Source organism: Schistocerca gregaria, chromosome 2, assembly GCF_023897955.1.
Source record: "Schistocerca gregaria isolate iqSchGreg1 chromosome 2, iqSchGreg1.2, whole genome shotgun sequence".
Taxonomy (NCBI): Eukaryota; Metazoa; Arthropoda; class Insecta; order Orthoptera; family Acrididae; genus Schistocerca; species Schistocerca gregaria.
Genome location: NC_064921.1, coordinates 481,054,079 through 481,126,167, shown reverse-complemented (window position 1 = coordinate 481,126,167; position 72,089 = coordinate 481,054,079). Strand labels below are relative to the sequence as shown.

The 72,089-nt window shown below is 42.7% G+C and overlaps 1 protein-coding gene across 1 annotated transcript; it reads left to right on the top strand.

Annotated features, from left to right (window-relative positions):
• The first annotated feature begins 16,546 nt into the window (after window positions 1-16,546).
• LOC126335848 (odorant receptor Or2-like) lies at window positions 16,547-53,581 on the top strand. Its single transcript, XM_049999318.1, has 5 exons — window positions 16,547-17,382; window positions 18,178-18,277; window positions 20,336-20,437; window positions 41,870-42,025; window positions 53,510-53,581. The coding sequence occupies exons 1-5, from the start codon at window positions 16,547-16,549 to the stop codon at window positions 53,579-53,581; spliced, it is 1,266 nt and encodes a 421-aa protein (XP_049855275.1).
• Window positions 53,582-72,089: the final 18,508 nt, after the last annotated feature.

The window sequence follows — 72,089 nt, the reverse complement described above, 5'->3', positions numbered from 1 at the left end:
TCTGTGATGACTTATCGATTCATCTGTGTCTGAACACTGCGGTGACTAATTTTAGTCGGGTAAGCTCATAATCGAGTCACACATGACTATACATTCGCTGAACTCTAACTCCACCAATAGGGAAGTTCAGCGTTATTTTCTGGTTATCCTTCGGTTCGTTACAGCGTAATTCCATTTCGTCTGATTTCTTAGCCCCATTTATCTCTGTATAGGCGTTACACTGAAAACATCTAAAGAACACCAAATGTCTGTGGTACGCGCTGTATGTCTTGTTTGGGAAGAATGTCGTTTCACTCACTTTCTGTTCTTCATGTACAGCGTTAATCCTCACTTAGCTCTACTCACGCAGGCAACTGCTGACATCTGTCACGGGTTTCTTTTTCTGGCGGTATTGGTTGTGTTAACAGTGATGCACTGCAGAATGAATAGGTTTGCTGAGAAAGAGATGACCGAAATGCACCTCACGTGTGAATTCACTCAGTGCATTGGAAAACGGCAAAACACCGCTACGCGCAGCTATTCTGACATTGGCACCCATCACGTCACTGTACTTTTGCACAGCCTGACGGTTGTTGCATTTAGATGGTAGCATGCTCCAGGGTTTGTCATAGCATTTTCAGGGAAAAGAAACACATGTAATGGTGGTAAGATACCAAGAAAATCATAATTAGTGACTACATCTGCACCTACATCTATATTCCACAAGCCACTTTACGGTTTGTGTCGAAGGATACTTTTGGTACTAATGTCGTCCCCCTCACCTTTCCTGTCCCAGTCACCAATGGCTCGCAGGAGGAACAATTGTTCGTAATGGTCCGTGTGGGGACGAAAATCTCTGATTTGATTTGCATGGTCTTTCCGCGAGGTATACGTAGGAGGAAGCAATATTTTGGGTGACTCTTCTACGACGTACACCGTCGAAATTTTAGCTGTAAACAGCACCGTGATGCAGCATCTGCCACTGGAATTGGTTGAGCATCTCCGTGACCCTTTCCCGTTTACTAAATGAACCTCTAAGGAAATGTTTTGCTCTTCTGTAAGTCTTATCTATTTCCTCCAGCAGCCGGCCGCGGTGGTCTAGCGGTTCTAGGAGCGCAGTCCGGAACCGCGAAACTGCTACGGTCGCAGGTTCGAATCCTGTCTCGGGCATGGATGTGTGTGATGTCCTTAGGTTAGTTAGGTTTAATTAGTTCTAAGTTCTAGGGGACTGATGACCTCAGATGTTAAGTCCCTTAGTGCTCAGAGCCACTGGTTCCCAACTGCCTGACAGCATTTCTGGATGCATATGTGGTTACTATTCAGCTATATTAGTATTACGAGCGGCGTTCATTAAGTAACGCATCACATTTTTTCTCGGCCAATTTCAGATGAAAAATATGCGCAATTTTCTGTGGGAAATCCCGTTTCAGCCCCTTTAGTTTCATAAGGTACCATTAGGAGGCGGCGCTACACGTAGGCTTCAAAATGATGTTTGTGACGGAGATGCGTTCCAAGTGGAGAGCTGTCATTGAGTTTCTTTTGGCAGAACACCAGACGTCGCAGATATTCACAGACGTATGCAGAATGTCTGCATAGACCTGGCAGTGAACAAAAGCATGCTGAGTCATTGTGCGAGGCGTCTGTCATCATCGCACCAAGGTCTACATCTACATCTATATCTACATGGTTACTCTGCAATTCACACTTAAGTGTTTGGCAGAGGGTTCATCGAACCATTTTCAATACTACTTCTCTAACATTCCACTCTCGAATGGCGCGTGGGAAAAAGGAACACCTAAATCTTTCCGTTCGAGCTCTGATTTCTCTTATTTTATTATGATGATAATTTCTCCCTACGTAGGTGGGTGTCAACAAAATATTTTCGCATTCGGAAGAGAAAGTTGTTGATTGAAATTTCGTAAACAGACCTCGAAGGTAAGAAAACCGCCTTTGTTTCAGTGATTGCCGCCCCAACTCGCGAATCATATCAGTGACACTCTCACTCCTGTGCGAGATAACATGAAACGAGCTGCCCTTCTTTGCACTTTTTCGATGTCCTCCGTCAATCCCACCTGGTAAGGATCCCATACCGCGCAGCAGTATTCCAGCAGAGGACGGACAAGTGTAATGTACGCTGATTCTTTAGTGGGTTTGTCGCATCTTCTAAGTGTTCTGCCAACAAAGCACAGTCTTTGTTTCACCTTCCCCATAATATTATCTCTGTAGTCTTTCCAATTTAAGCCCGAAACTCGTGGTCGTGCGGTAGCGTTCTCGCTTCCCACGCCTGGGTTCCCGTGTTCGATTCCCGGCGGAGTCAGGGATTTTCTCTGCCTCGTGATGGCTGGGTGTTGTGTGATGTCCTTAGGTTAGTTATGTTTAAGTAGTTCTAAGTTCCAGGGGACTGATGACGATAGATGTCAAGTCCCATAGTGCTCAGAGCCATTTGAACCATTTTTTTTCCAATTTAAGTTGCTCGTAATTTTAATTCCTAAATATTTAGTTGAATTGGCAGCCCTTAGATTAATGCGATTTGTCTTACACCAAAATTTATCGGATTTCTTTCAAACCCATGTGGATGACATCGCACTTTTATTTGTTTAGTGCCAATTGCCACTTTTCGTACCATACATAAATTTGTTCCAGATCATTTTGTAATTGAAATTGATCGTCTGAAGATTTTACTGGACGGTAAATTACAGCCTCATCTGCAAACAGTCTAAGGGGGCGGCTCAGATTATTACCTAGATCATTGATGTAAATCACGAACAGCTGACGGCATATGACCCTACCTTGAGGAACGCCAGATATCACTTTTGTAGTACTCGACGATTTACCGTCTATCAGTACGAACTGTGACCTCTCTGAGAGAAAATCACGAATCCAGTCACACAACTGAGCCGATGCTCCATATTCACGCTATTTGATTAATAGTCGCTTGTGAGGAACGGTATCAAAAGCCGTCGTGAAATCTGGGAATATGGAATCGACTTGAGATCCCTTGTCGACAGTACTTATTACTTCATGGGGATGTTGCACGAGAAGGATATTTTCTGACTCCGCGTTGCTTATGTATCAATAAGTCATTTTCTTCAAGGTGATTGTCGCACAAGCCTGTCCGATCTTCCGCATGCCAGCCGGCCGCACACAGCTGCGATTTCTGCAATGCTGGAACGTGCAGACTCTCTCGTCGCTGCAAGACTAGACGTGTCTACCCACCTGAGACGGGTTCACAAAACTTCATTGGACGCCTCTTGCACATCCACCATACAGCACGGATCTCTCACCTTCCATCTATTCTGCCTAATGAAGGAGGCGCTCCGCGGGAACCAGTACGTGAATGGTGCGGAGGTTATTGATACAGCGAGATGTTGACTCCGACATGAACTAGGAGAGTGGTGCCATGTGGGCATACATTTCCTCCCAGTAAGGTGGAATACGGCCGTAGCACTGAACGAAGATAATGTTAAAAAACACGGTTTTGTAGCCAAAACAGTGGTTTATTGGGGTCCTGAATAAAACCAAACTGCATTCAGAAAAAAAGTGCTGAATTTATTGAACGCCCACGATATGAAGTTGTGGATACTACGTTTAATGTTTATCTAATGTTTTTGATCTTGGTTTTTTTTGTTGCATGATTTAATAAAAGTACATGGCTAGTATAGTGGTAAGGTTTTATTGGTTACGAGTGGGACGGCAAGATTTAAAATCATTCTTCTTACCTCAGTATTCCTTACGTGGAATTAACCACTCTTGACTAACACTCTCAAGTTTCTCCAGTGTAAAATTACGGGATTAGAACACCACACGATTACACGCACATTTCTAATATTCAGATTTAGGTTCATCTCGTTGTGTTAGAATATCTAGTGAATCAGCATTAACAGAGTCGATGTACACAATTCATAACGAGAGATTTATGGATTAAAAGCAAGTAATTAAGTAGGGTGTGTTTTAAAAATGAGTCAGCCGATCTCACAACATTATATCTTGGCATAATGAGAAAGATTAGGGGGATCGTCCTAAGTACATCTGATATCACAAGACCATATGTTCTACGCCAGACCGGAGGTGTTACAGGATTATGAGGTTTATAACGGGGGGGGGGGGGGGAGGGAGGGAGGTGAGGGTGCTAAGTGCTCAGAAGGAGGCAGAAACAAGCTATCAGTCAAGTAAAAAATTTTATATTCCTACGACAGTTAGCAAATGCACTTCTTGTCGAACTGGCAGCATCAGCTTTGCCTCATGTGTCACCAAGTTATTGCCGACACAACACATTCTTTAGTCTGCGCTCTTAAAGCAGCATTACTCCTACCGTGCTCTGTAGAAGTAAATCGTATTTTTATTGGTTTTGTACACTGAGTGGAAATGTCTGCTAAAAGAAGATTCTATAATGAAGAATATATTAGGTATGTATACACGTTTATTGACTCTCAGTGCAAATTTAAGAAGATCACCCTCCACAATTGATGTGCATAGATTTCCTGGTGAAATTAAAGAGGATTCAGTTGAAGTGAAATATTTTCGAGTGCTAAAGAACAATTTCAACTAATGGGGTTGGAAGAATTTTGGGCCAGTTTCCTTCCTATTGAACCAGGGCTGGGAATGGAAACCTTAAAAGTCGTCGTATAGTTTTCAACTACAAACCTGTGTGACACTGAATTCTAGACACAAGCACCATGAAAACAAAACACGCAGTCACCTGAGGTTGTGAGTGAGCTCATATGTGCTTTAAATAGTTTGAAACCAAACACTCAAGAGCTGCGTAAAGAAAAACAACTTGAAGTGAAAAAATGTCATTATGTATTTAATTCAGACATAACTGCATTTCTGTTTTGCTATCAAATCCTTTGAAATACTGTAGTTTTGTATTACTTTACGTTTGATAACCCTCTTCTACTAAAGTGTGGATTGCAGACTATTGTCAAAGAAAATATTTCGAAAGAAGCAAATAAATATATAAACATAGGAGGGGGGATAAGAGTATGTGATGCTCCAGTGTTGCCAAGGGGAACAGAAGGTGAAAAAGGTTGGAAACCAGTGTTATACACTAAAGAAGGTAGAAAGTTAGTGTGAGCTTTAACTTATGTGAAGGATTAAAATGTTTTTGTTTTCGAAAGATAGATCCGATCTTGCACGGGTGTATCTTCTACATGGATGATAAAATGGTAAAAAATGGCTCTGAGCACTATGAGACTTAACATCTGAGGTCATCAGTCCCCTACAACGTAGAACTACTTAAACCTAACAAACCTAACAAACCTAAGGACATCACACACATCCATGCGCGAGGCAGGATTCGAACCTGAAACCGTTGAGGTCACGCGGTTCCAGACTGAAGCGCCTAGAACCGCTCGGCCCCACCGGCCGGCTTTTATGATCAATTCAGCTTTGACAAATGATCAGTGTGCCCTCCGCCAGCCGCACAACAAACATCCATGCACAATCATTCGGACTTTTGCTAGCGGAGTTCCTACATTCACTACTGTTGCTATACGACGTCTAGGTCACACTCATTCATTGAAATGAGAGGCACATAGACGCAGTTTGCCACAAAACCTTACTAAAACTATTGACATGCTGTGAGATCAGCCGACCTGCGTGTAGTGTCTTACTCTCCACGAAGGTCGCGTTGCACAATTGTAACTGAGATGCACCTCTTTAAACGTAGATCGTCAAATGCCTCTTGTCACTGTGTCAGTGGACCTCGGCACTTATCAAGTTGGATAAAAAACATCCGAACGAGAGAGTTAGTTGTACCAAGGGGACCGCTGCCGACAAACCACATGACCTAGCTACTTACAACTGGCGCTAAGGCGAGGTTTAAATTTCGATGCTTAAGCTAAAATTCATCTCAAGTTTATATCTTCAATCATGTAGAAGATATTGCGAAATCAACGACTCTCATTGAAACAACCCTGCAACGCAATTTCTAATGACACTATGATGACAGCACAAACATCTTGGCAGACGTTTTTATCCAAAACAACCCAACACAATTGAACATAGCAGCCATAACAGTCGTGCCAAGGCAGCAGCAGGAAACATGGATACGTTCTGGAACAGAGCTCACCACTACTGAAGCGGTGCTATCCGTATCTACGACCAAGTACATGACGAAAGCAAGTAAGTAAGCCGTTGAATTTTCTTGATGTAACTGGGGCCTCGCTTTGAATATCGCTAAAAGCCAGATGATTCGCGTGAGAAAAGACAAAATCCTGAGGTATCCGAATACAAGGCAACTGATAAATTTTTCGAGTCAGGGATCTGCATTTAGTTCATTCGGAGAATGATCCCAAATTAATAATGTGACATGAATTAAAAACAAAACTTTCATTCGATATGACGGATTGTGAAAAGACGACAGATATGCGGAGAGAATACTTGGAAACTTTAATGTATCTGTTAAGGATACAGTATAAGATTTTCTTGGTACATCTATTGTCTGAGTGGCATTATCTTATCTTTTCCTGGAGGGAACTGTTAAAGGAATTCCAGAATTTGTTTCCATGTTGTAATTTTATAATGTTTTAGAGAGCTTCTCTTGCTTGTAATTTTATAATGTTTTAGAGAGCTTCTCTTGCTATAGGGGGGAAATCGAAGTATTATTCTAGAAGATTGCAGTGGGGCTATTCATTTACGCCTTAGGTATATCGAAAGCATACATGTACCTCACAAAGAAAGGCATCGTTTCAGGATGGAACGAGAGCTAACTTGTTCTACACTGCTGATATAGTTTTCTTCAGCCATTTCGGCATTACGATTTGAAAAATCTACAGCGCTGTTAAGGCTGGACGCATTTCATATGTATTGCGTTCCTAAATGCATTGTATTGATTGGACGAGTCCACAGTCACATCTAGGATCACCTTAAAAACCCTACACTATCATTATCTCTCTACTTCAGGCCACTCCAGTCTACATTCACATCACAGTTCCTTAGAGGGGATGAATGGTTCCAACTTACTGATTCGGTCAGCCCAAGAGTATGGCTTATAGCTTTTGATACGTCCCAAATCTACTTCTATTATGATTTTGAATGAAAGTTCTTCTTTTCCACTTCACCTACTCGGCAAATTGCCTGTTACGGCACTCTATCTCACGCATGGTCTTACTGCATTTCATGTTCGTGTGCATTTATAATTTAAAGCCTTTACTGGGAATATGAACCATGGACCTTGCCGTTGGTGGGGAGGCTTGCGTGCCTCAGCGATACAGATAGCCGTACCGTAGGTGCAACCACAACGGAGGGGTATCTGTTGAGAGGCCAGACAAACGTGTGGTTCCTGAAGAGAGGCAGCAGCCTTTTCAGTAGTTGCAGGGGCAACAGTCTGTATGATTGACTGATTTGGCCTTGTAACAATAACCAAAACGGCCTTGCTGTGCTGGTACTGCGAACGGCTGAAAGGAAGGGGAAACTACGGCTGTAATTTTTCCCGAGGGCATGCAGCTTTACTCTATGATTAGATGATAATGGCGTCCTCTTGGGTAAAATATTTCGGAGGTAAAATGGTCCCCCATTCGGATCTCCGGGCGGGGACTACTCAACAGGATGTCGTTATCAGGAGAAAGAAAACTGGCGTTCTATGGATCGGAGCGTGGAATGTCACCTCTTAATCGGGCAGGTAGGTTAAAAAATTTAAAAGGAGAAATGATAGGTTAAAGTTAGATATAATGGGAATTAGTGAAGTTCGGTGGCAGGAGGAACAAGACTTATGGTCAGGTGACTACAGGGTTATAAACACAAAATCAAATAGGGGTAATGCAGGAGTAGATTTAATAATGAATAGGAAAATAGGAATGCGGGTAAGCTACTACAAACAGCATATTGAACGCATTATTGTGGCCAAGACAGATACGAAGCCCACACCTACTACAGTAGTACAAGGTTATATGCCAACTAGCTCTGCAGATGACGAAGAAATTGAAGAAATGGATGATGAAATAAAAGAAATTATTCAGATAGTAAAGGGTGATGAAAATTTTATAGGCATTGGTGACTGTAATTCGTTAGTAGGAAAAGGGAGAGACGGAAACATAGTAGGTGAATATGGACTGGGGCAAAGGAATGAAAGAGGAAGCCGCCTGGTAGAATTTTGCACAAAGCACATCTTGATCATAGGTAATACTTGGTTCAAGAATCATAAAAGAAGGCTGTATACATGGAAGAAGCCTGGAGATACTGACAGGTTTCAGTTAGATTATATAATGGTACGACTGAGATTTAGGAACAAGTTTTTAAATTGTAGGACATTTCCAGGGGCAGATGTGGACTCTGATCACAATCTATTGGTTATGACCTGTAGATTAAAACTGAAGAAACAGCAAAAAGGTGGGAATTTAAGGAGATGGGACCTGGATAAACTAAAACAACCAGAGGTTGTACATAGTTTCAAGGAGAGCATAAGGGAGCAACTGACAGGAATGAGGGAAAGAAATACAGTAAAAGAAGAATGAGGAGCTTTGAGGGATGAAGTAGTGAAGGCAGCAGAGGATTAAGTAGGTAAAAAGACGAGGGCTAGTAGAAATCCTTGGGTAACAGAAGAAATATTGAATTTAATTGATGAAAGGAGAAAATATAAAAATGCAGTAAATAAAGCAGGCAAAAAGGAATACAAACGTCTCAAAAATGAGATCGACAGGAAGTGCAAAATGGCTAAGCAGGGATGGCTAGAGGACAAATATAAGGATGTAGAGGCTTATCTCACTAGGGGTAAGATAGATACTGCCTACAGGAAAATTACAGAGACCTTTGTATATAAGAGAACCACTTGCATGAGCATCAAGAGCTCAGATGGAAACCCAGTTCTAAGCAAAGAAGGGAAAGCAGTGAGGTGGAAGGAGTATATAGAGTGTCTATACAAGGGCGATGTACTTGAGGACTATATTATGGAAATGGAAGAGGATGTAGATGAAGATGAAATGGGAGATACGATACTGCGTGAAGAGTTTGACAGAGCACTGAAAGACCTGAGTCGAAACAAGGCCCCCGGAGTAGACAACATTCCATTGGAACTACTGATGTCCTTAGGAGAGCCAGTTATGACTAAAATCTACCATCTGGTGAGAAAGATGTATGAGACAGGCGAAATACCCTCAGAATTCAAGAAGTATATAATAATTCCAATCCCAAAAAAGCAAGTGTTGACAGATGTGAAAATTACCGAACAATCAGTTTAATAAGTCACAGCTGCAAAATACTAACGCGAGCTCTTTACAGACGAATGGAGAAACTAGTAGAAGCCGACCTCGGGGAAGATCAGTTTGGATTCCGTAGAAATACTGGAATACGTGAGGCAATACTGACCCTACGACTTATCTTAGAAGCTAGATTAAGGAAAGGCAAACCAACGTTTCTAACATTTGTAGACTCAGAGAAAGCTTTTGACAATGTTGACTGGAATACTCTCTTTCAAATTCTGAAGGTGGCCGGGGTAAAATACAGGGAGCGGAAGGCTATTTACAATTTGTACAGAAACCAGATGGCAGTTATAAGAGTCGAGGGACATGAAAGGGAAGCAGTGGTTCGGAAGGGAGTGAGACAGTGTTGAAGTCTCTCCCCGATGTTATTCAATCTGTATATTGAGCAAGCAGTGAAGGAAACAAAAGAAAAATTCGAAGTAGCTATTAAAATCCATGGAGAAGAAATAAAAACTTTGAGGTTCGCCGATGACATCGTAATTCTGTCAGAGACACCAAAGGACTTGGAAGAGCAGTTGAACGGAATGGATAGTGTCTTGAAAGGAGGATATAAGATGAACATCAACAAAAGCAAAACGAGGATAATGGAATGTATACGAATTAAGTCGGGTGATGCTGAGGGAATTAGATTAGGAAATGAGACACTTAACGTAGTAAAGCAGTTTCGCTATTTGTGGAGCAAAATAACTGATGATGGTCGAAGTAGAGAGGATATAAAATGTAGACTGGCAATGGCAAGGAAAGCGTTTCTGAAGAAGAGAAATTTGTTAATATCGAGTACAGATTTAAATGTCAGGAAGTCGTTCCTGAAAGTATTTGTATGGAGTGTAGCCATGTATGGAAGTGAGACATGGACGATAAATAGTTTGGACAAGAAGAGAATAGAAGCTTTCGAAATGTGGTGCTACAGAAGAATGCTGAGATGAGATGGGTAGATCACGTAACTAATGAGGAAGTATTGAATAGGATTGGGGAGAAGAGAAGTTTGTGGCACAACTTGACCAGAAGAAGGGATTGGTTGGTAGGACATGTTCTGAGGCATCAAGGGATCACCAATTTAGTATTGGAGGGCAGCGTGGAGGGTAAAAATCGTAGAGGGAGACCAAGAGATGACTACACTAAGCAGATTCAGAAGGACGTAGGTTGCAGTAGGTACTGGGAGATGAAGAAGCTTGACAGGATAGAGTAGCATGTACAGCTGCATGAAACCAGTCTCAGGACTGAAGACCACACTAACAACACTGGGAATATTTCTGTACTCGTATGGTCTACATATCCCTTCCATTTCTTCCTATTTTCCTTTATTTTTTCGTTTATATATTCCTAAACTATTCCTTGTATCTCCATTTCTATTTCGATCTTCCCTTGTACAGCCTTCTGCTCTTCTTAGAGATCCAATTTTAGAGCCTGTATTCCTATTTTTTGGCGTCTTGTTGTTCCCCATGCTTCACTTTAATAAGTAATGCTTGTATCTGTTATTGTTTAACGAAACTTCAGCTGCGTTTCTTTCCTGGCCTTATTCTGCAGAATTTTTACAATGGTTTCAGTTATCGAACTAAATTTATTTAAATTGTGGTCAACGTCGTGGTTATATTCGTAAGTGATGTCGCATACCAGATATTTTAGATGTCTTACTTGTCTATGATTTTAATATTCAAGATTATTTTAGATCTTACTGGCAGTCTACCTTGGAATACCATGGCTTTCGTTTCATCTACTGACAATGTTAGTTTGTTATCTGACGCAATCTGTTGCAACATTAGCCTCCCATCTTCATTCCCTGTAATCAGAGTTAGGTCATATGCACATAAAATTAGATTTAGTCTAGTGACATGATCAAAAAGTAATACATTTATGTTCAAAATTTTCCATTCGGTGATAATTTATGTATATGTTACAGGAAAACAGCATCCTTGTACCCCTTTGTTTGTGTTGATTGGCTCTCTTGTTGTATTTCCCATATCTATAACGAATTTGCTGTTTGTGTATAGTCTCTTAATAGTATTTATGAGATAAATTGCATAACGTCGTTCAGACATGATATTCCTTAGCATTCATCTACTTGAATTATCACCAAAGCAAAATCAATTTCCTTACCGACCTACCGTCTCTTTTCATAACTTGCTGCAGTGTAAAAACATTGTCAATAGTTGTCGTCGTCTAATAAAACCTGACTGTTCTTCGGATATTAGCTTTTCCACGATGTTTTTAAGGCTTAATTTCGGGGTTTTGGCATATAATTCGCTGAATGAATCCAGGAGGCATAGCCCTCGATAATTACTACATTTATTTTTAAACCCATTTTTAAAGATTGCTATAGTCCTTTTCAAAGATTAATTTGACTCTAAGTCGGTCTTTTGGTATCTTTTATTTCGGCCACATTCACTAAATATTTCCACAGTTCTATTTCAATACCGTTTCCATTTGTATTAGGGGCTTCCCTAGTTTTTGCAGCTTTTAGAGCTTCCGTCATTTCTCTCGTATCAATATTGTCCAGCCTTTTGTGTCATTCAGTTCAGGTAACGTCCAAATTAAAGTACCGTCAGAACACAATTTCTGGTAATGTCTTATTCATTTGTTCTCTCCTATATTACAATTTTCTTGTCTGTTGAGTGATTTCATCAGCTGATAAGTAATTGTTTGCCTGCCATTTAAATCATGATCTTTATTATTAATAAAGCGTTCCCATGATTCTGTGCGCACTTTCCGATTGTCTTTTCTTTATATTCAGTAGTGTTTTCATTAGTGAAATTATTTGTCTAAGTGTTGAAAGCTTCCAATTTTTCTTTAACTGTTGTTACCATTTCTGGCATTCAGCTACATACTCCTCTACGTTTTCTGTTTTTCCTTTTCTTACCCAGAATCTTCAAGTTTATTTCATTCCTCCTACTATTCTTCTACCGCTTCTAGATTTGTTGATGTCGTTTTCATCCATTTTTGGTAGAGACCCCTTACACTGTTTTCTTCTAAAAGGTGAAGTTTAAGAACTTGTTCTTTCTTCTTATCCGTAACTGGTATCTTCGGTTTCGTCCATTCTCCATAGACGTCAGTTATTGACACCAGTAGGAGGTGATCTGACCCAATATCCACTTCTCGATAAAATCTGATATTTTTAGCCTGTCCAGGAAATCCCTCGTGTATAAATATGTAATCCATAACACATCTATATCCTCTTGCTGACTAAGTAAATTTGTATATGGCTTTCTTACTGAGAAAAAACTGATAAATTTTATATAATTAAAGATAGCAAAATCTCAGAGTATTTTTTTCGTTTTTATTACATACGTTTTCTCCAGATGTGCCTACTATTTTTGGAATAGCTATATTTTCTATTATAGCATTGACATCTCTCATTAGTTAAATGTGACTTCTACTCTCTCTGTTTAACTTCACTTGTATCTGTTTGTAAAACGTCTTGGACTCGTCAATTTCTCCTCTTCCCGGGCATATGTTTCTATTACTCTTAGGACTCCTGTTAGACCTTGAATTCTTACTAGTACAATGCGTCGATTTACATATTCATAGTCCAGTATTTCATCTTCTCATTCTCTATCAATGTAGATGGCAACACCTTTACTTGCCCTTTTTTCCTTTTGCACTCCACTGTAGATCATAATACAGTCGCTTAAATACTTAGTTCCAGATGATTTCTTCTTTGCATCTGTAATTACTGCAAAATCTATTTCATTTTCTTTCAGATGTTTAGCTAGTGCGATTTTGTTAAGAACAATTCACCTAAGGTCCAAGTGGCAACTTTCCAAGCTCCATTAAACCATTTTCTCTTGATCCTATTTCTTATCCATGTTGTATCTCAGCAATGCATCCTGTATCTGAGGCTATATTATGTACTACAAGTACGCTTATTGACTTACTGAGTGAGGTACTCTACACTTCGTACGTCGAGAGAAGAGCTCTGACAGCTGGCAGTGCAGCGAGCCAGAAGCGGTCGCCCAGTACAACAACAACACTGGAACGTTGCTACGGTAACGTAAACAAAATCTCACGATCTGATTGACCGTCGTGGATGGGCGAAGCACGTGCGCCAAGATCACGTCATCTCCCAGAGCTCTTCTCTCGCCGTACGCATTTTTTTTTTCCTTTTTAGCCCATTGCAGGTAAGACTGGTCAAGGGTCTGCCATCTATGAGCAGTACCAGCCAAAGCTCATAATGCTCGTCAGTGAGCATAGTGCTGCATTTCCTCTGTACTCGATGTTACGGTTGTACAGCCAATACTCTGTCCGTCATCAAAGACTCGTCTCCTTGGCAAGGTATACGACTGATGGGCGAGGTTAACAGTTGGGTAGAGAAGTTGTATATTCGTGCCATCATCCCATTAGTCTCTTGTTATTCAAATCCCTCCCACATCAGGAAACATGAATTTTCTGATCGCAAATTACAGGGGCTTAGCGGAGCATTGGCATGCATAGTCAGTCACTCTGAATTTGAAGTTAACTAAAACTGAAGTGAATAGTATTTATATGTAGTGGCTGTCGAAAAAAACTTCCATGTCGATGCATGAACATCATCGCACTATTGATGCAGAAGGACTCGAGGGTAAACAGTGAAAAGATGAAGGTGATTAAGGAGAGTGGAAACAAAGGCAATGACCTTCTTCACGCCAGAATTGGGAACGAGATGATAGTGGAGGAAGTGAGTGAATTCTTTTATCTTGGAGGCAATGTAACGTAGCATCTTCAAACCAAGGAAGTGGAATGACAAAGAGAAGTAATCTGTCTTCAAGAAAACCAACTCCATTGGTATTTGGTACTGATATAGAAATAAGGAAGAAGAACCTCAACGTATACGTCTGCAGCGTAGCAATCTTTAAAAGTCGATCATGAACCAATAGAGTCGAACAGGAAATACTGTCGGTTTTCAGTCAACCTTCACTGGGTTCAGCACTAGATTAGTGTTCAAAGAGAGTTAATTTCTTCAAAATGAGAAAGTGGAATCTATAATTTCTTTAAATATGTCACGATAAACTGTTACTATCCCATAATAGTTTTGTCGTAGTTTGCTTAAAACTATTTGGACCTGTGAAAAGTCTGGATAGCTTCTGGAACAAGCAAGCCACCCGAATAACGGGAATTACTTTCGGTGGTAGTGGATTCCTTTCACTTTAATGTTGGACGCCGGGTATATTTGGTGACTGCAACATTGCTTTGATTTCCGACGGTCTCCTACATTTATTACGTGCTAACAAAACCCTGTTTTTTTCCCTTTCTGCCTTCTTCCTGTCCACCACAAAAAGCAATTGTGTTTGACGTACCTAAGTTTTGTCTCAGGCTAGTTTTTAGTTTTTTCTGGATACCACGCTGGTGCAAATTTTTTCTTGTTTCAGATACTGTTATTTGGAACAACAGAGCCAGGCTCACGATCCACGTAATAAGCAATAAACCAAGCTAATTTATACTTAACCTATTTATATGTACAGAACAATAACACGAAAAGAGCATCCCAAATAACCAGTTCTTAGTTCATTCAGCCTTTCTCTCGGCTATGCTAATTACTGTCTGATAATTTCACTTCTGGTGAAATTGCAACAGATACCAAAAGTTATAGAGTAGTTTATATATGTGTAATTTACATTAAATCTTGGATATAATGATCCTGAATCGCTTACAGCATGCTATGAAGTTGATGTTAATTGACCAAAAGGTAGATTTCATATCATGAAAAACCTGCACTTCTAGGACTCTCACTGTAGCCTGTCGTATAGAGCAAGCATTCGAATCTCGCAACGCAACCAGCGCAGCCCTCATCGATCTGACAACGGCTGTGATACTGTCAGTCATCGGATGATAATAAAAAGAATCTTTCTTCTTCTGTTTCATTGAGAATTACTCAGAAAGAGAAGATTCTATGAAAACAATGCAATCGATGGTGATATCTGAAAAAATGGACTACCACAAGAATATTTATTGGCCCTCACTCTTTTCAAAATCTACAGCAGTAGCCAGCCACTTTCAGAACACAGCAACAGTTTTCTTCATGAAAATTATGTAGCTTTGGAAGCTCAGGACAATATTCTGAAGAAGCAGAATTTCACACAGCACATGTTTTAAAGAAGAGGAGTACTTATTACAATGTAATGCAACTTCCCCGAAAGTCATTTAAAGCCTAGCAGTGTGCTCGTCATCTTAAACACAGACAGAAACATTGCATACTCCATGTCTCATGACAAGAAGTGCAAATTGTGTAGTGCAATACATCCAAAATACTTAGGTCTCATGCTGTTATGAAGTAGCTTCATAAATATGTGACTGATTCGAGTACGTATTACAATAATAGAAACCAATGTGTTACATTACACGGCAAACATTAAACATATGGAACTTAAATCACATAGCGTGTACTTCCAAGAACAAAAAGCTCTTCGATCTGTCACATGCTATTTGAAGCCCATTAACACTGTACTTTCTATTTGAAATAATCGGAAGCTGAAATGCAAACTTATAAATGTATCTACTTTTGTTTGAGGAATCGTAATTTTTTAAAAACTAAAATCTACTTATGATTCCACAGCCTATAAAACATGTAATAGGGAATGCATTTAATGTATTTCATAATGGCAGTAGTCGCCACAGTACCTCTCCCTTTGTACATGGATACACGTCCAAAGGACCTTTGCATCGTAATCAGAATATCACGGGCACTGCAATATCGTATATCATATTGTGATCCTCGGAAAAGCGGTTGTATACTGAAGGCGTCATAGTTTATGAAATATTTCGTAATAACTTGCATGTCACAGATTTATAACCCACATACTTCTAATTGCAATAAGTAAAAGCCAGCGTAACTGATAAGTAATGAAATGAAATTTATCCATTCCTGCTCTTTTGAAAATGCTCACCAGAGACGAAAATGAATGGTAGAACACACCACACGTGTTTTTCTTTGAGAGCACAACCGTATCTCGAAAGCAATGTTGTGCGGAAATATTCATTTGCTTTCCGTGCACGAGGGTCAATAGTGACAACGTCTCACATTTTTAATACAGTGTCTGTCCTTTTGGTCGATATATCATTTAAAAGCGTATTACTAACCCAGCTGGATTTTCATAAGACGGCCACGAGAATGGCCCGGCATCAGTTTGTGTGTAATTACATTCCGAACTACTCCGTCATTCTGTTTGGTCTCCCTGCAGTTCGGAGGTGAAATTGAAAGGACACGTTGCTCATGAGGACTCCGCTCAATACTGTATACACAGGTCGAGATACAAAGGGGGACAGCGTTAGATCCCTGGACGGTCACACCGCACGTGAGTGCTGAGATTCACTGCGGCTGCCGCGTGACGTCACTCTGCTGGTGACGTGTTTCACTTGTCAGTAAGAGAGACCTCAGCTGAAGCCGCGCGACGCACAAAATGAACGCCGGTGTTAGTGGATACGGGGGCTACAGCGACGCGCCGCTGACGCGCGACTACGCGTCCGGCTCGGTACTGAAACACAGCCTGCGACAGCTCAACTTCCACGGCATGTGGCCGCTGCCAGGTTCCTGGCGTTTCCACGCCTTCAGCGCCACTGTGTTCGCGCTGGGCGTCGGCAACTTCTCGCAGATCGTTCTCGGCGTCTACTCCAGCTGGGGCGACCTGCAGGAGCTCACCATGGCCTTCTCCAACACCTTCACCGTCTTCAGCGGCATCCTGAAGATGACGCACTTCCTGAGGAACCGCCGCCGCTACTGCGCCCTGGTCCGCCTCACCGACAACCTCGCCGCCTTGCAGCAGACACACTGCGAGGTTGACGACGGCTTGGCGGCCATCTCCCGCGACTCGCTGAAAGTCGCTTATCGCCTCCCGCTCGCCGTCTACGCCTATATCGCACTGCTGTGTGTCATTTGGTTCCCCATGCCGCTCATCGTGGAGCCTCACAGTCAGAAACTGCCCTTCATACAGCTTCATTACTGGATTAATCGGACGAGTTTTCCTGTTTACGAAACTTCGTTTCTTCTGCAGGACATTTCTTCCTTCTTCTTCATCTTCATCAGCACTGGCTTGGACTGTTTCTTCGCGGTCATCATGGTCCACGTCACGCTTCAGCTGAAGCTGCTAGTTTATCGCATTAGTGATATTAGATTACGTGACGCATCCGCGATTGCTGACGTGTCTGAGGTTCGCCACGGCTACGATGACAATGAAGCGCACGAAGCAATGTACAAAGAACTGTGTCTCTGCATCGAGACCCACCAGAAAATCTTAGGGTAGGCTGATAACGAGAATATGCTGTTGACTCAGTATAATAATACATTATCCACTGTTCTATTTATTAAATAAAACATTTTTAACGTAAAAAACTTATACCGCGACCACCATTTTCAGTATACACTTAAAGCACGATTACTAGTTTTGGTTGTTTTATACAACCATCTTTATGTCTTTCGAATTGTAAAAAGGTACTTAAAAATATCGTATTTAAAGTTAGTCGTGCAGTGAAATGTTTTTGTTCAAATATGGCTCTGAGTACTATGGGACTTAACATCTATGGTCATCAGTCCCCTAGAACGTAGAACTAATGAAACCTAACGAGCCTAAGGACAGCACATAACACGAGGCAGAGAAAATCCCTGACCCCGCCGGGAATCGAACCCGGGAACCCGGGCGTGGGAAATGTACTTGTACTGGGGGTCACATTACTATGACAGTACGTACTTAAAAAATTCGTCATGAGCGGGGCAGGTTGTAAGTTTTTAACTACATACTCTGATTGTTTTGTTGGCCCATCATCCGAATACATTTCATTGCACGCCTGCAGCTAATGACGATGTTTTTCAATGTACGTACACCGCTTTTTTACGATCTGAACTATTTGAAGATTTTAGAAAACAACGGAAACTAGTCACCGTGTCCTAATTGTATACTGAAACTTGCTGGTTGGGCATAAAAAGCTTTTTACATTAATTCTTTGTATTTAATACATTACGTGAAGACCGCTTTCTCCTCTCTCACAATGTCAAGCATCACTACAGAATTATTGTCATGGATTTTTCTGTTCGCAGGTTTGTAAAGTACCTGGAGAGTGTCATGAATCCCATTGCTCTTACACAGTTCGTATTCAGTGTGTTGGCTGCTTGCGTGACACTGTTCCAAGAGACATACGTAAGTTCTCATTAACAGACCAATCCCATGCATTTTAGAACTTCAAGTAGTTCATTCTAGATTCTGTATCATCTATGCAAAACCCATTGTCAGAAAACATGCAGCACCCTCAAAGACAGTGTTCAGTGACACCATTACACAATATGTGTTTACGGAAGGGTTGTAGTGTTACCGATTTATTTGTTACACTCACCGGCGATCAGATGTCACCCTAGAGGCCTGTCGGTGCGCACTCTGTTTTGACTATGCAGGCAGTAGCTGCACCGACGTTAGAGGTGAACAGTGTTTGCAACATTAATTCCCCCAACTGGTATGTGCTCCTGTTGAATAGCTTCAGCCAGTAAACTGTGTCGCAGTGTGGGCTTGCAGTAAGTTGGACACACGTATCGACGGATTGCTACATTTGCTGAACACAGTGTGTCAATGGCACGTCATTGCTTTCAGGTGCGGTCTGTGGAACATTACCAAACCTGTAGTTCAGGTTGTGGACCTATGCTTAGTACAGACACACATCAAGAGCACCGCACTGTGGCAGCAGTGGTGTCCGACCGAGCGTCATGTAGGGCATATGGTGCAACTTGTGTGTCATGAGGTATCATAAGGTAGCGTCTGCTTGCAGCAGGATTAATATCACATCTGCCTCTGCCCAGGCTACCAAGTATGGGTACTCTAGTGTCGTGAAAGAAGTTTGGAATGGCACTCTGTTACCTTCAGTGTTGGGAGTAGGTTCTGTCTGTCAGAGTGTTATGGATATACAGATGTACGGCATTGGCTTGGGGTGCTGCCTATTCCAGGGCCATTCGCCCGCGACGTACAGGTCCCACCGAAGGTTTCATTGTGTGTTGAGCCATCAGTTACAACTCACGGTTACATATGGTGTTTACGTATGGTAAAGTAACCGGTGCCCGCTACATTGCACAACGGCTACTGCCATTTCCTCGACACGAAAGGTGATGTGATTTTTCAGAACGTCATTGCTGGTGCGAAGCAATGTGCTCTTCGTGGTGTAAAACAACTACCCTGGTCATCAAGATCACCAGATATCTCGCCAATTGATCACGAATGAACGTGAACTTACTCGCCTGTAAGAATCAGTGCCAAATTGCACCAAAAGAAACGAGATACTTGGACAGTCTATCACAGGATCCATTTTGGCACCTTTTGATCTTTTTCATGGAAGAGTACGTACGTGTGTGGCACCATCTGGGGGTGCGTTGCGTATTGACTGTTTTAGCCCCTTTTACTTTGACGTGAGTGTTTCATTTGGTCTGAATTTACCACATACTACCTGTCACCTCATATGTCAATAAAATGACGGACAAGTGCGTCACAACTAGACCATCTCCCTCGGTGGGTGAGGACTGGATCCGTCATTAGGAGCAGCTGTAGTGGCCAATGTGAGGATGAATGTGTTCGTTTAACACCTAGGTTGAAGCAGATCATTCAACAGTTCACTGCTGGACAGCAACATGCGAAAAGCTGCACCATACAGAATCATCTAATAACACTACATCACTTGAATACTATTGCTAACAGCTCTTAGCATTCAGTGAACGCAGGTATCATGGAGATATGAGTGGGACCCATGTATGATCATATAGATAATAAGTTACTTGCACATCATGGCAAAGACGGTGCAGTTACCACTAGTGCAGACGGACGCGTCCAGAAATGACGTGTGGTCTCTTCTCGAAAAGATCGGCCGTATAACTATTCCCTGAGATATCAAGAAAACGTGTTTATTTCCCATCTACATCACACGAAGACCTGTACATTCAGTGGTAAATGTACAAATCGGCTTTAGTGCAATTTATTAAGTACGATATGTTTTGAAAACATTGATATTCACTGGCAACCTGTCAACGTATTAAACCTTAAAGGGCACATGAATTGGGAACAGTTTTAAGTTGATTATACAGGTTTGGTTATCAAGTTAAAGATTAAAATTTTGTTCACTTGCATGTAACAGTAGAAAATACTAAAATTCTTGTTGCTTCCCTACTCTAACAGTGGAAGCTCTGGAATCCGATAACTGATATCAGCAACTTTCTTTTGCAGAATCCAGACATAAGCGCTGTGTTCAAGTGCGCGTCTTACCTGCCGACACCCGGAGCTCAGGTGTTCCTCTACTGTTGGGGCGCACACAACATCATGGAGCAGGTAGGCTGTGTAAGTTTGTGAATGACGTCTCAGAGAATCAGATGTAATGGTCAGCCGCCAGCCAGTTGTAGTTCCATCTCGGGCTCCAGTCTTTGTTGTGTTGTTTGTTTTATTTCAATGGGACAGACTCCACCCTGGCAACACTCCACTCCTCCACTGCCATTTGTCAGCCAGGAAGTTATTTTATTCGATCTCTAACTATCATAATGAACGGAACTCCCCGCTAACGTTAACCATAATAAAATGTCGCAACTACTTCTTCTCCAACGTTACATAAGTTTTGCTCTTTTTAATTAGCTACAACTACACACATAGAAGAGTATGTGCAACATTTTTAATTATTTGGCCATTCGTTGACTCCTACCTCAATGTCAATAACAATGTTTGTGCGTTTCAGGCAAATGGACGTGAGTGTCCATACGTTATCGAGGTTCCTGCACAGATTTAATCAACTGGTATCACCGCGAGACTGTACTCTATAATGATTTGAATGGCGCGGCCTTTGCTTGTAACTCTGTGACTTGACTGTTACAATGCGCTGTCATCTAAGTGATATGAACTCAGTTTCTTTTTTTTTTTTTTCTTTATAAGTCTTTATTACTCCTTCCCTCCTCGTATCCCATCATTTTATGGTTGGATGCCGCGACTGAAGGTGTACTTAATTTGAAGCAGGGAGTAACCATCGGAATTCGGGCAGATACATTAGTTTCCCTCCAAGCAAAAAGTAAATAAATAAATAAAAGTATCTAATTTTACCTAAAATGTTTGTGAAGGTTTCACCTTGACAGAAGTACTCGAGTAAATTTATCCACTAATTCAGTTTTGATATATATACAAATATCTTTAGATAAAATTAGGTACAGTAATCTCATTCAGGATTTATTTAACCGAACCTATGCATTACTTTTGTTTTTGTTTAACGAGCTGCTGACCGCAAGACGGTTAGAAGGGAGTAATAACGCAGGGGAATAGGGAAGAACTGAAATGTAAACGCACTGAGAAAATCAAGACTTACTTGAGTCAGACGATTCTAGAGAAAACAATATTAAGTTAATTGAATTGCTATCTGAGCTAATTGGCTCTGGCTCTGAGCACTATGCGACTTAACCGCTGAGGTCATCAGTCGCCTAGAACTTAGAATTAATTAAACCTAACTAACCTAAGGACATCACACACATCCATGCCCGAGGCAGGATTCGAACCTGAGACCGTAACGGTCACTCAGTTCCAGACTGTAGCGCCTAGAACCGCCCGGCCACTCCTGCCGGATATCTGAGCTAATTAGGAATGCATAAATATTCTGTCACTGTAGTAGTTCTGTCTCATTCCTTATACAGGAGTAGACCTTCAATAGCTCGGCAGTAAAATACTTCTTGAATCGGCGGGCATCAAACTTCTATTACACCAGACCGCATAAGCAAGTACGAGGTACTTCCTCTGGGGTATTTATTTATTCTACAAATGCTGATGAAATTTACACAATTGTTTCGGTATACTTTGAGAATACAGTAGGAGTGAAGAACTACTCCAACAGTTGACACTAACTCAAGTTTTATCAAGCCCTCCAACCCAAAGATTAATCAATTTTTAATATTCATGGAATATTCTGTCGGTAGAGGAACATAGGAATTCCATGACTTGCGGCGACAACTAGAACTTATTAAGCATTTCAAATATTTACTTATATTTTAGTTCAAACTTTAAATAATGGACAGTAATGATGTTTCTTGTTCTTATTTTTAGTTTGTGTTTACGCGGTTTGTCAAGTAAAATGAACATTGTGTTCATTTCGCAGAAGCGTTATGCGCGCGGGTAGTTTACACGCGTGTGTGGTTTGCGCGACTACGAATTACTCAAAAGCCTGCATCCCGTGTATTCACATCAGCAGATCCGCTTCCCCAGAAGAGATTCCAGTGGTTACGCTAGTGGGCTGTTGAGAGTTGTGTGCTCTGGGAATTGTGAGTGACCGTACTGTTTCAACATGACACTATAACCACAGTAATTCATACCGAAACTTTGGGCATTAAACCCTACATCTCCGTGGGTGTTTCGAAGCACCATACTTACATTTTGATCGTAACTGTTTTAAAGCTATCATTACTATCTTCAATACAGCCACGCCATTGATACAAGCAATGCAGAACGTCTCGGAAGATTTCTTTAGCATTGAAACAGCAGCAGCAGTAAGAGAAATTGTAGTCGCATCCAGTAAAATCATTGTTGTAATCATCTACTGGCTCTCGACTTTAGGTCTACAATCTTTTTCTGTGATTATCTGAGGAAAAAGCCACTACAGTTCCTTGAACTACTCTCGACCGCTTGCTTTTCTCATTGTTGCACAAATTGGGCTGGTGCTGGAAGGGAGGCTCAGCTCCAAAGTTTGGTACTGCTTTGTCCTTATATATAGAGAAATATATAGAGAATTTTATTTAATGTTAAACTCTGATTCGTAGTAAGCAGCTTGGGAAATCTATTTTCGCATATATATATATATATATATATATATATATATATATATATATATATATATGTGTGTGTGTGTGTGTGTGTGTGTGTTTGTGTATGTGTGTGAATGCAGGATGAATTTGCTGTTACGATTCCGTAAGTAAATATGTTTCCTCTCTTCACATCCGTTGCGTTAAAGGTGAAGTCATTTCACTGCTTTCTATGGACCATACACTGGCCGTTCTACATCTTATAATAATGCCAGGGCTGCACGTAGGTGGCGGCCATTGAGATGTGGGTAATTGGCAGAGGATGGCGGCCTTCCCGTCAAGTGACACGTTCAAGGTGGCGTGGGCCAGAATTGCGATGAAATTTGGTGCCAGTGAGACATCTTTAACTCACCTCACACCTCACATGAACTTACGAGACTGGCTTTCTTTTTGCTTGTTTCGTGAAATTTCCTGTCAGATTAAAACTGTTTGCCAGACCGAGACTTGAACTCGGGACCTTTGCCTTTCGTGGGAAAGTACTCTACCATCTGAGATACCCAAGCACGACTCACGCCCCGTCCTCACAGCTTTACTTCTGCCATTATCTCGTCCCGAGTTCGAGTCTCGGTTCGCCACACAATTTTAATCTTCCAGGAAGTTTCATATAAGCGCATACTCCGCTGCAGAGTGAAAATCTCATTCCGCTTGTTTTGTGTTTGAAGCATCACCGACCTCGATGAGGACGACGCAGGGCTCCGTGTTTTTCCACCATTACAGTGGGACTTGGTATGCAGCTCTGAGCAAAACCTCACAGATGATGTCGGGAAGAGGTAGCCATTAAGCTCACCTCTTTTCAATAATATCAGATAAATAATTCGACCGCCCATTAGTTAGTCAGCGTCTGATACTAGAAATTTACATTTATCAGTAAGACTTACTGAGGGTATTGGGCAACCGAGTCGCAAGAGTGGATGCCGTAACTTGTCCCATGAGGGCCGAGGAAGTGCGCCCTTTGAAGAACTGCTTGCTGGGGGTTCGACTAGTGGAAGCTACTCTCGTGTTGCCAGGGGGAAAGTCACCTCGACTAGCGCCATACTGGCGTCCAGCTTATAGTGCGGTTTACTGCACGTACCCACTTTGGATGGCCAAGCTGAAAGCATTCCTTCCGGATGACGGCGCCTGGGACGTGCTCAGAAAGGTACAGTCAGCTGATAAACATACTTCAGCTGTCTAAAAAAACGCTGTAAAACATCTGTCATATGTTGCAAGCTCGTAAAATTCTGCAGAGTCAACAGAAAGCCTCGAGCACAGTATTTTTAGGCGCTTCCAGCTTGAGAGAGCACCGATTGCTGAAATTGATGTGACGTCAGGAGAACGTAGCAAGTTTTTAGCGAAAATGAGGAATAAATCGACGTTATTGATTTTTAACAGTTCGCCTCTTCTTGCTGAAGATTTTGTTGTAAGGAAACAATTATACCTATGACGGGTCGGGTGACTTTAAGAGAACAGTTTTCCTAGATTCTTGGCAGGAATAAGTGAGCAGTCAGTTCTTTTTCTGATAGATAATTGGGACTACGTCTCTTTGTCTTGGCGCCGAATGCATCATTATTCCACAGCATTCACTGTCGTCTGGAACAGGTGACTCCATTAGCAGAGTGGGGTCCAATGTTTGAGCCCTTACGGCGTACTTGATGGCAACCAGATATGGCGTCATCGATCTGCCCACATCGACCTAACGATAATGGTGAGCACAGCTTGCAGCTTCGACATGTTGGGACTATCTTATACTAGAAGTTCAGAATAGTGTTCGGATTCACTTTCGCACTTTGTCAGCGGGTTTTCAGTTGCATAAGCTTCTTGGTTTCTCTCATCAGAAAAAGAATCACTGTAAAGAGCTAATTCCTACCTTCACCAAGTAACTTTTCCAAGAGAAACTTCAATCATCTACTTCTCATAATTAAAATATCCCGTGTTCGGAATTTTCGTGGTTTCATGACTTATGGTTGTTCATTCTCATGCCTGTTTGTAATAAACTAAAGAGTTCACTTAAATCATATCTTTGATTCGAGTTCAGAGTCTCTCCTTGGTTATACTTCATATATTTCAATGGTAAAAAGCGTATTCCCGATCTTAAGATTAACTGTTAGAACCGAGATGTTCCATAACATTAATAATTCCGTTGCGTAGATCTTTAGTCCAACATTTTTTCTACATCAAGTCTAGTTATGATATAGTTAACTTCAGTCATGAACACAGGGTTTACGCAAGACTCATTCTTATGGGATGTTGTCACAATTGCAACGCAAATTCTTAGGAAGAACGACTTTAAGATTTTGTAAATGATTTCATTTGGCATTTTTGATTTTCAGTCTTTCTTCGTTTAGTCTCTAGGAAGCAAAATTTAGCATAAATTTTGCTCGAGCGTCGTAGTATTTCTTGTCACACTTCGATAAATGTGCACTTGTAATAAATAAAAACTGCTCGGCGGTACTGTATCACCCACAAGTATCCATAACTGCGGTCTCATTTCTTACAGCTCCTCGAAGTCTAATTGAGTCATACAGCCACAAACTTTTCTCTCCATAGTGAAAAAGGAGTAATCTAGGTAATGGACCTCGTAAGGTCGTAGCTTTTTTCTCGCGTTTTTATGTATCAGGGCACACTGGCTAGCAAGAGTAACTTCACGTAGTTTAAGCTTGTTCTCGATAGAACTGCGAACAAAGTCACACTCCATCCTCCAAAGCATTCTGCGTAATCAATATTCCCGATCAACTGCTTAACTTAAAAGAGGTTTTAATAATATCGCGTTTCTTTTCTGGTGTAAGGCAAACTTGATGCATCCTCCCGTTTCCTCCCACCACTAACACGATTCTCTAAATTACACAGTGTTAAGTTATGAACTATCAACTTTGTGTTATAATAAACTGCACTTGCGTTTAAAAACGAAGCTACTTTGACGGCCTGTGATTCCAGTGTGTCCCCCGAACAGCTTCCGCTGGGCATCTTTCTTGGTTCAAATGGTTCAAATGGCTCTGAGCACTATGGGACTTAACATCTGTGGTCATCCTTTCCGTAGAACTTAGAACTACGTAAACGTAACTATCCTAAGGACCTCACACACATCCATGCCCGAGGCAGGATCAGAACCTACGACCGTAGCGGTCACGCGGTTCCAGACTGAAGCGCCGAGAACCGCACGGCCACGCCAGCCGGCTGGCATATTTCTTATCTACATCATTTTGTACCTCGTCCTTTCCTATGTGCAGCTTTGTCTGCTCGTCTCGTTACGTGTACATCTTCCACATGTTTTCGATCAAGTTTCCGAGCCTGTAACTACAACACAACTCGCATTGGTGGAAAATAAGCTAATGTGTCTCGACCAAAAGGTGAAAGCCTCTTCATTTCGTATTTTTTATTCTAGAGTCCATACAGATAATGTTTGAAATGTAGACTAGCATCAAGACAGAGTTTTGAGGAGAATTTCGTGCAGTAATGCGATGGCACGTTTGGGAGGCAGCCTAAGGATTATTTCATGAAGAATCCCTGAACTTAGGTCTTGGTTTGTTTATTCTAAAATGCTTGGAATTAACCGGTCATATCTGATACTTCTTTCGTTAAACCCATGATTATTGACAAACGTTAGTTTCCACTTTTCAAGTTTTCCCATCTCAGTTCTGAGATGATAAATCAACGTGCCTCTTTTCCTAGTTTCGCCAGATATCTTCCCTGGACGTTTGATTTGTATTACACCCACCAAACGGATTACGTCCATCTCCTGATCCTATGGCATCGTTTACCAGAATGTATTAAATATCGCACATAATTCAAGACTCTTCCTATGAACAGATTTCTCACGTATCTTCAAAAAAAGGTCGGACCTAATTATCGTGCCTGTCTTGGGTTATTAAAAGTGATTTTGCTGCTTCGACGTTTTTATATTTAATATATGCTTGTTCACGCTTTCTCAGTATTCTGTTGGTATATTTCAACAGTCTTCGGGGCTTGCTTTATTTCCTTTACCTGTCACTGCTCAATTCACCATCAAATTGTTGGCCTTCACTTTCCACATAATTGTTGCCGTCATTTTCCAATAAATTATCTGAATTAATTGGTACACAATCACCATCAATGTGGAGCAGTGAGTGTGGAGATGTACTCTCGTGACAGATATGACTAGTGTACAATTTGAGGATTTCTAGACAAAAAATATTTGCAAGTCAACCTAAGATCAAAATTGAAACTCAAATTCACGTGTTTACGAGAAAGACGATTTCAGTAACGTCATTAATAATAACGTCAAGAAAAATTACTTTCGTCGTTAGATGATCCAAGCAAAGTGACGGAGAACCACAAAAACGAAATTAATTCGTCTTCTGTGCATGTAATTTCACTGTAAGTACTGCTCTTGCCTGTTGTTCGTTCTGGGTTTACAGGAGAACCTATAACCCTAGAATTAAGTGGGTATTCTAAAAACTTTTAGCAGTTATAACTAAGGCACAGAATGAGTGAAGTGCAGCGTTTTGATTTACATAACAATCAAGCACTTGTGGCACTAACAGTTTTCATACGTTTAACGGACTGCTGTGAAGGAGAGGTAAATAACAACATAGTTTTCTTACTGCTGTCACCCTGAGGAAGTAAACTCCATTTTCATCTGTAGATTTCAGCCCAGAAACAATTTCTTCATCAGTAAACAGATCGTCTTGTAAACACTGTCCATTTTTATGAAGTGAAGCTACTCACAAGGAGTACGTGCTACGCAGTAACAGTGTTCTGTGGCTTCCCGCGCTTTTGCATTTACACGGTGTTGTTTACCACATCCAGAGCAGTCTAGACACGGACTGTTTCATTCTGCTGTAGTTACGGGGTATTCCCTTTGCGTCTTCGCTATTTCACATACGCGACATGGTTTTAGTTGATTTCCCTTGTAAATAGTTAAAAATTCGACGTTCTGGCGGTAAGAACAGCTAAGCCGAGAGTCAAGGATCAGTTGCCTGAAAAAAGGCAAAATCGACAAATAGTCCGTGAGACAGTATTGTTTCTTCACCGACGATATGCTATTTCTCCGAAGGATTCAAATTTCAGCCGATATCTGCCGACTGAGGCTTGAGCGAGACGCGACGCCGGAGAAAGATAGCAGCAGAGGTTGTAAACCCCCTGTGTGTATAACACATGGTGTGTGTATGCGTGGCTGCCTAATGTTGTGTCCGCAGGGGAATCCACACGCCTATGAACGATTAACTTGACCATCCTGTCGACAAACTACGCATAGGGATTTCCATAAAAAGAAGTATCGAGTTGCGCTTTACTTCAACTTAACATATCAAATGAATCATTCTCATCGGGACTGAATTACAACGAGATGCTATAACTTGTTTCTTCTTTAGAAACAAGTAGAATGCAAAAATTACACAAATATAGCGGTCGTTCCAAAAAACATTACCTCCCACTACACGGGTCATGAATCGACCTGCCAATCGTCTGAAGCTCATACCCCCTTCATAAGAATTTCCGGAAGGCTCAGTTTTCCCTCTTTACGGCGTCTCTGCTTTTTTCGGCAGGAGACGTGCTCCCGCGCTGCCAATAAGAAGATTCCAAAGAGATTAGGTCGAGAGTGATTCAGCGCATTCCTTCGCACTAAAAGGATGTCGTTTCGCATTCTTTCGCACCTGACGCTCTTTCTCCAGGTACGCCGTTGTGAAATTATTTTCTGGCCAGCGAACAACTCCCGCTCACTGTGTACCCACGACGGGTGATCTGCGGCCTGTAATATCATAAGCCACCGATGCCACGCACTGTTATCTTCCAGAGCAATAAATGTCAGCTCCTCCTCAACCGATAGCGGATTTTGAAGAATGCTGTCAGTGCTCATGCAAAATTAACTTCCAGACATGCCGTGTCGCAGAAGCTTTTGGTATGTGGTGCTACCCAGTAACAGCCAGTGAAGTGATTAATTCGATTTTCCGCCGATTTTCCGAAGAGTCAAAGAAACTGGTACACCTGCTTAAAATCGTGTAGGGCCTGCGTACAGCACGCAGAAGTGCCGCGACACGACGTCGCATGGACTCGACTAATGTCTGAAGGAGTGCTGGAGGGAACTGACACCATGAATCCTGTACGGCTGTCCATAAAGTACTATGGGGTGGAGTTCTCCTCTGAACAGTACGTTGCAAGCCATCTCAGATACGCTCTATAATGTCCATGCCTGAGGAGTTTTCTGGCCATCGGAAGCGTTAAAACTCAGAAGAGTGTTCCTGGAGCCACTCTGTAGCAATTCTGGACGTTTGGGTGTCGCATTGTCCTGCTGAAATTGCCCAAGTCCGTCGGAATACGCAGTGGATATGAATGGATGCAGGTGATCAAACAAGATGCTTACGTAGGTGTCCCCTGTAAGATTCATATCTAGAGGTATCAGGGATCCCATATCATTCCAACTGCACACGATCCACACCATTACAGAACTTCCACCAGCTTGAACAGTCCCCTGCTGACGTGCAGCGCCCATGGTTTCGTGAGGTTGCCTCCATGCACGTACACGTCCATCCGCACGTTACAATTTGAAACGAGACTCGTCCAACTAGGCAACACGTTTCCGATCATCAAAAGTCCAGTGTTGGTGTTGACGGGCCCAGACGAGGCTTAAGGCTTTGTGTTGTGCATTCATCAAGGGTACACGAAAGCCCATATCGATGATGTTACGTTGAATAGTTAGCACGCTGACACTTGTTGATGGCCCAGCACTGGAAACTGCAGCAGTTTGCTGAAGGGTTACACTTCAGTCGTCGTTGGTACCATTCTTGCTTGATCTTTTAACGGCTGCAGCGATGCCGGAGATTTGATGTTTTACCGGATTCCTGATATTCACGGTACACTCGTGAGATGGTCGTACGGGAAAATCCCCTCTCCAACGCAATATCGGAGATGCTGAGTTCTATCACTTGTGCGCCGACTATAACACCACATTCAGACTCACTTAATTCTTGATAATCTGCCATTGTAGCACCAGTAACCGATTTAACAACTGCTCCAGACATATGTCTTCTAAAGGCGTTGCCGACCGCAGCACTGTATTCTTCCTTTTTACGTATCTGTGTATTTGGGTACGCCAGTTTCTTTGGCGCTTCAGGGAATGATCTAATGTAAATATAAATCTGCAAGAATATTAGACGTGTAGTGGCAAAATCTTGGCGATTTATGAGGCGGATGGGAAAATGGTATGTATTTGCCTCTCCAACCAGTACTTTCACTGATTCCCAGCTTCAGATGGTGGGATAAGCTGTGTAAATGAAACGAATTTAGCTGCTTGATACTATTACGGGAGTTGTTAGTCTTTGTTCAACTACACAGTTAAACTCTGGTCACATAAGTGATCGCCTCATAAGCACTTCACAATGATTTACAGAGTACAGCTAACGAATAAACAGACTACAGTAACTAAACGTGATATCAATGACAGGACCAGTGAGTCTGCTTTGCTTCAAAAGCACAATTGTAATCAAACACAAATCTTAAACAGGGACGTTTCTCAACTTTTAAGAGTAGCCATTTTCTTTTTAATTAATAGTCTACGCACCACTATGAATTATGAAAATAAAAAATCAGTTTCTTTATTATATTACACACATCACACCCTGTTCCGATAGTTCCGGAACCTGTACAGAAAATTGGAATAAAGATCACCAGAAACATCATTTCCACCTTCTTTTTTGCTCATAAAGACCACACATTGCGTGTTGTACCACCATACAGCGAGACCTTCTGAGGTGGTGGTCCAGATTGCTGTACACACCGGTACCTCTAATACCCAGTAGCACGTCCTCTTGCATTGATGCATGCCTGCATTCGATGTGCCATACTATCCACAAGTTCATCAAGACATTCTTGGTCCAGATTGTCCCACTCCTCAACGGCGATTCGGCGAAGATCCCTCAGAGTAGTTGGTGGGTCACGTCGTTCATAAACAGCCCTTATCAATCTATCCCAGGTATGTTCGATAGGGTTCATGTCTGGAGAACATGCTGGCCACTCTAGTCGAGCGATGTCGCTATTTTGAAGGAAGTCATTCAGAAGATGTGCACAACGGGGGTGCGAATTGTCGTCCACGAAGACAAATGCCTGGCCAATATGGTACTGACACGGTTGCACTGTCGGTCGGAGGATGGCATTTACGTATCGTACAGCCATTACGGCGCCTTGCATGACCACCAGCGGCATACGTCGGCCCCACATAATGCCACCCGAAAACAGCAGCGAACCTTCCCCTTGCTGCACTCGATGGACAGTACGTCTAGGGCGTTCAGGATGACCGGCTTGCCTCCAAACACGTCTCCAACGATTGTCTGGTTGAAGACATATGCGACACTCATAGGTGAAGAGAATATGATGCCACAGTTTGAGTCGTAATCCGACTTCCTGTGGCAGCACGAAAAGCATTACTCAACACGTTGGCGTTTCTGTCAGGGTTTCTCCGAGCCACAATCCGTAGGTAGCGGTCATGCACTGCAGTAGCAGCCCTTGGTCGGCCTGAATCAGGCATGTCATCGACAGTTCCTGTCTCTCTGTATCTCCTCCATGTCCGAACAACATTGCTTTGGTTCATTCCGAGACGCCTGGACACTTCCCTTGTTGAGAGCCCTCCCTGGTACAAAGTAACAATGCGTCCGCGATCGAACCGCGGTATTGACAGTCTAGGCGTGGTTGAACTACAGACAACATGAGCTGTGTACCTCCTTCCTGGTGGAAAAACTGGAATAATCGGGTGTCGGACCCCCTCCGTCTAATAGGCTCTGCTCATGCATGGTTGTTTATGTCTTTGGGAGGGTTTAGTAACATCTCCGAACAGTCAAAGAGACTGTGTCTGTGATACGATATCCACAGTCAACGTCTATCTTCAGGAGTTCTGGGAAACGGAATGATCCAAAACTTTTTTGATGTGTGCATATTATATTAACCAATTGTCAGCAGCCACTAGGTATAGATTTTGTTTTAATTTCTGTTTCATTAGAAAGTTAATACAATTCATGTTATTTGCTACAGTGACACATTCAATTTGTTGTGTGTAATATCTTCATCAACGGGCTTCATTTAAGTATTTTTTTATAATTTTTTATTTTTATTATACCTACTAACATCGTTTTTGGAATATGCATAGGAAAAATTGCAGGCAAAAAGGGGAGGGGCTGGGGGACGCAGTGTTGATCATCTCCTAGGGACGCATGACCATCTTGGAACGGCTAACAACGTTCACTTATTTATTATTATTGTCTCATGATTTTCTTCGTGTTCATTTGAGCATTAGCATTCGTAACGATTACTCACTCCACTGCGAATGAGATCATTCTGACTGTATTTAAGCTACAGTTTACAAGATGTGTTTCGTTACACATCAAAGGAGAAACTGAGATGGTCACTGATAATACTTCGTGCACTGATGTATTGATTACCTAGTTCGGGCTCCTTTATTTACATTTGCTGGAGTACTGTTACGGTATTGTACTTTTCGTTTAATATCACAATGCGAAATATCACTCAGACAAATAAATGTTCGAAAGAGATTTTAACGATTCGTACTGCGTAGAGATGTAGTTGTGAGAGCTAATCTTATTCTTTCAACTATTAGTAATGCTTCCATAGCCAATCCCGTCTTGTATTCGGGCAGTGTTTGTGCAACAGGAGACTTCTTTATGTCACGTAAAAGTCTATGGCACTTTAATTCTTCACATCTGTCTATAATTACACTTTCTGAAACCAAAATCTCCTTCAAAAGGACGTAATGGTTCAAGTGTACGTTTTATCGTACCTGTCACAGTCTGTCATTTCCATGCAAACATTTTTCTTCATTGAGGTCAAATTCATCAGTACTTCTACATCTACATCTACATGATTACTCTGCAATTCACATTTAAATGCTTGGCAGAGGGTTCATCGAACGACAGTCACTATCTCTCTACTATTCCATTCCCGAAAAGCGACCGGGAAGAACGAACACCTAAACCTTTCTGTTCGAGCTCTGATTTCTCTTACTTTATTTTGAGGATCATTCCTACCTATGTAGGTTGGGATCAACAAAATATTTTCGCACTCAGAAGAGAAAGTTGGTGACTGAAATTTCTTAAATAGACCTCGCCGCGACGAAAAAGTCTTTGCTTTAATGACTTCCATCCCAACTCGCGTATCATATCTGCCACACTCTCTCCCCTATTACGTAATAATACAAAACGAGCTGCTCTTTTTTGCACCCTTTCGATGTCCTCCATCAATCCCACCTGGTAGGGATCCCACACCGCGCAGCAATATTATAACAGAGGGCGAACAAGTCTAGTGTAAGTGGACTTGTTGCATCTTCTAAGTGTCCTTCCAGTGAAACGTAACCTTCGGCTCGCCTTCCCCACAATATTATCTATGTGGTCTTTCCAACTGAAGTTGTTCGTAATTTTAACACCCAGGTACTTAGTTGAATTGACAGCCTTAAGAATTGTAGTATTTATCGAGTAATAGAATTCCAACGGATTTCTTTTGAAACTCATGTGGATCACCTCACACTTTTCGTAATTTAGCGTCAACTTGCCACCTGCCATACAGCAATCTTTTCTAAATCGCTTTGCAACTGGTACTGGTCTTCGGATGACCTTACTAGACGGTAAATTACAGCATCATCTGCGAACCACCTAAGAGAACTGCTCAGATTGTCACTCAGGTCATTTATATAGATCAGGAACAGCAGAGGTCCCAGGACGCTTCCCTGGGATATGATATCACTTCAGTTTTACTCGATGATTTGCCGTCTATTACTACGAACTGCGACCTTCCTGACAGGAAATTACGAATGCAGTCGCACAACTGAGACGATACCCCGTAGGCCCGCAGCTTGATTAGAAGTCACTTGTGAGGAACGGTGTCAAAAGCTTTCTGGAAATCTAGAAATACGGAATCAACTTAAGATCCCCAGTCGATAGCGGCCATTACTTCGTGCGAATGCTTCGTGCGAATGAAGAGCTAGCTGTGTTGCACAAGAACGATGTTTTCTGAAACCATGCTGATTACGTATCAATAGATCGCTCCCTTCGAGGTGATTCATATTGTTTGAATACAATATATGCTCCAAAACCCTACTGCAAACTGATGTCAATGATGTAGGTCTGTAGTTCGATGGATTACTCCTACTACCCTTCTTAAACACTGGTGCGACCTGCGCAATTTTCCAATCTGTAGGTACAGATCTATCGGTGAGCGAACAGTTGTGTATGATTGCTAAGTATGGAACTATTGTATCATCGTAATCTGAAAGGAACCTAATCGGTATACAATCTGCACCTGAAGACTTGCCCGTATCAAGCGATTTGAGTTGCTTCGCAACCTCTAAGGTATCTACTTCTAAGAAACTTATGCTAGCAGATGTTCGTGTTACAAATTCTGGAATATTCAATTCGTCTTCCCTGGTGAAGGAATTTCGGAAAACTGCGTTCAATAACTCCGCTTTAGCGGCACAGTCGTCGGTAACAGTACCATCGGCACTGCGCAGCGATGATATTGACTGCATCTTGCCGCTTGTGTACTTTACATACGACTAGAATTTCTTCGGATTTTCTACCAAATTTCGAGACAATGTTTCGTTGTGCAACCTATTAAAGGCATCTCGCATTGAAGTCGGTGCCAAATTTCGCGCGTGTGTAAAATTAAGCCAATCTTCGAGATTTCGTGTCCTTTTGAACTTCGCATGCTTTTACCGTTGCCTCCACAACAGCGTTCGGACCTGTTTTGTTTACCATGGGGGATCAGTTCCATCTCTCACCAATTTATGAGGTATGAATCTCTCAGTTGCTGTTGCTACTATATCTTTGAATTTGAACCACATCCCGTCTACATTTGCATAATCAGTTCGGAAGGAATGGAGATTGTCTTTTAGGGAGGCTCCAAGTGACACTTTATCCACTTTTTAGATAAAATTATTTTACGTTTGTTTCTGGTGGATTTGGAAGCAACGGTATTGAGCCTAGCTACAACGACCTTATGATCACTAACCCCTATATCAGTCATGATGCTCTCTATTAGCTCTGGATTGTTTGTGGCTAAGAGGTCAAGTGTGTTTTCGCAACCATTTACAATTCGCGTGGGTTCGTGGACTAACTGCTCGAAATTTTTTATTAGAAAGCGTTTAGGACAATCTCGGAAGATGTTTTCTGCCTACCACCGGTTTTGAACAAGTATTTTTGCCAACATATCGAGGGAAGGTTGAAGTCCCCACCAACTATAACCGTATGAGTGGGGTATTTATTTGTTACGAGACTCAAATTTTCTCTGAACTGTTCAGCAACTATATCATCAGAGCCCAATTATTAACTTAGTTCGGCTGTTAAGTATAACCTACACCCATACCAATTCGCACGGAGTATCTACTTCGTCTTCACTACAAGATAAACCACTACTGACAGACACAAACACTCCACCACCAATTCTGCCTAATCTATCTTTCCTTAACACCCTCAGATACTTCGTAAGAATTTCTGCAGATCTTATTTCAGACTTTAGCCAGCTTTCTGTACCTATAACGATATCAGCTTCTGTGCTTTCTATTAGCGCTTGAAGCTCAGGGACTTTCCCAGCACAACAATTTACAACTACAATTCCGACTGTTCCTTGATCCAAGCACGTCCTGTATTTGCCATGCACCCTTTGAGATTGCAACCCACCCCGTACTTACCCAAGGCCGTACTTTCCACACAGCCCCCGCTACCCGCGTCGCCGCCAGCTGAGTGTAAGTGGTCAGTCCAAAAAACCAAACACGTTATGAGAGTACACCGTGTAGCCACTGGGATTATGTTAAACCCACAAAGAAGGAGTGATGGACTCCCATTAAACGTTAATACATTTATTCAGACAGTATTTCCTCAAAATTTACAAGCAATGAGCCAACCACCAATGACGATACTGACACTGTAACGGAATGTCGGAGAGGAGGCCGAACTACTGAACTCGGTATTGCATATCGGCCATCAGAAATTGTTTCACCCTTACCTTAATCATCGTACGAATGTTGAAATGGCAGAAATTGCGATAGTCAATCGTGGACTAGGAAAGCAACTGTAATCACTTAATGGTGGAAAGGCATCCGCATCGGATTCTACAAAGATTATGCCAAAGAATTAGCTCATTTTCTAGCAGCAGGTTATTGCAGGTCACTGGAGCAACGAAGGGTACCTCGCGACTGAAAGAAAGCGCAGGTCAGTCCCATCGTAGGACAAATGTACATAATTATAGGCCTATATGTTTGAGGTAGAATTATGGAACATGTTATACACTCAAGAGTTATGACGTTTTGGAGAACGAAAATTTCCTCTACAAAAATCAACATGGATTCCAGAAACAGAGGTCTTGCGAAAATTAGCTACATCCGTTCCTACATGAGATTCATAACGCTGTAGACAACAGCGGTCTGGCTGATGCCGTCTTCCTTGACTTCAGGAAGGCATTTCACGCCGTACCGCACTGCCGCTTACTGAAAAAATATGAGCTTACTGCGGATAAGGATAGATCTGCCACTAGATTCAAGACCTCCTTGCACAGAGAACTCAACTTGTTGCTCTTAACGGATCAAAATCTACAGATGTATAGGTAATTTCCCGAGTATCCCAAGAAAGTGTGATCAAAATGGTTCAAATGGCTCTGAGCACTATGGGACTTAACATCTGTGGTCATCAGTCCCCTAGAACTTAGAACTAATTAAACGTAACTAACATAAGGGCAACACACCCATCCATGCCCGAGGCATGATTCGAACCTGCGACCGTAGCAGTCGCGCGGTTCCGGACTGAGCCCCTAGAACCGCGAGACCACCGCGGCAGGCGAGTGTGATCATTATTGTTTACGGTGCATACAGGGTGTTTGAAACGACAATAAAAACTAAACGAGCAGCAATAGAAATACGCCGTTTGTTGCAATATGCTTGGGACAACAGTACATTTTCAGGTGGACTAACTTTCGAAATTACAGTAGTTACAATTTTCAACAACAGATGGCGCTGAAAGTGATGTGAAAGATATACACTCCTGGAAATGGAAAAAAGAACACATTGACACCGGTATGTCAGACCCACCATACTTGCTCCGGACACTGCGAGAGGCCTGTACAAGCGATGATCACACGCACGGCACAGCGGACACACCAGGAACCGCGGTGTTGGCCGTCGAATGGCGCTAGCTGCGCAGCATTTGTGCACCGCCGCCGTCACTGTCAGCCAGTTTGCCGTGGCATACGGAGCTCCATCGCAGTCTTTAACACTGGTAGCATGCCGCGACAGCGTGGACGTGAACCGTATGTGCAGTTGACGGACTTTGAGCGAGGGCGTATAGTGGCCATGCGGGAGGCCGGGTGGACGTACCGCCGAATTGCTCAACACGTGGGACGTGAGGTCTCCACAGTACATCGATGTTGTCGCCAGTGGTCGGCGGAAGGTGCACGTGCCCGTCGACCTGGGACAGGACCGCAGCGACGCACGGATGCACGCCAAGACCGTAGGATCCTACGCAGTGCCGTAGGGGACCGCACCGCCACTTCCCAGCAAATTAGGGACACTGTTGCTCCTGGGGTATCGGCGAGGACCATTCGCAACCGTCTCCATGAAGCTGGGCTACGGTCCCGCACACCGTTAGGCCGTCTTCCGCTCACGCCCCAACATCGTGCAGCCCGCCTCCAGTGGTGTCGTGACAGGCGTGAATGGAGGGACGAATGGAGACGTGTCGTCTTCAGCGATGAGAATCGCTTCTGCCTTGGTGCCAATGATGGTCGTATGCGTGTTTGGCGCCGTGCAGGTGAGCGCCACAATCAGGACTGCATACGACCGAGGCACACAGGGCCAACACCCGGCATCATGATTTGGGGAGCGATCTCCTACACTGGCCGTACACCTCTGGTGATCGTCGAGGGTACACTGAATAGTGCACGGTACATCCAAACCGTCATCGAACCCATCGTTCTACCATTCCTAGACCGGCAAGGGAACTTGTTCCAACAGGACAATGCACGTCCGCATGTATCCCGTGCCACCCAACTTGCTCTAGAAGGTGTAAATCAACTACCCTGGCCAGCAAGATCTCCGGATCTGTCCCCCATTGAGCATGTTTGGGACTGGATGAAGCGTCGTCTCACGCGGTCTGCACGTGCTGCACGAACGATGGTCCAATTGAGGCGCCAGGTGGAAATGGCATGGCAAGCCGTTCCACAGGACTACATCCAGCATCTATACGATCGTCTCCATGGGAGAATAGCAGCCTGCATTGCTGCGAAAGGTGGATATACACTGTACTAGTGCCGACATTGTGCATGCTCTGATGCCTGTGTCTATGTGCCTGTGGTTCTGTCAGTGTGATCATGTGATGGATCTGACCCCAGGAATGTGTCAATAAAGTTTCCCCTTCCTGGGACAATGAATTCACGGTGCTCTTATTTCAATTTCCAGGAGTGTAGAAGACAAAGCAGTCTGTGGGTGCGCCATTCTGTACGTCGTCTTTCTGCTGTAAGCGTGTGCTATTCACAACGTTCAAGTGTGCTGTGGACAACATGGTTAATTCCTTAGAACAGAGGATTTTTCTGGTGTTGGAATTCCACCGCCTAGAACACAGTGTTGTTGCAGCAAGACGAAGTTTTCAACGGAGGTTTAATGTAACCAAAGCACCGAAAAGCGATACAATAAAGGATCTGTTTGAAAAATTTCAACGGGCTGGGAACGTGACGGATGAACGTGCTGGGAAGGTAGGGTGACCGCGTACGGCAACCACAGAGGGCAACGCGCAGCTAGTGCAGCAGGTGATCCAACAGAGGTCTCGGGTTTTCGTTCGCCGTGTTGCAGCTGCGGTCCAAATGACGCCAACGTCCACGTATCGTCTCATGCGCCAGAGTTTACACCTCTATCCATACAAAATTCAAATGCGGCAACCCCTCAGCGCCGCTGCACGAGAGACATTCGCTAACGATATACTGCACAGGATTGATGACGGCGATATGCATGTGGGCAGCATTTGGTTTACTGACGAAGCTTATTTTTACCTGGACGGCTTCGTCAATAAACAGAACTGGCGCATATGGGGAACCGAAAAGCCCCATGTTGCAGTCCCATCGTCCCTGCATCCTCAAAAAGTACTGGTCTGGGCCGCCATTTCTTCCAAAGGAATCATTGGCCCATTTTTCAGATCCGAAACGATCAGTGCATCACGCTATCTGGACATTCTTCGTGAATTTGTGGCGGTACAAACTGCCTTAGACGACACTGCGAACACCTCGTGGTTTATGCCAGATGGTGCCCGGCCACATCGCACGGCCAACGTCTTTAATTTCCTGAATGAATATTTCGATGATCGTGTGATTGCTTTGGGCTATCCGAAACATACAGGAGGCGGCGTGGAGTGGCCTCCCTATTCGCCAGACATGAACCCCTGTGACTTCTTTCTGTGGGGACACTTGAAAGACCAGGTGTACCGCCAGAATCCAGAAACAATTGAACAGCTGAAGCAGTACATCTCATCTGCATGTGAAGCCATTCCGCCAGACACGTTGTCAAAGGTTTCGGGTAATTTCATTCAGAGACTACGCCATATTATTGCTACGCATGGTGGATATGTGGAAAATATCGTACTACAGAGTTTCCCAGACCGCAGCGCCATCTGTTGTTGACAATTGTAACTACTGTAATTTCGAAAGTTTGTCTGCCTGAAAATGTACTGTTGTCCCAAGCATATTGCAACAAACGGTGTATTTCTATCGCTGCTCGTTTAGTTTGTATTGCTGTTTCAAATATACCGGTCATTTTTGAAACACCCTGTATAAATGTTTAGTAGAAAGCGTCCGAAGCTCTTTGAGACACTACGCAGATGATGTGTTGTCTGTAAGAAACTAGCAACGCCAGAAGAGAGTATCGATTTGCAAAATGGCCTAACAACTACGCTGTTGATGACAAGTTATTGGGAACAGAATCTGAACACAGGGTGGCGCAGAATAACGAGCTGAAAAGTGTTTGTCTACTGTGATTTGATCGTATGCCATAAATAATTCTCCTTATGATATTGTTATATTACAGCTCTGAAAATTCTATACCTCACTGGCTGATGCCTCAGTTCACATTTCAGAATGGAAGCACCACCATTGGAATAGTGCTCCTGGGAACCCACACGTTCAAGGTGCTGGTCACCTCTATCCCCAAAAAGTAGTTGTTTGGTGCGCAGTCTGTGCAAAATGCATTACTGGGCCCACGTCTCACCTTTTTGAGGAACCTGTCAGAGAGGATAAATACAGACGAGTCCTGGAACATGAAATCGTAGCGACTGCGCGACGCCGCCGAATGCTCCGAAGCTACTGCTTCATGCAGGATGGAGCACATCCACGCCGTCTGAAGGCGTCTTCCATTTTCTGCAGGCGACATTTAGTCATCGGATCGTTGCCCTGTGCACCTTTGCGTTCATTGGACATGGTGTGGGATGGTGCCCTTATAGTCACGACCTCAATTTGTCGGATGATATCTTATGTGGTTGTCTGAAGGACAGGGTCTTGAAAGATAGTCCTGAAACACTCCACGACCCTTCCAGAGAGATTTGAGCAGCCAAAAATGATGTTCATGAGAAGTCATCATGAAATTCAATTAAAGCCTCTACACAATCATTGCTGAAGAAGGAAACTTCTTTGGAAGCCTTCTGCGTCAAATTTCAGATTGCCTGTAAGAGCATAACGATAAAAAAGTATTACGCCATAGTAGACAAAAACTGTCTAACACCTATTCGCATCACTTTGTATCTATGAATGACTGTAAGTGGAATGACCATATAAACAAATAGCAAGAAAGTAATAGTAGGAAAATCAGATGCCAGACCGTGACACTTAGGAAGAATCTTCAGAAAACGTAACTCATCCACGAAGGAAGTTGCTCACAAGTTTCTAGTTCGACCGATTCTTGAGTTCTGTTCATCATTCTGGGCTCCTTACTATGTAGGACTGACAGAGGAGACAGAGGAGATGTATTAAAAAGCGGGGCGTTTTGTCACGGCTGTATTTAGTCGGCGCTAGATGTTACAGTGATACTTAACCAACTGTAGTGGCAGACTTTACAAGACAGGCGTTCTGTATCACGGAGAGGTTTACTAATGAAATTTCGAGTGAGCGCTTTCCAGGAAGAGTCAGACAAGATATTACTTCCTTCTACGCACCTCTCACGTAATGACTAGCAAGGCAAAATTGGAGAAATTAGAGCCAATATAGAACCTTACCAACAACCATTCTTCCCGCGCGTCATTACGAGTGAAATTGCGAAGCGGGGATCAGTCCGTAGTAATAGAAATACAGTCGTCCACACACGGTTAGCTGGCTTTCGGAGTATGATGTAGATGTCGTAGTACGTAACAATAACATCGTCATCAACTCTTATTTTGTCATTTCTATGGTGCGTTTAGTATCCGCATAATTTTAGCCCTCCTATTTCGATGCCAGCCTCGCTAAATAAATATAACACTATAAGCGTGATTTCTTGCAAATAGTCAGCAATCTGAGAGGAACCACAATGTTCATTTTGACTCAATTAACTTTCCATATAATCGGCCTCCAGTATATTTTGAAATAATGGAAAAAAAATTAAAAAATGTTTTGTAGCTATGCAGTATAACTTGATTGAAGCAAATCGAATGACGTAATAACCGAGCATTACAAAGCAAGCTGCCTCTGCTGATGGAGGGACGGTGTCAGCAGCAGTGGTTCAGATACATGTTTTCGCTTGTGCTGTAGCTGTAGAGCAGAAAAAACAGTTCGTAAAATTCTTCTCTCTTACTTGAATCTCATGACACATTAGACATGAAACGAAGCTGTGGACTTGTAACTCCGGGAGAAAAAAAAACTGTGAACGTGGGAATTTAGCAGTAGAGAATATAAACACTGTGAAATATCGACTTGGTCGCGAGAAACTTAATTCTAGGTGCTGGCATCATCTGCAACTGACTGTGTTCCTCCCTTGCCTTCTCGCCAGGGGGAGGAGGTGTCCGCAGCCGCCTACGACAGTTCTTGGTTCGACGCAAACGCTCGCTTCAAGCGCAGCATGAGGATCCTGATGTGCCGCGCCCAGAAGCCACTGTTACTCACAGCGGGACGGATGTACCCAATCAGCAGGGCTACGTTTGTGTGGGTAAGTTCCGCAGCTGCCAGCCGCCGCGTACTACAAAGTCATTCGTGGAAAGTCAACAGCTCTTCCTCACCCTCGGAAAATTATGAACACAAGCAAGCGGACCGAAACTAAATCTACACGTAGTATCGATCTTGCCACTCCTCTGGTGTTCAGCGACCACTGCATTCTGTAACACAAACCTTTTGCAAATTAATGCTTACGACATGTTTAACTTTTATTACTCGCAAGACAAAAACTCTCCTCGTTCTCTTAACGACAATTTCTGTCATCATCACTCACGTATATGGTAGTTTATATACGTTTATCAAATTGCAATGTGTTTGAATAAAATTAATCTACGAGTCTGTATGTTCTACAGTTTTAATTTACCCCAAAAACAATCATCCATCGTACAAGGTTATATGTTTTACATAAATGCAAATATAGAATTGGTCAAAAATATGTAGCTACCACGAGAAATGCATGGTTCAGCATAAATGAAGATGATAGTCAAGCAAAGAGATAGTGCTGCTATATTTGAGCACGAAAAGCACTTGTACAATTCCCCCAGTATGTTGAAAGTGTCAGTGCTGGTTAGGACAGTCTTCTGTATAGTTTTGAGGATGTTACGTCGGAATTAAGCGAGTTCGAAACGTTAGCCAGTTGTTCACGTTAGTATGGTGAATGCTTTCCTAGCCAAGGTTGCCTGTGTTCGGTGCTTTGAGAGTCACCGTATCGAAGATTCCTACCGGATACACGGAAAGGGGAAAAACATCATCCAGCAAGTCTCAACGCCGACGAATGTGTGTGTTGATTGATCGTGACAGGCGGTGATTGAAGAGGACTGTGACGACAAATAAAACGACGACAGCTGCGAAACTTACTGTAGAACTGTCTATCGCACTCGCTAACACACTCAGCACCAAGACAGCATAAAGCGAGCACCATAAGCAAGAAATTAGAGGCGAGGTGAAACTCCAAAACCGGTGATGCAAATGCTTGTAACAGGAAAATGATGAGCCGAAATCATGAAACCTGAACTAGAGAGCAACGGAGCAATGTCATTTGATCTGATGAGTCTTGCTTCTCACTAGTTGCAACTTTTGGTCGAGTTTATATCACAAGAGTGAAACATCATGGCGTTTCGGTGATGATTTGCACAGCCAAATCGTGGTGTTTCATGGGTCTATACAAGCATTATGTGACCATTTCGGCTGATCAGCTCCATCCCATGATACGATGTTCGCAATTGGTGACGTTGTGTTCGAAGACGGCGGAGACCCTGCCTAATCCGCTCCCATCACCTAGGACTAGTTTTGTCGGTACGAGGAGGAATTGCCGCGATTCCGCTGGCCAATGCAGTCACTTAATCGCATATTACTGAACCTTTGCGGTCTATTTTGGAGAGAAAGGTCCGTGGTCACTACCCACCTCCATCATCCTTACCTGAACGTGCCACTATTTTGCAGGAACAATGGGTAAGCTTCCCTTGAAAAGCATATAGGACGTGCATTTATTCATTTCGAGACGACTTGAAAACGTTTTAAATGGCCAAATATTTTCCGACATCGTATCACACATGGTAATCTGCTGTTCTTGGTGTTTCTGTATTTTTGTCCATCCCCTGTACAAACCGGCGGTACTTTTCAGAAGTAAAAGTAGGATAAAAGGTTTCATTCAATGTTCACAAGAACTGAACGTGCCTCTCACCCGATGAGCGACAAACGTCCATAGGCGGTAGTCAGTAAAGTCCTGTAATTTTGCACGTCTGGCGTTATTGCGTTCACATGTATTGCTACGAAGAGCTGCAACACACCCAAAGTTTTTGGAATTAGAGGCATATAGACTAATTCATTCATACACAATAAAAAAGACACCGCATACTTCGAGATAAAGGAAACACTGGAGGCCCATATTGCAGTACGAGATCTGTAAGCCTCTTGTGGTTGATCCGACGTTGAAGCAGCTGATAGTTAAGAAATGCAATTATATGCCTGTACCTGTGCGGTGGTTCTCCATCCCGTTGAAATAAGAACTTTTCGGTATGTTCTCTCAATTTTGGAAAAAAGGCATTTTACAACACACCAAGATTCGTTACTCCTGTAACTGAGGGAGCGTGTCAACCTCAACAGCGAGATCCTTACCGACAACTAAATGGAATAGCATCTTAAATCTCGCATCAGGGTAAACTTTTCTATGATCTCTACAGTTTTATGGGTAAATTAAAATGCATCCCAAGTTTCTGTCCTCATTCCTTTAGCAGTTGTAATGTAAAACGGTGAATATTGTGTGTAAAAGAAAGTTTTTGCCTCGTTTCACCAGTAGGTGACATTTTCATTAGATAAAAGGAATACTTAATTTAACACTGTTTTCCAACGATTTTTAGCTTTCCTCGTATATTCGCGGCGTTCCTGACCCAAAAAAACTTGAGAGCTACACGTGTGAGAGCTGCGAATAATAACGTGTTTACGAAAGACAAACAAACGTCACTGATAACGTAAAAGCTTACTTATAACGTTATGAGAGACGTACAACTCAGGCAAGGCCAATGACGACTGTCACTAAATTGGAAGCGTACTTTCTCTTTGTGAGTGGATCGACAAAGCTAATTCGGTGGGAGAAATAGATGGAGGAAGTCAGTATTGTGTAATACAAGTACATGTACGGCTGCAGACAATCGCAATGAGAAGTACAAATATGGATCCAAACAGGTGAGTGGTGTTCACGATCAGCAGCGCGTTGTACACGAGGATGGGCGCCCACGGTCGTTAGTTCTGCTCCAGAGGACACCCAAGAGCGATCCACTGCGGCCTCGGAGAATCGCCAGCAGCCGTCGGCAGAATGGCTGGCAGGGAATATGGCGTACGTTAATTAGTTCGCTAATGAACACCGCCGGTGCAGCTGTTTGAAATGGACCAAGAGTAACTTCTCTTTCAACATACACCGAGCAATCGAAAATTTACAAAAATGGGAGAGAGAGAGAGAGAGAGAGAGAGAGAGAGAGTGAGAGAAGGAGTGTGAGAGAGAGAGGGACGGAGAGAGCTGCGCATGGGTAACAGAGGGAAGAAAATCCTGCGTCACAGGACCTAGCACCACTGGTTGCCAAAAGAGGGTGTAAAACTGGCAACGTTTGATGTTAGCACAAGCTCGAATTAGCCCATGACATTTTAAAGTTACTATTTCAGGAAACTATTAATGTTGGAAACCCACGGAAAACCTAATTGTTGATGGTCATATGTAGCTTTTAAATTCTCTCTTGCGGCATGTGAGTCTAAGAGTCTGTACCACTCAACCGCCTCGTTCTCTAATGTTGGTTACCTACCGATGGATTGCCGATAGGGAGTAGTTCTGTTGATACCTGAGGCTGAAACGGTACTGCTTTACATTAGTCACGGTGAAATAACAAACAAAATCCAGTGATAGCCTGCGGTTGTATATAAAAACTGTACTCACTCTTTTTCTTATGAGAAGCGAAGTAATCGAGGAAGTCAGAAAAGCAAAAGTGCTTGCAACACTTGCAATCGTCTATCTGAGACACTGTGTCCGGCGTAGCAGTTCACCTATAATCGTAGCAGACGTTCAGTATAATAGCTAGTATTTATATTTATAACATACGTTTCAGTACTAGTTGAAGAAGCAAATTCAATAAATCCTACTAATATTTGTGTCAGTAGTAGTAGTAGTAGTAGTAGTGCATGCATTTCCAGAGTGAAATTTTCACTCTCAGGCGGAGTGTGCGCTGATATGAAACTTTCTGGCAGATTAAAACTGTGTGTCGGACGGATACTCGAACTCGGGATGGAATGTAGGAGACGAGGTACTGGCGGAAATAGGCTGTTCAGAGTAGTCCTGACTCGTGCTTGGATAGCTCAGTTGGTACAGCACTTGCCCGCGAAAGGCAAAAGTCCCAAGTTCGAGTCTTGGTCCGGCACACAGTTTTAATCTGCCAGGAAGCTTCAAAAGTATGAGTTGTTTTCATACTTGTAACAGCACTAATAGCAGCAAGGGGAGAAATAGTAATAAAATTATTTAAAAGAGATTCTAGTATAGGATACCTACGGATCTTTGTCTGATAGGAAAATCTGAATGTATGGAAGTATTAGAGTAACACAAGCAGAAGTTGGAAAAAGATAAAATAATAGATACTGCACACTTAGTTCACTATTCAGTATAGAGAAACGTTCTAAAATGATAGATATAATAATTCACATTGACGTAAGCTTTTCAGAAACGGTCAGCTTTTATCAGAAATGTGGACTAGGACAAATAAATAAATATTTCATTTGTAGGTTAACGCGTGTTTCTTCTACTAAGCTGATTAACCTGTCCTATTCGTGGTATAACACTGTTAACTGTGGCGTATTATGCCCCCTGCATGCAACTGTAGATCGTTTGTTACACCTACTGAGTAGCGTAGTAACTTTTATTTTGTTACTTGTACCGTTCAATCTGTCTCTCAGAACTCCATCCCTTATGATTTACGAGAACTGTTCCGTTTCAGTTGGACATTTTTAAAATTAGATTACATTTTTCGGTCACTTAGAATCATCTTCAGACCTAAGTAATTGCGTCATTTCTGTTTGGAACCACATACCAAACTACTGTGATATGTAGTTCTGAGTAGACAAGACGGGTCGTTGAAGGAAGTGCTTGGATCTGAAAATGATCGAGTGACCTAAAGACCTAAAATGATTTGAAAAATGTCTAACTGAGCCGGAACAATAAATGAGAATTATCTTAAATACTAACACGGTTGCTGAATCTCTCAAGACGAATGTTTCGTCTGTATTGGTTATTACATTCATACACTACATTGAGTTGAAGTGATACGGTGCGAAGAACCAAAGCTAAAGACCTACTGGTCAGCGTTAGCCTAGAAGGGTTACGAAACAATTACAGCGCAAGTCTGAGCGACGACTACGACTTAAAAACTGTTTCATCGTGACTGCACTGGAAACAGCACAGACAAAGTGCGTAGGGTGGTGCTTCGGTTAACACAAAACGACGGCAGCTAAAATCTACTGTATCCTGGCACCGAAATTTACGTTTTCTGAGATTACCCAAACTGGCTTATGATAAATTCTAGGACTCCTTTCCCTGTCCTTCCCAATACGAATTAGTGTTCATCGCTAATCTTCTCACTGCCAATGGGACGTTGTATCTTAGCGTTCCCTTTCTCAGTCTGATGCTGGATAAATTAATGGTGAACCTCAAATAAGAAATGTAATAAGTACAGTTGATAGTACAATTACCTTTAATAGTGACTTTAATTTACATTCATACATAATGTTTATCCTAAGTGATAGCTACAATTTTATTACAGTGTTATACATACTTTATTTCCCGTGCCTAAGCAGATAAATAGGCAAAAACTTGCTGCGGGTTACACAGGATGTCGATGGTAAACAGTGTCTGCAGTGGATTGCAGTACTAAGCTTCAGTTAGGAGCGGAATGTAGAAAAGATTGCTAAATCATACCACATGGTGGGACTCATCGAGGAAGGAATCACATTTGTGTGACTACTAGTGGAGTTACGATCCGTCGGACATGTATTCCCTGATACGCTTTAGGTGGTTGCTAAGATATTTTCTTAAACAAGGTCACGCTGAATCTTTGCACACTCCTTGTCCAATCTGGGATTTGCTGCGTCTCTAACTCCGTCTCTAATTACTCTTTCAACTGAAGATTACAAGACTCTCCTGCGTTCTCTGCATTCGAAGTCACAAGCACAATACCGGGTGTTTATTATCAATCGCTCTCTCAGATCTGCGGCTGCCTGAGAGATTTCTCTCACTCCCTCTTCACAGTCACAATGCTGTCATTACCACGCCTTTGAAGGAGGCCACTCTACGGTTTCGTGACTCAGCATGCTGATGCCTTGCTTTAGTACTACAAGTGTTAACCGAACATGGCTGCATTCTTTAAATATGACCAAGACGTAAGTAAAAATATATGTTCATATCGTGGAGGACGCAGAGTGATTTGGGCAGGATGTAGTCGGTAGATATGTCGGGTCCGATTTATGGTCACAGATACAATGGAACGAGCTCTGATTTTATTGGAGTGATACAGTGTACATTTGGACGCTCCAGGAAAGACAGAACTACACTGAGTGAAACTCGTACTGGTGATGAGCCTGGTTTCCAACATTTCAATATATTTGAAGGACCACTGATATTTTCACAGAACCGACAGGAAGAGTCAGACGGCTATAGCAGAAATCAAATACGAGAAAGGCAGAGGTAAGTGATCTAAGCCATCTGGTTTATAGCAAAGCTAAAACACAAGAGAAGCCTAAGTACGTAGAAAAAGTCACATTACAAGAGAGCGAAACAACAAGTGTCTCCCTTTGTTATCGAAAGTATGTTGACTTCTTACTCTTTGGCCCGTCAAATCAGCACTTGGCACGCATAGTTGGCTAAAAAAATTGCGTATGGAAAATCAAGTCTTAACAAGAATAGAAAAGATTATCATAATTAATAATTATTAGGCGTCCATGTTAAGACTGGCAACCGGTAGTGTACAATAAACTGAGGTCACAAAAGTCATAGGATTTAGCTGCGTGTTATACACGGGGATTTACGCCGACGTTCGTTGGGTTTGCACCAGAGGACACCCAACAGGGAATCCCTGCGGCGTCGGAGCATCACCCAGGAGCCGTCGGCAGAATGGCTACCCGGAAATATGGCTCCATTTGACACAGACTCAAGAAGACATTGAAAGTCCCCTGAAGAAACACTGAGTCATGCTGCCTCTATAGCAGAAAATACTTGCAAAAGTGTTGCCGGTGCAGTATTTTGTGTACGAACTGACCTCTCAGTTGCGTCCCATAAATGTTAGATGAGGCTAATGTGGGGCGATGTGGGTGACTAAACAATTCTCTCGAGCTGTCTAAATGTTCTTCAAACCAACTGCAAATAATTGGAGCCCGGTGTCATGGTGCATTGCACCCGTAAAACTTCCAATGTGTTTTGGAACATGAAGTTCATGAAAGACTGCAAATGGTCACGAGGTAGCCGAAATAACCATTAACAGTCAAAGATCGATTCAGATGGACCTGAGGATCCAGTCCATTCCAAGTAAATAGAGCCGACAGCATTATGCAGCCACCATCAGCTAACACAGTGCCTTGTTGACAACGTGGGTCCATTGGCCCGTTGGGCCTGCATCACACTTGTCACCTGCACCACCCCATTAAAGCCAGATTTGGTCGCAACCTGCTAACGGATACGTTCGTCGCACGTCCCAAGTTGATTTCTGCGATTATTTCACGCAGTGTTACTTGTCTGTTAGCAATGACAACTCTACGGAAACGCTGCTGCCCTTGGTGGTTATGAGCAGTCCTTTATGGGTGGTAATACTTGAAATTAAGTACATTCGGCCCGCTGTTGACACTGTGGATCTCTGAATATTGAATCCCCTAACGATTTCCGAAATGCAGTTCTTCATTCGTCTAGCTGCAACTGCTATTCTGCGTTCAGAGTCTGTTAAGGCCCGTCGAGCGGCCATAATCATTTTGAAACCCTTCTCCCACGAATCAGTTGGTTACAAGTATCAGCTCCGCCATTGCATTCCCATTTTATACGTTGTCTAGGTGATACTACAACCACCTGGATATGTGCATGTTGCCGTCCCATGACTTTTGTCACGACGGTGTACTATAACAGTGAAACGACTACCAGTTCCTAGGGATTTTAAAGAAAGGCTCACTATTGGCTTAGTTCATGGTTTCGACCCGTCAGTGGTGTCAAATGGAGTACGTACTGTTTCCTGAACACATTCTAAATTGTGAGCATTTTGGAACCTCATGAGTGTCGCGCTGCGTCATCAGTTTCTTGTATCACATGTCCTTCCTGACTAATCATTGCTAACGTAGCCTGAGTGTTTGTTTCGTATTCGAGCAATAAAGTCCGTGATCCGCCTATTCTACATTAGATGAATATATAAGTACGACTTTAAAAAGTATCTTACACATTGTCATGAATGCTGTACTACACTTCAAATTAACACGAATGCATCATACTATTTCTTAACATAGTCAACAAGTCTATGTAAACAACAGTCGGAACATTCTACCAGTCATTCAATTCCTTGGCAATAGAAATCCGCTCTTTGGTCACGGTGCCATTAGAGAACCGCAGTTTTGACGTACTCACTGTTGGAAATTTTGCGATTACTCAGAATCAGCTCCTTGACTGCCTTGATATTGTTGTCTGTAGTCTACATCGGTGGCCTTTCTTCACTATCAGAGCCGCCCACGACTGCATGGCTTGTTCCCATTGTTGGCACGGTTTCACTTCTGCTTGACGTCACATAGCATTTGGTCCATGTACCAGCAGAATTTCATGGTGAATCTGCTTGCCATTTAGGCCTCTGGCCCAAAAGAATTTTAGTCTTCCCCGCACTTCATCTATGAAGTACGTTTCCAGTTGTCGCCGCATTTCACTCTGATACACATGTTATCATTAACGCAGCGGAAATGTGTCTACAGGAAATCTACAACATGTGTTCTTCTCTGACAATCGGACAGTGTGTCACTCTCGTTGCCGATGAGTGGGACTACATATGCAATTTATTTCTGATGTCCACTTTATATATGTAAGAGTTGTCAGGCGTACTTCCTCTGGTGTTTTGGCAGTTACATGTAATTTCTTTTTTTGCATCGTGTAGCTGGAGTCAGTGCAAATACTCTAAACAAATGCTGCTCATCACGTCTTTCACGCGACGCCCGACGACGATTAAATGCGTTAGTTTGTTTCCAGTTACAGAGAATATGATTTTTGAAGTGGAGTTTTACACAGAGAGGACCCCAAATTAGTGTAGTACGATATTTGTTATATCGATATGTATTAACAAGAATATTAAATCACGAGAAATAGCCAGTAACTTAGTTGCGACATCATTTCCCTGACAGCTATACCCATGCAGAAGCGCGCTGCTCGGTTTCTATTGGAGTACTGTTCCTATTAATACATCTATAAAAAGAGTACAGCACTAGAGTAATATGGCACCCCTATATCGAATGTGCACGTGAAACTCTGATTTAAAAATCTCTTTGTTTGAAATGGGAAACAAGTCGGAGCATTCTGTCGCCGCTGGGCGTCGTATCGAAGACGTCATGAGCAGGATTTGTTTGGGCTGACACCACCTAAACACCTATACATTGTGCCGTTTTCGAGTTAATTAGCATAGAATTTAGTCAGTCAAACCCGCCCCCACACTACAAATACGATTAAGGTTACGCTTCAGCGATATGGGTGGAAAACCCTGTAATAACCTCAGTACAGCGCGGATCTTTCACCGTGGAATTTTAACATCTTTGGCAGCCTGAAGAAAGACACACGGTGATGTCTACTTCCGTTGGACGAGAAAGTGTAAGAGTGGATGTGGTTGTTGATCAGCGTTCTACGAAACGGGAGTTGACCGTCTCGTCTCCCTGTGGGATAAATGTCTTAATGCGTGTGGTGGTTTCATTTCAATGGAACCATTTCATGGTCCCGTTCTGCTGAGTGTTCTGTTTTTATTTGACTGCCCCTCATATATACAGAGTGAATTACCTAAAACTTGCATCGCAAATATTGTGGAAATCGAAAGTACTATTGATGTTCGATTTTCACATAATGGATCGGTGGTTATGGGCTTGTCTTGTTAGCAGATCAACAGATTGTATTAATACTTATGCAGCGTATTTCTTGTGCAAAAACACATGTATTAAATGGAAGAATGCCTATTGACATTAAAAAACTAAAAGTATGCTAAAGCAGAATGTGAGTGGTGTTTGTAGCAGGAGTCTAGTGCGAGTGGCTTACGAGATATCGTATTTTGAAAAGTTTCTGTATCTACACTTCTTTCTGCCATTAAGCCAGCGCATTTGCGAGGTATGTTAGATTATAGTGTTCCTTGTGTGTGTGTTCCTTGAATCCAGTGCAGTTTGGTAGTCACTTAGTGTGTGGAAGTACACCCGAATCTTACTATCATCAGTTACCAAATTAGATCGAGACTCATTCAACCAGACCATAGCTTTCCAATCATCTAGGGTCAAACCTATAAGCTTTAGAACCCAGGGGAGGCGCTATGGAGATTTTGTGCTGTTAGAGAAGACACTCGCTTCGATCGTCTCCTGCCGTAGCCCATTCACGAAAAATTTCGCCTCGCTGTCCTAACGGATACCTTCATCGTACATCCCACATTTTTGCTGTCATTTCACGCAGGCCGGCCGTGATGTCCGAGCGGTTCTAGGCGCTAATGTCTGGAACCGCGCGACCGCTACGGTCGCAGGTTCGAATCGTGCTTCGGGAATGGATGTGTGTGATGTCCTTAGGTTAGTTAGGTTTAAGTAGTTCTAAGTTCTAGGGGACTGATGACCTCAGAAGTTAAGTCCCATAGTGCTCAGAGCCATTTGAACCACGCTGGGTAAGCTTGCAGCTGTTGCCTCTGTGTGATGTCACAGACCTGTCATTTGTTGGAGAAACCCACACCTCTTCTATAATGGATTAGTCATCTGTCCAGCTAGTATTCTATCCACTACAGCTTCTGCTCAGGATTTCGGTTAGTAATATTCACAACTGTTTTTATGCCCGTTCACAGACGTGTGTAGCCCTAAACCTGCTCCAGTTCAATTGTGTAACGATAGAAAACTGGACATATTTCATAGTTTTTCGGTTTATCTTTAAGTGTAGAATCATTTCACAAATTATGTGACCTTGCTCCTGAATCACTCTATGTGTGTTTCTCAATCTCTTTGCATCTAACGTCTGAGACTGGTAGGTCATAGGGAAAAACTTTTGTTACAGGTAAAACGTTCACTGATACTTCCCGTCGACGGTAGGCGACCTTTAGTATTCGCCGCTGTGGGATGATATTTCACCGAACTGGCTGGGTCTACTAACTAGATGTGTTGCATATTACCTAATCCAGAAAACTGGCAGACGATTATCAACACGAAAACTTCGAGAATGAGTGTCTCTAAGCAGAGAAAGATATTTTAGAAGCGAATTAGAAACTTTAATTTTGCTCGGCGCAACCCCTTTCACACGAAGCAGGTATTTGGATTATAGCCAAGACGAATTTCATATGCTCGCAGAAGCGTTCTTACGCCCAGTCGCCTCCCAGGGGTGTAACATATACTAAAGGACAGCCAGTGTCGCCAGGAAGCGTCAACGAACATTTTCTCTCTAGCAAAAGTTATTTCCTGTGACGTGGTCTAACAGCCTTAGACGTTTGATGAAAGGACTTCGAAACTTAGTGTATATAAACCGTGCTTTATATTAAAAATGTAGAGAGTAGTAACTCTGAAACATTTCTAAAATCTGGTTTCCTTTGTATAAACAATAAATGTAATGTATGGACGCCACAAGTCAGCTTAGAACTTAATGTCTAATGTGCGCTATCGAGTACTCCACCCTAGGACAGTAAAATTAAGTTGCAGCAGCTCTTGTAGAGTGTATAGAGAGTAGAAGGGTACACATCCATTGTTGTAGAGCAGTTTGTGCCGCCTGTTGCAGCTGGTGAACGCCTCGTACAAGTACTACGCGCTGCTGCGGCAGCTCCACAGCCGGGACAGCCAGAGGAGCTAGACAGCCGACGTTTCCTCTTGCTGCCGACGTGCACTCCTCCAGCCTGTCGCACACCGACACTCGCACACCGCTCACCACGTCGAGTACCAGCGGTAGCTGTATATGACCACAGTTCATAAAAATTTTAATCAACTGATATATCTACGCATGTAGCAGTTGTTACTACCTATTCCATTGCGTTTTGTACTCTCACAATCCCTGTATTAAAATATTGTAATTTCCATACAGACGTTGAAGAAAATGTCAATATATTTCATCACTTTTGCAATTTATCGATACTAAAAGTCTGCCTGTTTTTTTTCTCTCATGGTCAGTTGTTTGGAAAAATAGCAAGAAAGCCAAATTTCAGTATCAAACACCTGCTTGTAATTTATTAATTAAGGTTTCCATGAGAGTTGCAGATAACATTTTTACGAGTGACTAGTTCCAAATATTTATAACATCATGATTTCTGGAAAAACGGAGTACATTAACGCATAATAGACAAATGAAGACACCTGCGGGTCGAATATTGAATCAACCAAGACAACTGCGATACAGTCCAATAACGTATTTTACAATGAACTGATGTGAGAGCGAATGTATTATTTACAGTCTAACATTTCAAGTACGAGTATGTAGGATTTATTGCACTATTGAATTCTGTGCACACAAAATGTTTCAAAATTTTCTATTTCATGTTTTATTAGTAACATTGTAACTTTTGGTGTAGTTTATGGCTTCAGAATTACCGAAAATGCTAATAAAAATATGATACGCAAATCTGAGGAAGACCTTAATTAGTAATTAAAATATAGGATTGTATTGAGTCTCTGACCCTGATACCAGCACAGTGTTGGAATTACGTGAAGATTTGCCTGTTGAAACTGGAATTAGACTTAAGCATGACGTACAGTTTTGGTCTGGACGTATGTTAGTTGCAGTGGCTTTCTAATGTGGAGTAAGAGATTCTTCACCCATCTCCCGTCAACACAAGATCGTGAATTTAATATACAGCTATATTATGCCGCTACATCCAACATTAGCTGTTAGCTGCCGGGTTAATACCTCAACTGTTGTTAGATAATGATTCGATTGAATCATAAATAAATTACAAAATACAAACACAAATGTCGTCCAAAATGCACTGCTTCTTAAGAGCTACGACATATTACATGAAATACCGAAAAGTTATTGGTGCATTCCTTATGCCAGTTTTATTTTTATTGTACTTACCACTACCTGCTGCGTCACGCCATCATCATCAGGTGAATTATGATACTTTTACATACTGAAAGAATTTGTGATATACATGTATGTTCTCGACCTGGCATACAGCGCTTCACTAGGTAGGTTACATATCCTCTTGCACTGGTGGAGAAACATCAGCATTATTTACGGTAGTGAAGGGAGTTATACACATTTTCTCCATGTTTGTGAATTCTGTGCTTACTGCGTATCTGGGCGAATACATATATGCTGTATACGGCCTAGTGAACTCCACGTGTTCGTCGCAAGGCACTTTTGAATGTTACAATATCTTGCAGGTTCAAACCTATCACAGATATTCTGGACACGTGCCAAGATTTCCTTAAAAGATAGGGAGATACGTTGGTGGCATCGGTTCTTAGTTGTAGGTAAAAATATAGTAATGAAATTAATTACTTTAATTTAAAAAAGAAACAGTGATGAAAATCGTTAACTTGCTTCAGCCGATTTCAACACTTTTATACTACTCCATCATAAGCTCAACCTATTTGCAAACGTATTTACCGAATATTACAAATGTAACTTAATTACATAAAAACTGTTTGCTGGCATTACATTAATATGTTTAAAAAATTATGTCCTGTATCTTTCAAGTTTGCTACTGTTCCAGAGCTACCAGGTGTATAGTATCCGAAAGCCTTGGCGTGTTCATTAAAAGAGACATCGAATTTACGTCCAGTTTTGCCCAGAATGAGGCTGCTAACTGCTTCTCCCCAAATTAATTTTTACGTGCTACAGACATTCGTTATCTGTTTTCACCGAGACCAACAGGTGGTCACGAAACATACAGCAATGTGTTCTCGCAACTTCATTAGTAATCCAATTACTGAAAACGTAACTATGCTATTTTTGCCGACGGACTAGCAGCTCTAAGGAAAAAGTCAGTGATGTAATTATTTTGTAAATCTAATAAGAAATCGCAGAGTAGATATACATTTTTGCGTTTTTATTGTGGCCGAAATGTGGTGTTAAGTGGTGCTTTTAACCCCCCACATGATTATCAAAGTATGCTTGCATTAGACGAACGAAAGTGGTAATTGCAAATCACGTCATGCGCAACCTAAGGCCCTTTTATCTGGATATTAAACGGAACGAAGATTAGGGGTTAACGTCCCGTTCACGATGAGATAATTAGAGACGAATCGAAAGCTTAGGCTGCACAAGAAAGGGAATGAAGGTCGGCGTTGATCTTGTGAACAAATGATCTCGGCATTTCTCTAAAACGCGGCTGGACGGGTGAGCTGGCGGCGAAGCTGCCCGCGGGCACCGTGGACATTGGTGATTTGCGACGTGGGCACGAAGCGGGCGCAGTTTGCATTCTCCTGCTCGCGAAGGTTACCGAAGACTGCCGACTATGCACAATCGAATGCTGTTATAGTCACGTAAGATTGTTAGAAGCATTCTTTTCATTGTCTTAATTTTTACAGCACGACAATGCAAATACAACAAGAGTGTCGTACACTCCTGGAAATTGAAATAAGAACACCGTGAATTCATTGTCCCAGGAAGGGGAAACTTTATTGACACATTCCTGGGGTCAAATACATCACATGATCATACTGACAGAACCACAGGCACATAGACACAGGCAACAGAGCATGCAAAATGTCGGCACTAGTACAGTGTATATCCACCTTTCGCAGCAATGCAGGCTGCTATTGTCCCATGGAGACGATCGTAGAGATGTTGGATGTAGTCCTGTGGAACGGCTTGCCATGCCATTTCCACCTGGCGCCTCAGTTGGACCAGCGTTCGTGCTGGACGTGCTGACCGCGTGAGACGACGCTTCATCCAGTCCCAAACATGCTCAATGGGGGACAGATCCGGAGATATTGCTGGCCAGGGTAGTTGACTTACACCTTCTAGAGCACGTTAGGTGGCACGGGATACATGCGGACGTGCATTGTCCTGTTGGAACAGCAAGTTCCCTTGCCGGTCTAGGAATGGTAGAACGATGGGTTCGATGACGGTTTGGATGTACCGTGCACTATTCAGTGTCCCCTCGACGATCACCAGAGGTGTACGGCCAGTGTAGGAGATCGCTCCCCACACCATGATGCCGGGTGTTGGCCCTGTGTGCCTCCGTCGTATGCAGTGCTGATTGTGGCGCTCACCTGCACGGCGCCAAACACGCATACGACCATCATTGGCACCAAGGCAGAAGCGACTCTCATCGCTGAAGACGACACGTCTCCATTCGTCCCTCCATTCACGCCTGTCGCGACACCACTGGAGGCGGGCTGCACGATGTAGGGGCGTGAGCGGAAGACGGCCTAACGGTGTGCGGGACCGTAGCCCAGCTTCATGGAGACGGTTGCGAATGGTCCTCGCCGATACCCCAGGAGCAACAGTGTCCCTAATTTGCTGGGAAGTGGCGGTGCGGTCCCCTACGGCACTGCGTAGGATCCTACGGTCTTGGCGTGCATCCGTGCGTCGCTGCGGTCCTTTCCCAGGTCGACGGGCACGTGCACCTTCCGCCGACCACTGGCCACAACATCGATGTACTGTGGAGACCTCACGCCCCACGTGTTGAGCAATTCGGTGGTACGTCCACCCGGCCTCCCGCATGCCCACTATACGCCCTCGCTCAAAGTCCGTCAACTGCACATATGGTTCACGTCCACGCTGTCGCGGCATGCTGCCAGTGTTAAAGACTGCGATGGAGCTCCGTATGCCACGGCAAACTGGCTGACACTGACGGTGGCGGTGCACAAATGTTGCGCAGCTAGCGCCATTCGACGGCCAATACCGCGGCTCCTGGTGTGTACGCTGTGCCGTGCGTGTGATCGTTGCTTGTACAGCCCTCTCGCAGTGTCCGGAGCAAGTATGGTGGGTCTGACACACCGGTGTCAATGTGTTCTTTTTTTCCATTTCCAGGAGTGTATTTGCGTTGTGTAGCCTACCTTGTGTTACACAAAAGTGTGGTCGAATGAAAAAGTAGTAGAACGTACCTTATAATAACTCTTTTGCGGCGAAAACAGACTAATGAACGGTATACAGTGTGTATGCTTTTATGCAGTCAGCCAATAGCCGCCGGCCAAGACAGCGTAATAACATAGTAGTAAACAATTTTGTGACATTTTACGAGTTCCTAAGTAGAAGCGAATTGTATAGTTTCATCTGCGTGCTTTGGTAGTTTCTTTTTGAATTTTTGCTTCTTAATGCAATATTTAATAGATATAGTTCTCGTGTTTTCTTTTATGTCGGAAAGTAAACGATTTTGTGACATTTTACACGTTCTTAACCAGGAGCGATTTATTCAGTCTCATTTGTGTGCTTTGGTAGTTTAGTTTTTGAATCTCTGCGTGTTAATCTAATCTTATACGCATAGTTATTGCGTTTTCATCAGTGTCTACGGTAGTACCGTAGCGCGTGTCGATTGCCGTTTGCCTGTGTACTGTAGTTTTCCACCGTCTATAGTGTGTATAGGAACTGTGATTGCTGTGTGCGAATGCATGCACAGTGTGTTGGCAACGTTGGCAACGGTTGCACAGCTTGAGGCTGCAGTGGATTGGCATCACTGTTGTCTACCGGCCGAGGGCAGCCAGCGCACGTCCAGCACGTCCCACGTGTCCGCTGATAGGTCCGCATCGCAGGCCAACCCAGCTACTGCTCACATTGAGGTTGACCCCGCACCCGTCGTTGTGAGGCAGGTTGCCTTGGAGTTTGGAAGGTTGCGAAAGACTGCCCTGGGAGCCGAACGTAAGTCCTCCTTGGTCAGTCTGACAAAGAGGTTCGCGGTGTAGTGTGGCTGGCACTGTCTTCAGCCAGATGCAGTCGCCTGTCCTGTTTCAGAGGAAAAATCCCAGCCTGCAGCATACGGACAGTCACAAAGTGTGGGATAGTTGGTAGTTCGGAGGTCTAATGTCAGGTGCGCTGCAGGGCCCTCTAAGGGCGAGGCTACAAAGAGGAGGAGAAAGTAAGTGTGCAGCCCGTGTGGGCGGAGGCATTCCAGACGTGGAACGGTTTCTTTCTGATGAAGATCACCACTAGCAGCTGGTGTCTCATTACGATACCAATGAAGTATGCCGCTTTGGATCAGAAAAGATTCTCTCTGATTTATAGCGTCTATCAGAAGTGGTAAAGGCTGGAAGTCTTTCTTGCGAGAAGAAAGCAGAGCTCACCATTTGTAGCATAGTCGATAGGACCGATGGCAGACCTCAGATAAAGTACCGAGAGGCTCAGACGGTCCTGCGAACTACAGTAGATTACAGATTCCTAGACTTGGGTCCCTGGTTCCGCTAAATAGGTGAGGAGTCCATTACGCGCAGGAGGCGGCTGCAGGGGTACCAGGGCCTTATAACATCGACTGCGCAGTTTTTTAGGTTAGAGAGCCTCGGGGAAACACAGAAAGAGCTTCAGTCCAAAAGAGTGCAGGTGAAACCAGGATCTTCGGTATCACAGTTTTAAATTGTCGTAGCTGTGTTTGGAAAGTACTAGATTTCCAAACGCTAATAGAAAGCACTGTTGCTCAAATCGCTACAGCCACTGAAATTTGGCTAAAGCTGGAGATAAGTTCAGTGGAAATATTTGCGACTTGTCTAAGGGTGTTCGGAAATGACAGACTACATTCAATTGGTGGTGGCGTGTTTGTTGCTACTAGCAGTATTTTGTCTTGCAGTGAAACTGAAATAGCTTATGTGAGTTAGTATGTGTAAGGATCTTTCTTGGCAGCCGGAATAAAATGATAATTGAATTTCTGCACCGATCTCTCAACTGAGATAATACACTAGCAGGAAGGTTCAACGAAAACTTGAGATTAATTTCAAGCACATACCATAATCATACAATTATAGTTGGTGGTGACAGCAATTTACCCTCGATATGTTGGTGAAAATACATTTTTAAATCAGGAGGTACGCATAAAACATCATTCGAAAGTGTTCTAAACGCATTCTCTGAAAGTTACTTCATGAGCCGGTTTTGAAAGCAAGGTTGACCCCTTAGCAACAAATAATTCTGAGTCAATAACGAGCATCAAAATGGATACAGCGATTGGTGGAATGAGGGCTCCCGCAGCGAGATGAATATCGCAACTCCCAAATCCTCCAAAAATAAACGAAAAATTTACCTATTCAAAAAAGCTGATGAAGCATCGCTTGACCCATTCCTGAGAGACAATCTCCACTCCTTCCAAACTAACAATGGAAGTGTAGACCAGATGTGCCTTGTACTCAGAGAAATGATATCGTCGCAACTGAGAGATTTATACGAAATAAATTCACAAACGACAGAGCTGATCCCCTATGGTACACAAAACAGGTCAAAACATTGTTGCAGAAACGACGTAGAGAGCTTGCCAAATTTAAACGAACCCAAAACCCACAAGATTGACAACCTTTTACAGAAGCTCGAAATTCAACGCGAACATCAACGTGTAATGCTTATAATAGTTATTACAGCGAAACTTTGTCTCGAAGCTTAGCAGAAAATTGAAAAAGGTTCTGGTCGTATGTAAAGTATGCCAGGCTGCAAGACACAATCAGTGCCATCTCTCCGAGACAGAAATGGAAATACTATCGATGACAGTGATGCTAAGGCAGAGTTACTAAACACAGCCTTATGGAATTCCTTCACCAAAGAAGACGAAGTAAATATTCCAGAACTGGACTCAAAAACAGCTGCCCACATGAGTAACCTAAGTAGATACCCTCGGAGTAGTGAAACAACTTAAATCAATAAAAGCAGGTCCTTCGGTCGATATTCTATACCAGTTAGGCTCCTTTCAGTCTATGCTGATGCAATAGCTACATATTTAACAATAATATGTAACCGCTCGTTCGACGAAAGATCGGTACAAAAAGACTGGAAAGTTGTACAGGTCACACCACTATTCAAAAAAGGATGTAGAAGTAATCCACTAAATTAGATTCCCATAACATTAACTTCGATATGCAGCAGGATTTTGGAACATATGTTGCTGGCGAACAGTATGAATTACCGATAAGAGATTTGTTGAAACACAGTAAGTATTTAGAAAATATCGTTACTGTGAAACACAACTAACTCTTTATGCACTCGAAGTTTGGAATGCTATGGACAAGGGGTTTCAAACTGATTCCGGTTGTCTATATTTCGAGGAGTTTGGCACCTTACCTCACGAGAGGCTTGTAATAAAATTGTGTGCTTATGGAATATCACCTCAGATATGTGCTTAAGTTTATGATTTCCAGTCAGGGAGGTCACAGTTCATAGGAACTGATGGAAAATAATCGAGAAAAACAAAAGTGATTTCAGGTGTTCCCAAAGGTAGCGTTATATACTCTTTTTTGTTCTTTATCTGTATAAAAAATTTAAGTCACAATCAGAGCTGCCGTCTAGGGTTCTTTGCAGATGATGCTGTAGCTTATCATCAACTAAAGTCATCATAAGATCAAAACGTATTGCAGGACGATTTAGATAAGATACCTCTATGGTCTGGAACTGGCAATTAGCACTAAATAATAAAAAGTGTGAGCTCATCCACACGAGTGCTAAAAAGAATCCTTTAATCCTCGGTTACACGATAAATTAATCAAATTTAAAGGCTGTAAATTCAGATAAATACCTAAGAATTACAATTACGAACAACTTAAACTGCGAAAGACAAATAGAAAACCTTGCGGGAAAGGCGAACCAAAGACTGCGTTTTATTGGCGAACACTACTAAAGAGCCTGCTTACACTACGGTTGTCCATCCTCTTTTGGGGTACTGCTGCGTGGTGGGACTCTTAACAGTTAGGATTAACAGAGTGCATTGAGTAAATTCAATGAAGTGCATCATGTTTTGTATTATCGAAAAATAGGGGTAAGAGCGTCACGGACATGATACAGGCTTTGGGGTGGCCAGCTTTAAAACAATGGTGTTTCTCGCGAGATCTTCTGACCAAAGTTAATCACCAACTTTCTCCTTCGAATGTGAACATATTTTGCTATCGCCGGCCCATGTTGGGGGAAAGGATCACGGTAATAAAATAAGAGAAATCAGAGCTCGCACGGAAAGATTTAAGTATTCGTTACTTCCTCGCGCTGTTAAGGAGAGGAGTAACAAAGAATTGTTGTCAAGGTGGTTCCATGTATCCTCTGCCAGGCACTTAAGTGTTATTTGCTGAGTAGCCATGTAGATGTAGATGTATATACGCCATCTCGTCACATAAAGCTGTGCATGTTGAACAGTCACGTTGTTTTCCTATGTTTATCACTAAGGGAAATTTTATTTTAGATTTTTTTTTTTTTCCTGTGCGGTCAGCTCATACCTCATGTTCCACTTTCCTCTGAGCTTTGTTTGAAAAACATCGAAGGCAGGTACACGTTCGGATAACACCAGAAAACGACATAAAAGTGGTTGACCGATCGCTGTTCAATAGAGACACAACACAGCGACAAAGAAATGAGTAAATAATAATTTCTTCACTGTGCAATGCCGTAATGAGCACAGAAGCGCCACAAAATAATAAAGTCATGCCACATGTTGACAGCAGGTACAAGCAGTGTGATAAGTTCTAAATTCCGTCTGATTGTTCATAGAAGAACTGGGAAGGAATGGGGGATCAAGATAAAGAGAATAAAGTGCTCCTCTCGTCGACTTAAATTACCGGTCATTAATACAACAGAGGCATATGATTTCTTTTTATTAAACAGTATTTGTAGATGGCCTATTACTTACGAAAGAAGAAGACATATCTATCTTCATCACTCTACTATTGGCTTTAAATGTGTCTTTACTAACATATCGATACCTGGATCCCTTTTCATGAAACACATTGCTCCAGTCACAGGAACGTCAGTAAAACTAGTCCTAACTGTCGATTTTGTTAATTTTAGTGTTAAAAAAATACTTTCACACAAATATATAGTCTCTAACATGTTACAGCCTCGAGCAGTTATTCGAAACTATTGCGCTAACTATTTTTTAGGATATTTCTCTTGAACCATGTCAGTATTTTCTGCAGTGCGATTCCTCCCCCTAAGCGCACGACTACACTCAGAGTCAATGAGCCGGAGCTAAATTTCAGAACGCGCACTTTCAACGTCCACTGCCAAAGGGATTGCGAAAATACCAAAATCACAAAACGTGTCATCAAAATTTTCTAACAAAACTTGTAGCGCAGTAACAAATTCACACAATTTTTGCTCCATACCTGCTTTAAACAAGGTTTATTTCTTCTACAACTTGTGCAATATTGAAAAGTTCGAAAATTACCCTTTTGAAAGTTGCTTAGTCCACAATCAATTCAACCTGTTGTATTCAAGTCATGGATGTGCTTTGTAAGACCAGTTAGAAGTTAATAACATCATGTCTTTACGTAAGATGAAGAAACTTTCTAAAACAAAATCTCTACTCAGCCAGTGCATTTCACTAAAATCCTGCAAATCGCCATTGTGACACTCTAGATCTCCCAGGATAGGATTTAACTTGCCGATCTCCAAACCGCGCGCTCTCCGTTTATTAACAGGTTTCACAAAAATGTTCATGACGCCAGATATTTTGGCAGATCAGGTTAATGGGACGCAGGGAGCAGTCTCACTGATCTTTCATATTGGGTACGAAATTCCTCACTCTTTTCTCTTGCCAAAACAATTACACCTGAAATGTGGCCAGTCATCGCAGGTTTCCATCTGTACAATCGAGGACTATTTTATTCCAAAGAAGATCAAATTAGTCAACGTTTCATAAGCAAGAAAATGTGTCTTAGGTCGTAGCCTCAACACCTCATAATGCTTTATGAATAATAACATTATTTTCCAAAAATGACACACACACACACACACACACACACACACACACACACACACACACATATATATATATATATATATATATATATATACGCGAAATTTAACCGACAGGAAGAAGATGCTGCGATATGCAAATGATTCGCTTTTCAGAGCATTCACACAAGGTTGGAGCTGGTGATGACACCTACAACGTGCTTAAATGAGGAAAGTTTCCAACCGATTTCTCATGCGCAAACAGCCGTTGAGCGGCGCTGCTCAGTGCAACGTTCTTGCAATGCCTCGTGTAAGGAGGAGAAATGCGTACCATCAAGTTTCCGACTTTGATTATGGTCGGATTGTAGCCTATCGTGATTGCGGTTTATCGTATCGCGACATTGATGCTCGCGTTTGTCGATGTCCAATGACTGTTAGCAGAATGTAGAATCGGTGGAGTCAGGAGGGTAATACGGAACGCCATGCTGGATCCCAACGGTCTCATATCACTAATAGCGAAACCCTATATTTGTGCAGGGTAATGCACGACTGCATGTTGCAGGTCCTGTAATGGCCTTCCTGGATACAGAAAATGTTCGACTGCTGCCCTGGCCAGCACATTCTCCAGATCTCTCACCAACTGAAAACGTCTGGTCAATGGTGGCCGAGCAACTGGTTCGTCACAATACGCCAGTCACTACTCTTGATGAACTGTGGTGTCGTGTTGGAGCTGCATGAGCAGCTGTATCTGTACACGCCATCCAAGCTCTGTTTGACTCAATGACCATGCGTATCAAGGCCGTTATTACGGGCAGAGGTGGTTGTTCAGTGTACTGATTTCTCATGATCTATGCACCCTAACTGCGTGAAAATGTAATCACATGTCAGTTCTAGTATAATATATTTGTCCATTGAATACCCGTTTATCATCTGCATTTCTCCTTGCTGTAGCAATTTTAATGGCCAGTAGTGTAGCACTACAAAAGAGACACTGAGAGCTAGTTTGTTTTTCTATAAAATGTAATCTTCTTCCCATTGGGGATTGAAGCATGAGGTCCCGACCAATTTTAATTTTGAGGATCTCCTCAGTCGAGTTACTCTCACTAATTTTGTCCTAACACGAAAGCGAAAGAGACTTCGATACCGACGACACTAACGACGCGAAGTAAACAGGGCGGTCTTGCCACTGGCACGTGCCGGGTACGGAGGAGCGACGTCGGCGGAGATGTGGAGGAGAACTGCTGGGTGAGAGCGTCCGCGGGAAAGCATTAGCGCATTTGTCCTCCCGTGCTCTAAAGCCATTTAGAGAAATTACGGTAACCCTAAATCAGAATGGTCACACAGATTTGAACCCTTCTCCTGAATAAGAGTCAAACGTCCCCACTACACCAAATCGCCTAGATCTGAGGCTCAGGGCATGTCAGTTCACCAGCCTGTCCAAAGTATTTCACAAACAGTTCGTGAGCGCAAAGCTACAGTTTCTATTTTGTCAACAAGTGTCCTTCCCCAGCCTCAGGAGTGGGACTGAGATGCTTCCCCTCCAGAGTCCCATATTCGGTTGAACAGGTGAGAAGTGTTCCTTTTCCTGCCACTGTGAGGTAGCACATTATGTACTCCTGCACAGTCAAATGCTTGGATTCCTCCCTTGGCCTGGACTCGCATTCGGGAGGACGACGGTTCAATCCCGCGTTCGGCCATCCTGATTTAGGTTTTCCATGCTTTCCCTAAATCGCTCGAGGCAAATGCCGGGATGGTTCCTTTGAAAGGGCACGGCCGACATCCTTCCCCACTGCGATGAGACCGATCACCTCGCAGTTTGGTCTCTTCCCCCAAACAAGCCAACCCCTTCTCCTGGCACTGGTTAACACTTCCACGAATTGTTTCTCCGTTGCCCATCCTATGTCTCATCGATGTGGCCGGATAGGTCCACTACGATTCACAAAGGGTACCTTCGTTATGTCCCAAATGTCCTGCTGACGGACTCTGATTCTAATGTTGACTTGATGCGTCGATTCAGTGTGTTCAGGAATTCAAGTCTTTAACCCTTTTTGTTCTTCTTAAGAACACTACTGCACTGCGACAGCACTGCCCTAAAGTGTGCACAATTTTTTGCAGTTGGGAGGCAACTGCACAGCCAGAACTGCATGACAAGTGCAGGAGATCTTCGTGAGAAAGCTAATAAAAAGGGAGCTGACAAATTAGCTATGTGGGTCTTCACGTTGGTGATATCACCCACCCAGTCCTTGACGCTGTCTGAAAGGCGGTACACTATCCACTTAAAGTTGCTAAGTACCCATTTTGTTTGTTCCTTTTCAGGCTTTTATAGTTTTGTTATTGAAATGTGGTCACTTAAGTTAAAATACTAAACCATTTTCCGCTTAGGGGTATCAGTGAGTGCTGGAAAGGATAATGACAAAAATCCTGTGACAATGCTCTCTGCCTGGTTGCCTATCAAAAGTAATATATATTTATACTCTTACTACCGGAGACACTAGAAGATACAGCACGGATCCCATCAGGCTAAGATTGAGATACAGATATCAGACACTCGATGGTAAGGGGTTCAAAATGGCTCTGAGCGCTATGCGACTTAACTTCTGAGGTCATCAGTCGCCTAGAACTTAGAACTAATTAAACCTAGTTAACGTAAGGACATCACACACATCCATGCACGAGGCAGGATTCGAACCTGCGACCGTAGAGGTCGCGCTGTTCCAGACTGATATCCTTGTGTCAATTTTCTGCGGCTATACACGCTGTTACAAAAAGGTATGGCCAAACTTTCAGGAAATATTCCTCACACAGAAAGAAAGAAAATATTTTATGTGGACATGTGTCCGGAAACGCTTACTTTCCATGTTAGAGCTCATTTTATTACTTCTCTTCAAATCACATTAATCATGGAATGGAAACACACAGCAACAGAACGTACCAGCGTCACTTCAAACACTTTGTTCCAGGAAAGGTTCAAAATGTCCTCAGTTAGCGAGGATACATGCTTCCACCCTCCGTCGCATGGAATCCCTGATGCGCTGATGCAGCCCTGGAGAATGGCGTATTGTATCACAGCCTTCCACAATAGGAGCACGAAGAGTCTCTACATATGGTACCGGGGTACGTAGACAAGAGTTTTCAAATGCCCCAATAAATGAAAGTCAAGAGGATCGAGGTCAGGAGAGCGTGGAGGCCATGGAATTGGTTCGCCTCTACCAATCCATCGGTCACCGGATCTGTTGTTGAGAAGCGTACGAACACTTCGACTGAAATGTGCAGGGGCTCCATCGTGCATGAACCACACGTTGTGTCGCACTTGTAAAGGCACATGTTCTAGCAGCACAGGTAGAGTATCCCGTATGAAATCATGATAACGTGCTCCATTGAGCGTAAATGACGAACATGGGGCCCGATCAAGACATCACCAACAATGCCTGCCCAAACGTTCCCACAAAATCTGCGTTGATGACGTGATTGCACAATTGCGTGCGTATTCTCGTCAGCCCACACATCTTGATTGTGAAAATTTACAATTTGATCACGTTGGAATGAAGCCTCATCCGTAAAGAGATCATTTGCACTGAAATGAGGATTGACACATTGTTGGATGAACCATTCGCAGAAGTGTACCCGTGGAGGCCAATCAGCTGCTGATAGTGCCTGCACACGCTGTACATGGTACGGAAACAACTGGTTCTCCCGTAGCACTCTCCATACAGTGACGTGGTCAACGTTACATTGTACAGCAGCAACTTCTCTGACGCTGACATCAGGGTTATCGTCTACTGCACGAAGAATTTCCTCGTCCATTGTAGGTGTCCTCGTCGTTCTAGGTCTTCACCAGTCGCGAGCCATGGTCTGGGATGTTCCGTCCTCCCTAAGACGCCGATCAATTGCTTCGAACGTCTTCCTGTCGGGACACCTTCGTTCTGGAAAACTGTCTCGATACAAACGTACCGCGCCACGGCTATTGCCCCGTGTTAATCCATACATCAAATGGGCATCTGCCAACTCCGCATTTGTAAACATTGCACGACTGTAAAACCATGCTCATGACGAACACTAACCTGCTAATGCTGCGTACTGATGTGCTTGCTGCTAGTACTGTAGAGCAATGAGTCGCATGTCAACACAAGCACCGAAGTCAACATTACCTTCCTTCAATTGGGCCAACTGGCAGTGAATCGAGGAAGTACAGTACATACTGACGAAACTAAAATGAGCTCTAACATGGAAATCAAGCGTTTCCTGACACATGTCCACATAACATATTTTCTTTGTTTATGTGTGAGGAATGTTCCTTCAAAGTGGACGTTATCAATTTCAATCATTACAGTTCAAAATGGTTCAAATGGCTCTGAGCACTCTTGGACTTAACTTCTGAGGTCATCAGTCCCCTATAGCTTAGAACTACTTAAACCTTACTAACCTAAGGACAGTACACACATCCATACCCGAGGCAGGATTCGAACCCGCGATCGTAGTGGTCGCTCGGCTCCCTACAGTAGCGCCTAGAACTCAACGGCCGATCGTAAGTGGTACCCAGGAACAGACGGACGGTAGTATTTTTACGAGTAATGCTGAAGTTTAAACGATGATCATCCAACAAAGAATGTGTGATACGATTGCGGAATGATAATTGTTCGAAGTTCTCTGTGGCTGTGGATAGTCCGATATTTAATATCCCAGTCGGTGTAAGGGGCAATCAAATGAAAACGAAACCCACGGAAATAAAGTAAGTAAACCGTTTATTATTTCCAAAGTAAACCTCATAACTCTTAATACATTTATCCCACTGTGAGACAAGGCGGTCACTGTTTCTGGAAAAGTTTTTTTCTGTTGCCTAATGAACCACGGTACACATGAAATGTATTCGCAGTTGCGGATATGGACAACCAGCAGCTGTATAATCGAATGACGACAGCGAAAATCTGTGCTGGAGCGCTCGCGATATGCGGCAAAGCTGTCTGTAGTCACCGAAGTGCCTGTTGCTTCGGACATACGTATATGACCGAAGGAGCATTGCGTTGTAATTCTAAACAACACAGGCACTGCAGCATCGTATCAAATCGTGGTTCTATGCATGGTTGCGCTTCTTTGTCCGAAGGAAATCGGTGGCCACAAATGTATTTCTTCAGGGCTCCGAAAATTTGGGAATCGCATGCTTGGTGGCCAGGTTATTATACACAACAATCGAAAACAGACTGAAGATCTGTTAGACTAAACTCTGTTGGACTGTAGGAGACATCTTTTCTTTTTTCTTAAAAAAAAGGAAAGAAAAATGTACTATATTATCCACGACAATGGAAGTAAGACATACACAAGATAAGTATGTGCTATAGGAGAAAACAGGTAAATTATAATATGTACAAGACATATGAGGGGAAAGTAAGAACGGACAATCCAGAAAAATGTTTTCAGATTAAAAAATGTGTAAGTCTATCTTCTACGATTCAACCAGTAGGCAGAAGAAGCAATGAAGAGAATAAAAGAAAGGTTCAGAAAATTTCCTGTTGACATTGCTATCCTCTGTGGAAACGACGAAGAATTAGGATGTGCTGAATAGAACGAACTGGCTACTAAGCATAGACTGTAGATTCGAGGTTTGCGGAGTGGTGGAAATGAGATTAGTTAAAGATAAACAGAACAGGCTACTGAGCGCACAATGTAGATTCTAAAACTAGGCAAATATGATACTGGCTATATGAAATTTTGACTAGTAGGTACATAATACAGGATACTGACTGTTCTGGCGGCCGTGGTGGCCGAGCGGTTCTAGGCGCTTCAGTCCGGAACCGCGCGACTGCTATGGTCGCAGGTTCGAATCTTGCCTCGGGCATGGATGTGTGTGATATTCTTAGGTTAGTTAGGTTTAAGTAGTTCTAAGTTCTAGAGGACTGATGACTTCAGATGTTCAGTCCCATAGTACTCAGAGACATTTGAACCATTTTTGAGCTGACTGTTTTACAGAATCGAAAGTAACATCGAGTGTATCTCAAGAAAGTGAGGGATAATAGAACATCCAGTTCTCAATATACACAAAAGATTCAAATAGGTTAAACAGCAGTTGCAGAATGTTTGCTAACAACGCTGTTGTCATCAGAATGTCGATGGACGGTCGTAAAGAAATATTAAAGTACTGGACAAAATTTCTACTTGATGTAATGTGTGATAGCTGCTTTGAATGCAATATAACGCTTATAACAAAGAGAAGTAACGTGATTATATCCGTTCACAAGACTAGCTGCGACGTCTAGAGCACGTCATGCGTTTGATTAGTTAACGGTAACGCAAACAATCAAACTTTGATTTTATCCGCAATGGATATGAAGTCGTAGTTGTCAAAATAGATGTAAAAAGGCGGCTCATCCAACTGTTTGCAACGTGAAAACACTAGATTTAAGTGTTTCGGACAACAAGCCTCACAGAGGTTTCTTGTACAGTAACTCGGAAGACGAAGGTTTGATCTTCGCAGCGCATCAATTCTATAGGTGCTTCAGCTGAAGTGTTAACTTCAAATAAGAAACGATATAAAATGAAGAGAACAGGTACAATCAGTACTAGAGAAGCCGCATAGAAGATTTGTTGGACTGTTGAAAGAGTTCTGGGAAAATGCAAAGGAAGCCACGTGTTAGAACCTTGTGTGACGAGTTGTGTTGTTATAGCATTAGAATCCTCTTAAAGATGGCCTGAGTCATTTTGAGATGCGCTGCCGGGATACTAACAGGTGAGTATAGTTCATACGAAAGTGTGACAGATTTTAAATAGGGATCATTGATAGAAAGGGGCTATTGTCCCTAGGAAAACTGTTTAGCTACATTTAAAGAACATCCTGAATAATAACTGCTTGGCTATTCTCCAAAATAATTTACTTAACAATCAGTTTCGTAGCTTGGAAGCATATCATTACGTCGGATCTGTGATATTAGATAAAGCGTTCGCCACATTTGTGGTCTATTATAGCTACAATCAATAGTGAGAAATATGGCAAATTATTTACATGTTAAATCATAGCATTTAGCTTCCGACATGGACGGGACCGAATATTCTTTCTCTACCGTCAGGCAAGCGGAAAGAATAGGTCTACGATTCATCAAACATGCCCAATAAATGTTTTAAAAACTTTCTAAATCATCAAGAAACAGACATAATAAGAAATTTCCTAAAACCTATGAGAATGTAATATAAGACTAACAATGGAGTGAAACATGTAGCCAAACATGTAGTCCCCTAACATGGACGACAACAGGTCGAACATAACCGGTTAACCATTAGTTTGAGAGTCACAGTCCATCAAAAGTGCCTACACAAGGATCTACTAAGTAATAGAAACATTATAAAAACGATAACTGATGCGGAAATTTGTATTCTGGTGAAAAAGACATATCATAAAAAGAGCTCAGTTTCTCAATATCGATGGTAAGTATAAAAGATCACAGTTATAGCGAATGAATTTTCTAATTTGATAGTTCAAACTGATAATCTGGCTACGGAACCGATCGTTAAACAAATTATTTACAACCACAGAGCAGCCAAGCTGTTATTACTCAGGATAAAAACGATAACTGATGCGGAAATTTGTATTCTGATGAAAAAGAGATATCATAAAAAGAGATGTTTCTCACTGTTGATGGTAACTATAAAAGATCACAATTATAGCGAATGAATTTTCTAATTTAACAGGTCAAACTGATAATGTGGCTACGGAACCGATTGTTAAACAAATTATTTACAACCACAGAGCAGCCAAGCGGTTATTACTCAGGATGTCTACATATGGGTGCGGCTATTCCTCATACAAGATAGTGTGTAAATATAAAGATCCTTTTTTCCAAAAAATACCGTAGGGATGGTTTTCTTCTACCATCGTGCGATCCATGCAGTGATCATGAGAAAGAGAGAAATGAGGGCGATAAAAGAGATGAGTGAGAGAGGATACAAAGTAGCTAACATAGTAACTACGTACGTGTATAGTGGCTTGTGAGTCGTAGATGTATTTACCTAAAACAATGTGGTGATTACATCTCCCGCTTTTACACGATAAAAAACATCTTGTCAACACCTTGTTTACCCTTTTCAAAACGTGTGGGACGTAACGCTGGGCCTGGAAATAGTTTGCTAGTTCGCCTCTCAATATTCGCAGGAGACGCTAGATCAGATTTTTGTACCGCACAGATTTTTTATGTTTGCTCTCTCTGAGCTGTTTTATGTTTCTGGACAGCAAGCGTGAATCAGGTGAGGCAGATTTCGATAGGGGGATATGGAGGAAAGAGCCTAAAGGTTACTACGAGAAAAGAAAGCTTTTGGTACCAGAAATCTGCTTATGTGTCAGAATTTCCAATAAAAGTGATATTTTCCGCTGACGTAGCAAGTGGAAATCTGAAAGGGGAAAGAATTGTCCCGACGCGGGCCGGCGCCCCTTTGATGTGTGCCGTTGGGTGTCGCCACCATCCCCTGCAGTCTCCCTGGCGCACGGGGGTGGGAGCGCCTGCAGCGGATAAAAGTTCCAGAGGGGGCTAGCCGGGGCTGTCAGGCTGGGAGTGGAAGGACCGAATGAGGAGGCAACGACCTCATG

What these genes read in the sequence shown, in the direction of transcription:
- LOC126335848 (XM_049999318.1), top strand. Translation starts at nt 16,547, where the DNA reads ATGAACGCCGGTGTTAGTGGATACGGGGGCTACAGCGACGCGCCGCTG. An exon ending in CACTGTTCCAAGAGACATAC is followed by an intron (nt 18,278 to 20,335) that starts GTAAGTTCTCAT and finishes TTTCTTTTGCAG; the next exon opens with AATCCAGACATAAGCGCTGT. An exon ending in CACACAACATCATGGAGCAG is followed by an intron (nt 20,438 to 41,869) that starts GTAGGCTGTGTA and finishes CCTTCTCGCCAG; the next exon opens with GGGGAGGAGGTGTCCGCAGC.